This window comes from Rutilus rutilus, assembly GCF_951802725.1.
Source record: "Rutilus rutilus genome assembly, chromosome: 4".
In the NCBI taxonomy this organism is placed as follows: Eukaryota; Metazoa; Chordata; class Actinopteri; order Cypriniformes; family Leuciscidae; genus Rutilus; species Rutilus rutilus.
The window spans coordinates 22,572,671-22,644,759 of NC_140212.1; the positions used below are offsets into that span (position 1 = coordinate 22,572,671).

Consider the following 72,089-nt stretch of genomic DNA (forward strand, 5'->3'; position numbering starts at 1 on the left):
GTTTACTGTTACTGTCAGGGATTATTTTTGTAGCAGAAGGGTGGAATTTAATGATTGTACTTCAAAAAAGAAACATTATTACATATATTTTTTACTTTAATATTTGTATTGTGTGGTAATAACTGTCGAATCAGGAGTGGTATTGTGAGCTCTGCTTTGTTTCGTGACTAACAATGTCCTTCAGCCATGATTGTATTCACAATACAGCATAGCCTTTCATACCTTATTGCTTATAGTTCTTCTGCACTTTAATCTGTTTGAAATATATATATATATATATTTTTTTTTATTGTTTTATTGTATTTTAATGTTCAGAGTTCTTTTTGTTATTAGAAAAAAGTTGTTAGGAAGACAACACTTTTTGTAACTTAATTCAATCCCGTGATATCTTCAGTAATTATTGTGATATTAAAATCACATAGTTGCTGCCTAAGCTGATTTAAATAGCACACTACTGAGTGAACACAGCCACAATTTACACCTACTGAACGCCACAGAAAGCTCTACCATTTGTTTAGAATAAAAAACACATTTTAATTAACCTTAATTGTTTTACAGGATATAATGAACAGGATAAAATATTTATCTCCAGTTCACTTACATTTTTTAAAAGAGGCTGGGGCTTGAAAAATTTGTACAAATAATTTAGCAAGAATAAATATATATTTTACTAAATAGCCACTATTTTTATTCTCTAAAATACTTCAAGGTAATATGTTTACTCTCTAACAAAGGAACATCAGTAAATTTGTTATTCCACTCCTCCTTGACAAATGTATTTCCAATTGTATATGAAAAGAAATGATGATCTGTTGTTTCATTAGTGCAAAAGACACAATTATTTTGGTCTACATGAAATCAGAGTCAAAAGTCAGCAGAAGGATAAATGTTGTTTAAAATTTTCATAATAAATCTATTTGCTTTAGGTGTGTGGGTATACAAATGTAAAACCATGGTAACTGAGGCTGTCACCTTTTGTCTCATTCCTTTCATTGATAGCTATTGTTGATGCTGATCAATACCTGAGTTAAGTGTGAATGCAGTGCTTGAATAATATGTGGACAAATCTTTATGATAATAAGTGTGGTATAGTTATGCGGACTGAATCAGGGCTGGTGAAAATCTGGGCAGATTCCTATAACTGTTTACATCCTTTGTTTAAAGTTGTAATCTGAGTGTTTCTTTACCTGTAAGGATGGCCCACTATAATGTAAATAAAACTACTGTTTCACTGCATTAGTTAGACTGCAGTGAGGCACAGTAAGTTCTCAAAGAATCCTGCTCAAGATACACAGTCTCCTAGTGTCCTTTGCAGTTACAGGTGTACTTGGATATTGTAGGTATTTTGTATACTTTTATTTATCTAAAAGTGATGGATATAATTCTAGAGTCACAAGGTTTCTAATAAACTGGTTATTGCATCTTGTATTTAGAGACTGAACATCATTCACTCTTAACAAGGTATGCATTCATATTTTTTGACAATTGAAGAAACTGAAGAGGTACGGCTTTAATAATTTAATCATATTTCTTTCTATACTGAAAAAAAAAATATATATATTTTAATCAATATTGCTCAAAAGAACATTACCACTGGAATCAGTAAGATCAAAGACAGATCATATGTTTATTTTTTTTTTTAAATAAAAATTTGTCATACAAAACAGGCATTGAATAAACAACATTAACAAGTTCCAATTCTCAAAAGGCAGACATAGTTGCAGCTATGAAGTCTCAAATCAAATATACAATCATGAACTTAATTTGTTTGTATTCAAGGGGACTTGAAAACTTGAAATACTACATGACATTTACTGTACAATTGAGACCAAGACAACTTTGAGTAATTACAACAAAAGAAAATATGCTCAGTGGTTTCAATATTAATTTCACAAAATTGACAAGAGTTTTCTCCAATATCAAATTTTGATTTAAGGAATTCTTTAGATGGGTATATGCCATTTTTTTTTTTTTTTAATGAAGTTCTTTCACTTTAGGGAGACTTGAAAAGGGAAAGACACAAGCTCAGAGAGGCTTACAGTGGAAATACACATCAGGGGGTCGCCCAAGGGGGGGGGGGGGGGGGGGGGGGACCAACACGAAAGCTGCCGCAGGCATAACTCTGGCGTTGACGTCAACAGTGCTGGAGGAACTCAGGGCTTCCCGGAGAAACTCACCTGAGGAGAATATCATCAAGAGAAAATAGGCCGCATGATTTTGGGAATACATTTTTATGGATACATAGGAATACATAGATTTTTCTGGTTAAAATTGCGATTTAAAATGTACAAAATACACACACTTCAGTAACACTACACTAGAGAAAATTGTTACTTCATATGTTACTTCAAATGTGTCCATTCGTTATGATGTTATGAAATTAGATTGGCGTAAAAACATGAAGCCTAATTTACTGAAGCGATTGAGCCACTCCAAACTATGAAACATCTATGTTTGAGCATATATCCACAAACACAATATTTAACAGTAAACCTGGGTCTAAACATTATAATATTCACCATATTAGAGTAAACACACATACTAGCCTACTTTTATATCATGCTGTGTTTTATCATCGAACATAAAAACATCCTTGTGTACATGTATATAAATTTAGCATTAGGCTTCATGTTTTCACTCCAATCTCATTTCATAACGTTTCATAACAAACATTTTAGTCTGGCACCAGTTTGACTAGTTGCTACAATGTAAAGTTTATTTAACAATTACATGCTTACTATTATGAGTGGACATGTCTTACCTTAAAAATCGTTCTCATCTTCAAATCGCATTCTTCTAATTCTTCTGAGGTAAATCCAAGGTAAACAGGACAGCACAGCACAAACATAACATGTCTTCCAAACTTGATGAAAAGCAGAGGAGGACTGAAGTCTCTGATTCTTTGTTTTGAGGTGATGAGGGAGTTTTCAGGTCTGCGTTCCTTCACGTGGACGATTTGCATGTCAACCGCAACCTAACAACCTAACCCTAACCAGTCAACCTAACCTTAACCCAACTTCACATTGAAAGAGACGGCAGAATGCGCATCATGTTCATTTTCTTTATTTAACGAAAAAAACAACATTTGGTTTTCATTTGGAGTGTACACAAATAAAAGAAGACATTTAACAGTTTTGAATGATGTATAACACTTATATGTCAGATCAAAATCAACAGAGTATTTTGAGTCTCTTTTGCACTGATAAGAAAAAAAGCGAGCTGGTCACACCAGCGTGACCGCCGACCCCAGGGGGTTAACAGAGATTTTGGGTATTTCAAAATCCTCAGGCCATTCAAGCTGTCGTTCAGCAGACAACTGCTCTGATGTGTCAGAACCTGAGAGAAGTACAGTGCTAGCTTGACTTGAGGGAGATGTGTGTTGAGGAATTATTTTCAGTGTTGCCCTCTCTGGCAAATCACTAACGTCACTGACATTACATAATGCATGATTAAAGTCAGGGTCTTCAAATTGGACACTGAACGTGTATGTGAGCTGCAGCTTCTCTTGCAACACATGTTTCAAGGCATCAACATCAGCTGTTTTTTCAGGAATGGTTACTTTTCAGATGTCACTGTCATGCACAATAACGCAGAGTATCATCGGCATGGTTAAGTGAAATTCAAAAAAAAAAAGAAAAAAAAAAAGAGCAGAAGTAAAAAATACAAGCCATAATACAAAATAAATACTTCAATGTGACATAGAACTTGACATTATAAGCTGCCAAAAAGAAGGGGTCATTTAGTTCAGAAGGCAGAACAACTTGCCATGAATGTAAGCTGCACAATTCATAAGAGCGTAAATGCTCAATGTACCATACAGTCTGAGGTTTGCAGAGGAACATTATGTCAGTGTTGATTGTCAAGATTTTCCTCAATCTGCATGAATTCTGGCAAACTTGAACAAGATCCAACTGAAACCACCATGTTTGGGCAGTACTTAATTTCATCAATGTAAACACTGGATGAAACTAACACAGTACTACAATTAGGACTCAGCAGCTCTAGATTTTCCTGAACATTTTCAGGAAAGGCTTTGATAGGTGAACTACAGACCCTGTCCATTTGTACTCTTGGCTTGAAAAAAGAACTGGCATCCATGTGATAGGCAATTGACATTTGATGCTTCTTGGCCAGCATTAGGGGGACTTTTTTTATTATATTTTTTATCTTCTGCATCACGGATCACTTTCTTGACGAATTTATGTTTCCCCTCAAATCTGATTGTCCATTAAATTCTTAAATGGCCCATACATTCTGATCAGCTGAGGATAATGCTCTATGTACCCTTACGAAAAAAAAAGTATACTTCTAGTTCATTTTATGAAGTATACTTGAGTAATGTTCAAGTATATTTTTAAGTATACTTTATGTAGTAAGTATACTAATGTCAATATGTACTAGTAGTAAACTTGTAAGTGTACTATTTTAATACCGCTTGGGACTAAATTGGCCCACTTGAAGTATATAAAAGTATATGTTTAAGTGTACTATAAGTGTAACAGTAGTAAACTTTAAGTGCACAACTAGTTCATAATTATGTTTCTCATTTGTACTGCAAGTGAACTTATGAGTATACTAGTAGTTTACTATTTTAATACTTGTAGCAACTTTGAAGTATACTCTCAGTAAACTACTAGTTTAGTAGTTTTATACTACAAGTTTTCTTTAAGTGAACTTAACATTATACTTATAGTTTACTATTTATATACAATTTTTGCACTTGCAGTAGGCCTATACTATACTACTATGTTCAAATTTTATTTTTTATACTTGAAAAATACCTTTAACTCTACTTTAATTTTAAAAACCTTTTATTAGCTTCATGCATCCTTTTTTATCAACACTTGAATGTCGGTAAGTTTCATAAAGAAAGGCAACATTTTAAACAAAATAGTTGAGAAAATCACATTTTTGTCAAAGACTACGCCTTGATCAGATTCAAAACGATGATCAAACACAGATGGGGTAAATCGAGTCCGACACCCCCACAGCTTCAGTCATTTTCTCTTAATGGGTTACGCTTCATTTGGAAACATTAAGCAGTTTTGATTTACAAGCTGTTTAATGTTTGATGATCACATTATTTTACATTTGAGTGAGCAATCTCCTATCCATAGACAGTAAAAGAAATGGACACAGCGACCCCATTGGATTCAACGGAGACAAAGTGAAGCCAATTAGAAACTTTTACTTCCTGGGGGTCCAGCGTACTGCGCAGACTCAAACTGAGCTCGATGACGTAGATGTGACGTGAGCAAACCGTCTGTCTTCTAGTAGCTGTGCCAAGATCAATCTGAATCATTCCCTTCCGAAACTTGCAGAGACGGAGAGCGTGAGTATGAGCTGTCCATGATCTTGGAGCAGGAGAAACTTTTTGTAGGTGTTCTGATTAATAACTTTGTCATTTTGCCTCCACGTCCTCCCGATTGCCCGCGAGCTTCTACTCCTGTCCATACGGTAATTTCCTACTGTGCGACAGAGAGTCGCGTGGCTATGACGCAATCGTTAGCCTACTTTTACAAAAACTGCTTCTACAGGGCCATAACGTAAGCTACAAGGTAATGGAGCCTTTTATACATTTTCGTGTTTCTTTAGAAATAAATAATGGACAAATGGAGTCTTTAAACGCCTCAGATGTAAAGTTATTCGCTGTCAAAGTGACGCCAAAATGAATGGGAGTCAATGGGATGCTAACTGCAGGTGGGGTTCCGCTAGCCAATGGCGGCGCCCGGGGGTACCTTCAAATTAATACAAATCCCTGCCCCCCTGCTCCTATCACTTGTTTCAGCTTCTTCTTCTCCTGTGTTTTGATCCGGAGATTCTGTACTAGAAGATGTGTCATAGCGCCCCCTACCGTATACCAGTGAAAACATGGATAGCTGGAAAATTCAGTCAATGGTGGGGAAAAGTTGAATTAAAGTAAATTCCTATGTACACCAGTGGACTAGCCTACACACAAATTCAGATACGCAGAATTAGAAACATATCTGTTTTATATCAATATTTTAATCAATATTTTCAAGCAAAGTTTCATAAGACTGTATATGAAAAACGATGTAAAAAAAAAAGTATATTTAATAGGCTACTCGATCAAAAGAGTTAACACAACTACAAGCCAAGTATACTTTGAATAATTAAACTTTTAATTATATCTCGATCAAAAGATTGAGTACAAGTATAGGCCAAGTACACTTAAGTGTAATTTAGTATATTTTTGAGAAGTATATAAAATGTAGACTGAAAGTATGCTTTTAAGTATATCTCGATCAACAAGTAGAGGCCAAATATACTTAGACTTTTCTGTCAGTATAAGTCAAGTATACTTAAGTGGAATTTGAAGTATATTTCTGAGAAGTACATAAAGTATATTTCTGAGAAGTATATAAAAAGTAGACTGAAAGTATACTTTCTTATTTTTAGTTTAAAAGAAGTATACTAATAGCACACTTGAATAAACTTCTTTTTCATAAGGGTAGTGATGCTTTGGATGCAGCACAAAGTTTGGAAACACTTCTTTAAGCAAAGCTCTGTGTTCTGAGATCTTGCAATTCAAGAAATCCACAGTGTCATTAGAAATGTGGGTAGGCAAAGCCAATTCGACAATATCTTTCAACAACATTAGAATTTCCCAGGTATGGTCATTCTCTCCCACTATTCTGTCCAGGCAATGGTGTTCTAAACCAAGCGTTAACAGAAATAAAGCTCCCTCACACATTCTCAAACATCCAATTACACATTTAAATAATACACATTTAAATAACTCAATAATCAATCAATATACGTTAATGACGTGCTTGAAGAAAAACGAGATCGCACAGCTTCATTAGCATATTAGCCCTCAGATCGCGCTAGCTTTCAGTATTAAAAATCGATTTTTTTTTTTTTATCGATCTCTAAACACCTCGAAATCGATCAGCTCTTAGTTAACTACATTTGTTTTGAACATGCTGTTGGTGTTTTTCTTTTGTTCTCATTTCAAAAGAGCCGGACCTAACTTGTTTGGCTTGAATGTCATCCCTTGTGGAAAATTCACTCTAAATCTCTCCTGAAAGCCTGAAAAGAAAGAATGGGCACCCATGGCCACTTCAAAATCATCTATGTAGAGATTAAGGGATATTCTACAATCACCTTCTGCCAAAAAATGAATTATCCCTATAATGGTACCATCCCTGTAACTACTGTATCCCCTTGAGGTCTCACCTGTAGCCAGCACCTCATCAAGAACTTTCTTTTTATTAAACAATTTCTGCAACATTTGAATAATTGGGACATACACATCATTTTGATCATCTACATCTATTTTGTACTCAACAGGAATAACAACTGGAAATGATCTCATGAATAAGTATGATGCTATCCTATTAGTTGTGGATAGAGGACCTCCTTCATTTGTACAGTGTAACAGCACACTGCTGCCAGAAACTGTCCTGACAAGCTCTTTCACAACTGTGCTGTCTACCTCACTGTAGTGCTTAACAATAGTCTGCTGTATTGTGCTATATAACAGTGGCCCAGACAATACATTCATTAGATTCAACTGTTGGATAATTTCTTGTGTCGCACTATCATAGCAGTGGTGGTGGTGTGCCTTACTTTTATTAGTCTCAAATGACCAGTCTTTGAAAGGACACTGAACTTTTTCTGCCGTCACACTTACCCTCCATCTCTAACATCCATACATTTATCTCTCAGATTGCAGACTTTAAAGTCGTTTACTTTGTTATTGCACATTACTAGTCTTGTGGTGAACAATTTATCCATGCAAGTTAATACAGACAAAAAATTGTTGTGGTAACCTTTAATCATATTTTAGATGATATTACTTTTGACAAAGCTCAGATTTCTGAGAGATGCACAGAGACGGCAATGCGGCTATTTGCGATCACGCTGTGCTTGTTTCATTCATAGTTTACACTCATTCGTCTGTATTTGTCTGTCATTTAGTGTTCACTAGGCAGGAGTTTTCACTATAAAAAAACATACATACATATATATATATATTATGATGGCGAGCGAACAGCAGTATAGAAAGTGTGTTCCCCCTTGTACTCGTTTCCTCACGGGTGGGGATACACACGATCTATGTGTTGTTTGTTTGGGAGTACAGCATGCCCAGTCAGCTCTCGAGAGGGCTGACTGTGAGCATTGCGAGCGTTTCCCTCTAAGAACGCTCCACTCCCGCCGATCGCTTTTTTTGAGGAAAGTGGTTCGGTTCGCGCTCCCCGCGGCTCGGGTCCCGCTGCTGTCGAGGCAGAGCGGCGGCGCTTGTCGTGGGGATCGCAAATGGATCTGTCAGCGGGGTTTGAGACGGGCCCAGCCCTATCTCAGCCTTCACCTGTCAGTTCCAGTGCCTCAGTTCAGGGTTTGGAAGCACGCGCTGCGGTTTCTTCCGCCCAGACTGAGGCACCAATATTGCAACTATCCAGTTCTGAGGAGCTGGATGTTGTCAGTATTGAGACAGGGGATACTGAGGACTCATCACCTCATTCCCCTGAGCATGAGGAGCTTATGGAGGTGCTCACTCGTGCTGTTTTTAAATTAAGCATTGAGTGGCCAGCTGTTAGGCAGGAGTCTGTTGTGAAAAGTAAACTGGATGAAAGATTTCTGCCCTCCCGTGTCCAACTTCCACGTCGGTGCCTACCGTTTTTTCCCGACCTCCACACCGAGGTGTCGAAGTTGTGGAAGAAACCGGTTTCGTACCGTATTTTTAGCCCTCAAACTTCCATGTATTCTAACATTGCGGGGGCTAAGTTATATGGTTATGGGGCGATGCCTAAGGCTGAGGAAGCATTAGCCAGCCATCTTTCTGCTGAAGCGGCATCGTCTTTGAAGGCACCGGCTTTGCCCTCCAAGCCTCTCAGAAATACATCGGCTTTGGTGGGCAAAGCTTATTCGGCGGCAGGTCAGGCCACAGCATGCCTGCATACTATGTCTATCTTGCAGGCGTATCAGGCTGATTTGTTAAAGGATGTGAGTGAGAGTGAGGAGGTCAGTACTGACGTGATTCGCGAATTACGTCAGGCTGCTGATTTATCTCTGCGTGCCACCAAGGAGTCGGCCAAACTAATGGGCCGTTCTATGGCAGCCCTGGTGGCCGCAGAGTCTTTGGGTAAATCTTTACGGTATGAAGGAGAAGGAAAAAGCTTTTCTTTTGGATGCTCCGCTGTGTCCCTCTGGTCTGTTTGGTGACGCTGTTAATTCGGTCATTGACAAATTTCAAGAAGAGAACAAACAAGCAGCCGCGTTTCAAAAGTACCTCCCACTTAAAATGCATGTCCCAGGGACTGCTGGGCGGGGGCAGTCCCGGCCGTCGACAAGCTCCTCGCACAGGGCACAACAAAAGCAGAGTGTCGTGTCTCGTGCTCCCCCTGCCAAACAGTGGGAACAGACGCGACACTCTCAGGCGAAGTCTTCTGGTGGTAAAACCGATCTGAGGACGGTTATTATGGCCAAGAAGGCTTTGTCTAAAAAGAAGTGGCGTCAGGATGTTGAGGGTAGTCCCCACCGTGAGGGGAAGGAGTTCACCGCCTCAGACGGTGCCCATTCTCTCTCGGGGCCCTCAGGGGTCTGGTCTACCAACCCTGCCTTTATGCCGGGGCGTAGACGGTCCCAGCGAGCTTTTTCCCGAGGGATGCTCGCCCTCTCTGAGGAGGGGTTCAGAGCAGTTAAACCAGTCGTTCCCTGCCGGTGCGCTGTTACAGGGCGCTGCGTTTGCTGCTCAAAATATTCCAGAGGCCAGCCTCGAGAGGCTGGTACCCTTAGTAGATTTTCTGGCGGAGTGGAAAAGCCTTCCAAGAGTATGTCCGTGGGTCCTGCAATTGGTCCTGCCCACCGTGGTGGGCCCCGAGCAGGCTCTGGTAATGGAACAGGAGGTGAAGACGCTCTTGCAAAAGGAGGCTATAGAATGGGTTCCTCCTTCCAGCAAGGAGTCAGGTTATTACAGCCGATATTTCATCGTTCCAAAGAAGGATGGGGGGTTGCGTCCAATTTTAGATCTGCGCCTGTTAAATCGTTCGGTAGCGAAGCTCAAGTTCAAGATGCTCACTCTCAAACAGATCGTGTCTCAAATCAGGTCCGAGGACTGGTTTGTCACGATAGATCTGAAGGACGCGTAAAGAAAAGTGTGTTATCTCCATCACAGAGGACCTCTTTTCTGGGGGTGTTATGGGATTCGGTAATGATGCAAGCACGACTATCCCCTGCTCGCATCACTTCGATTCTCTCAGCCGTGAAACAAGTGAAGCTAGGCCAGTTGCTCACTGTAAAGCAGTTTCAGAGACTGTTAGGTCTGATGGCAGCAGCGTCCAACGTTTTACCTTGCAGCCTGCTGTACATGAGACCTTTACAGTGGTGGCTCAGGACCAAGGGGTTCTCCCCGAGGGGAAACCCACTCCGCACGATCAAAGTTACACGGCGTTGCCTCTGTGCTCTGGTCATGTGGAGAGAACCTTGGTTTCTGTCCCAAGGACCTGTGCTGGGAGCTCTTTGTCGTCATGTAACGCTAACGACAGATGCTTCCCTCACAGGTTGGAGGGCGATCATGAGTGGTCGTCCAGCCCAGGGTCTGTGGCAGGACCATCATCTTTCATGGCACATAAATTGTCTAGAAATGTTGGCGGTGTTTCAGGCTCTGAAACACTTCCTCCCAGACCTGAGAGGCCATCATGTTCTTATTCGGTCCGACAACACATCGGTGGTCTCCTACATAAATCATCAGGGGGGTCTGCGTTCGCGCCCGTTATACAAGCTGGCTCGCCAGATCCTTCTATGGTCCCAGGGGAAGCTTCTCTCATTAAGGGTGATTTATATCCCAGGGTATTTGAATCAGGGGGCGGACATCCTGTCGAGGCAGGGGCCGAGGCCCGGGGAATGGAGACTCCACCCCGAGGTGGTGGAGCTCCTTTGGAAGCATTTCGGTCGTGCCGAGGTAGACCTGTTTGCTTCCAGGGAGACATCACACTGTCCTCTGTGGTTCTCTCTAAGCCATCCAGCTCCTCTGGGGTTGGACGCTATGGTACAGGCGTGGCCGAGGTCGCGTCTGTACGCTTTCCCCCGGTTGCTCTGCTCCCAGGAGTTCTGGAGAGGGTTCGCCTATCTGGGACGGGGTCAGCCTATTGTTAGTAGCCCCGTTCTGGCCGGCCCGAGTGTGGTTTGCGGACCTAGTGTCTCTCCTCGACGGCTCTCCTCTGGAGATTCCGATCAGGAGAGACCTTCTCTCTCAGGCGAGTGGGTCGATCCTTCACCCCCGCCCAGAACTGTGGAATCTGTGGGCCTGGCCCCTGAGGGGGTCCAGCTCATAGGTGCAGGTCTCTCAACCGAGATTGTTGAGACCATTCTCCACTCCAGAGCTCCATCCACGAGGAGGTTATATGCCTTGAAGTGGAAATGATTCACTTCTTGGTGTGGAGAACACCAGCTGGACCCAGTTAACTGCCCGGTGGGTGCAGTGCTGGAGTTTCTGCAGGAGCGTTTCTCCACAGGGCTATCCCCCTCCACACTTAAGGTGTATGTGGCGGCACTAGCTGCTTACCATGTCCCTTTCAGTGGAGTCTCTTTGGGGAGACACCCGTTGATAACACGTTTTCTTCGTGGTACTTTGAGGCGGAGACCACCAGTTCGCACGAGGGTGCCGACCTGGGATTTGGCTATCGTACTGGAAGGTCTCTCCCTGGCTCCTTTCGAGCCCATTGAAAGTGTTTCTGAGAAGTTCATCACTTTTAAAGCTATCTTTCTTCTCGCTATCTCGTCTCTTAAAAGAATTGGAGACATTCAAGCACTTTCGGTTGCTCCCTCGTCCTGGAATTTTCGCCTGGGATGGTGAAGGCCTTCAAACCCAGCTCATGACAACTCTATGTAAGTCAAAGTACAAATATATACCAATTTTTTTTTAAAATTCAATCAAGGCAATGTCTGGTGTCAGAGAAGTATGGTACCAGAGAAGGTCTTCAGGTGGTCACGAAGCAGTATCTGATCTCAGTGTCGTCATCTTGGATATTTAAAGCTAGATTAGTGACCTCCCCAAATGAGGTCAACCAGACTGGGAATGCCCTTCTTTAGAAAATGACTGTTTTATGTGATCTCCTCCACATTTGGCAAGCTCTTCTCCTCTTTTGCATTTTCTGCATTTTCATCCACGGCCACATGCAACGCATAATGGTTATAAAGGTGCTCTAATACATGTTTTCTTCTCTACTTTGAGCATAAATAAGTCATCTGTAGAGTGATGTGTAGAGCGGTTTCATCCTTATCTCTTTGACCTCAAATTTAACTCTGTACAGCAGCTTCTGCATTTGCACACACATATAATTCTGCAACACTCACAGTACTACTGGGTAAATACTATAAAACATCATACAAATGTTGTATTCATTGTATTATAAATAAAATATGTAGCAGTTATATCATTGCCCATATAAGGCCTTTCCAGGAAATAAAATAAATAAAGCATTATACATAATCTATTTGTTAAATATGTCAGCCATGGCCTTCTTCCTCTTTACAGTATGCTGTACAGTATCTGATGCAAGGAATTCATCACTCATTTCCTAACAGTCACTGTCCTAACAGTCCTCCCTCATGTTTAACAGTGCTTTAACACCACTTTGCCTGCTTTAAAGGCTTTGAGAATCTTTCATTTTACCACTGATAATGTTTAAAGTTAAAGTGACTAACTTTCCAATCTAAACGGTCAGGTTAAATCCTACACTTTCCTTTCAGTTCTAAGAAAGACTTTTACCTTTAGAGAATAAGAGGTTTAAGAATAACAACTTTTATGGAGTCAGATTCATTATATTGGAGTTAGATAAACAAATGAATGCACGTCATCCTTCAACTGCTTTTTGTTCTGATTATTGGTTCAAAATAGCAGCGTTCAAGCCTTATAATTGCCTTCTCTTCTGCTACACACTCAAAAGTATCAACTTTTTCTTCACAAAAGCATTAAAAACCTAGGCAGCTAAGGGAAAGGAACTGAACACAATGGAATGAAATGAACATTGAAATAAGAGTCTTAGAAAATAAAATAAAAACCCTGATCTAGACACGATAACAGGGTTCATTTATTGGCAGTAATGACCATAAAGTCAGAATCCTAGTTTCTGTATGCTTTCTGACTTGGCAGTTTCACTTATTTATTTACAAAAACACTTCTTCACATGACAGGTTTTAATAACAGAATAAGCATATTTTAACATATATAAAACATAACTTGCAGTGCCAAAAATGTAAACATGAGATATTATGGCTTTAGGTGAGGGTTTAACATTGTTATAGGACCAAACACACACTATAAGTGGAAAGTATAGTAGTATAACACTAACAAATAACTTCTAAAGGATTATCGGGACCAAGTTATGCATTTATAATATACATCCCATTATACGAAACTAATTAATTCTACCACAACCAAAGTTTCATATAAAAACAGCTCAGATCATCAGTTTGGGTTGCTTATACTGATACCCTCACAGTCTGAGGCATCCATATGTGCAGATTATAATACTGTAATTGTGGTTATGATGGATTTTTTATTATTGAGAGTATTCACATTCATCATTATTAAGGATAAATAGGAAAAAGTCACTGACTGCCTAACATTAAGCCCACATAGTGGAAAATATATTGCGTAACAGTGCACAATGACATTAACCATAGTTTATAAAAGTATTGAGTAATAATAACAATAATTTTTATAATAATAAATACAATAGAAAATAAATGTCTTAGAAATATTCAATCTCATACAACATATTTAATTCCTAAAGCCATAAACAATTGCAGTATTAGCAGCAAAACCCATGTGGTCCCAGGATACATGAACCCTTAAATACACAACAAATGTATGCATTTGGGGGGAAATATTAAAACATTCATATTTAATAAAACACTAGAATAATATTACAACTAGATACAAATACAATTTCCTAAATTTTAGCTATATTATATAATTACATCATTTCTTCAAATGTATTTGCTTTTGTTGTTGTTATTTCTTTATATATTTATTCATTTTGTTCATTTTATTATGATTCTTTTCCCTAATAATAAGGATTTTTATATTACATTTTAATCCACTTAATAATTTTGGTTCCGTAAAGATCGGTGACAGATTTAGTGAGTCTCTAGACCGATTGATAGATTGTCTGTAAACCGAAAAATCATGAATTCCATATTTGTTTGTTATTTAAAAGAACCCGCTTATAAGAGCCATTTGCTGTTTTGCTGTTGGTTTGTTGTTGTGTGCATTACAGCAATGACAACACAATATAAATGTTGAGGCATCCAGTCTTTCTCTCTCATAAAATTCAATTCAGACTTTGAACTCGCAGCTGTAGATTCATCAGCAGCAACACAGGAAACATTCATAATATTTCAAAATTGTGTTCTGCATCAGCAATAAGAATATGCTCATAAATTAACAAATAGGTACAAAAATGAAAAAATTAACATGTATTCTGATGAAACATGATCTTACTATTATACACAGAATATTAATACCTCATTTATTCTGCAGCATAAAGACAATTAAGTAATTTTGCCCATGGTGTTTTGAAACCTATAATCAGGAAAAAATTAAGGAAAACTGATATAGTCTTTATGCTGTGTATATTGTGTTTAAAAAAGCATTATTTAGTGGAACTATATCTTGTACAATGACACTGATGCACTTTAACACTAGTGACAAAACCATTTGAAAGCCTTGAAAAGCATGACAGCGGCTATCGAAAAGTTATGACAACTAATACATTAGCCGACAACACCGGCTTCCAGACAACATCAGATGTGTGCAACCCTTGCCTTGACATGCACAAACATCCTTCTTCACGAACACAATCTGGCGCCTTCTCTCTTGATTTAGAAATTTCATGGCAATAGCAGATCTCTTGGTATGAAAACTGAAGCTCCTCTAGGAGTTAAAATTCATTGTCCAGGCTCTGCAGGAAGGCGGCTTTCATAGAGACTCAAGGCATGATGCACAAATTCATATTGTTCCTCAGTCTGGATCATACCACCCCTGCGGAAAAAAACACCACACAATTACAGGCGAGTCTCAATTTTATGAAAATCTTGTTTTGTCAGGTACATTGTTATACTGATAAATGCCATATTATTGTTTTTGCTACTAAAAGCAAAGGTCGTTTTATGGCATTTGTTTTTCCAAAGAGTGATACCAAAGATTTGATATTAAACATAATTTTATGTAGACTATATTCTTGTTTCCAAAATTATATCTTTTGGTAATCTTGCAGAAACAATGATGTCCTGAGCCCGAGTCAGATTGGCTTCGTTCCAAATCACAGAACTACTGACCACATTTACACCCTACACACCCTAATCAATAAACACGTAAAACAGACCAAAAACGGACACAACGGATTATATTACAAACTTTTACAAAGTGGTGTAGGGGGTAAAGTTTATGACATTATAAAATCAATATATTTGAACAACAAATGTGCAATACGAATTGGCAAAAAACATACAGAATTCTTCACCCAGAAAAGAGGAGTGTGGCAGGGCTGTAGCCTGAGTCCAACACTGTTCAACATTTACATGAATGAACTAGCGGTGCAGTTGGAACAGTCTACAGGCCCTGGACTCACTCTACAAGACAAAAGCATCAAGCTCTTGCTGTATGCAGACGACCTGGTGCTGCTGCTGTCACCCACTGCATCCGTATGGGACAGACATCCAACAGAAGCCCTACACACAAAATTCTGCAAAATTATTCTAAAATTACAAAGGAAAACACCCAATAAAGCATGTAGGGCAGAATTAGGCCGATTCCCATTGATTGTTAATATGCAAAAAATATCCCTAAAATTCTGGATGCATTTAAAATCAGTCCCTACATTTTAAAGCATTACAAACCCAAGAACTGAACCACGAAAAAAGTCCCCTCAGTCAGCTGGTTCTGAGACTTACTAACCTGACTAATTCTACTAACACTAACCAGTCTCAGACCAGCACTGCTTCTCATACAAACATCACAATAAACCAAATTCTCAAACAGTCTAAAAATACATATTTGGAACATTGGGATCAGGAAAATCAAGCGTAGCGTTAGTTCTGGCAGGTCACGTTAGTCAAGCTCGCATCAGCTGACCCTCAGCTGATCCACATCTACCTATAGGAATACGACGCCTATCACAGTATACATATATAAGCTCCTTCAGTATTATCAGCATCTATCGCGTTTCTCAGGAGCTAATTACCCTCCTCCATCCCCAGTTCCTCCTCTCATCAGTCAGGATTTGCCATTCTGATTCCCCTTGAATCAGAATAAATTCTCGAATTATGTTGTACTTTAAAATCTTGAATTAAATATATTTGCAAACTTTCATGTTGGTTCTGTTCTGTTTACCCTAAGGGGGGTTATTGCTGCTCTCCCTGCTCTTATCCATGCTAGGCTGCATGGATGTGCAGGGAGTTCTCGCCCAGAACGGAACCATTCCGCCAATCCAAACTGTATGCTAATTGTCAATCGTATTTGACGGTAGTGGTCCTGACAGAACTAAAACACAAAGTAAATTACAATTCTATCAAACTCTAAAATCAAATTATGAATTGGAAGAATATCTCCAGTGTCAGAGACACAAAGCAGAGACATGCTCAGTGAGCACAGTCTAGCCACCGAGACCGGCAGACACAGAAAGAGCTGGTTACCCAAAGAGCAAAGGGTGTGCGTTCACTGTAGGATAGGAGAGATTGAGACAGAGACGCACTTCCTCCTTAACTGTCAAAAATACACTTCAATCACAGACCTCTACTTAAACAAATTCACTAACTTAAAAAAGAACTTTACAGCCATGACTGAAATAGAACAGATAAAGATCATATTAGGACAGGGATAGACAGCAGCACTGGCTGCGAGATATGTGTGGATGTGCCACAGCCTGAGGGACAGCAGGTGAATGTGTGTGTAATGTGTGTATTGTGTCTGACCTCAGTATGTTTCCATACTGTCCACCACAGTGACCCTCAGTAATGTGTGTGTGTGTATATGTTAAAACACTGTGGTATCAAATGTTCACACATATTCTAATTTGTTATACTGTTAATTTGTACAATTAATTTAATTTGTACATTTCAATTTAAGTTATGTTATAATATTTTATTATTTTGATGTCTTTATTATTCCATGTATTCCAAGCTTTGGCAATATTGTATTATGTACAGTCACGCCAATAAATCAATTTTGAATTTTAATTTGATAACATGCACATCATTTTCTGATTCAAGTTGATAGTCTGGTAAAATGTTTATTTCAAAAATACATGTACGTGTTGGTGTCATGGGTTAACGGGTCTGTGTTCATTCTGACATGTCATTGTTGTGTTTTTGTCACTGGTCTGATTGCTTGTCAGAGTTGCCTAGCTACCAACTGTGATGACGAGCTAATCACCATCTGACCACGATGGATCCAGTGAGTGCTTCGGAACTGAGAGACATCTTGTGAAGCAACAACCCCGACTGCCACCTCCAGCTGCTTATTCTGGTGGACACGTGGCTGCAGTGTCGACATTCTACAACCACTTCCATCGATACAGCCGGCCCCTCGTTCAATGGTCAGTCTCTCCAATCCATTACTCATACCAACAAACTGGTGAGTCTCATCACCTCAGGCAATCTAAATGAGGAAGTTCATGTTATTTTAACAGACTCTCCCTTGGCTCCAGTTGTCCTTGGTCGTCCCTGGCTCACGTTTCATAACCCTAAAAAACTCAAATCTGAACACTGTCTTGTCATAGAGCGAATATTGTCAGGCTTCTTGCTTAGGTGTCTGCGTGTTCTTCTGTGTCTTGTTCTGTGTTGCAGGATGAACATGCGGATCTGTCTAACGTGCCCATTGACTTGCAGGGGCTTCCTTTTTCACAAAGTTGGACCTTCGTAACGCCTACCATTTGTTCCGCATCAGGGAGGGGGTTAGTGGAAGACTGCTTTTAATAACCACAGGCCCTGCAGAGGTTTCTGGACTTTGCCAATTTTTACCAGAATTTTATTCGCAATTACAGCCAGCCAACAACTGCCCCTCTGATTCCCTTGACCTCCACCACGATGTTCAGGTGGTTGAGCGCAGCTGAGACCGCATTCTCCAAACTCAAGGGCTGCCTTGTTCCAGCTCTATTCTTGTTGCCCCTGATTCCTCTCGTCAGTTTGTGGTGGAGGTCGATGCATCAGAGCTGGGGGCTGGCACGGTTCTCTCCCAGCGCTCTTCTGTGAATGGCAGATGCATCCGTATTTTGTCACCCGCCGAATGCAATTACGACATTGGTAATAGAGAGTTGCTGGCTGTCAAGCTTGCCTTGAAGGAGTGGAGTCATTGGTTGGAAGGTTCAGGGGTACCTTTCATCGTCTGGACCGATCATAAGAACGAGTACATCAGATCTGGGCAACTCTAGGCAGGCCAGGTGAGCTCTTTTTTCCAGTCATTTAGATTTTTTCATTCCCTACCGTCCGGGTTCCAAAAACACCAAACCCGACATGTTGTCCAGTGTTTTTGACCAATCTGAAAGCCTGCATTCTCCCGAGCCCATCCTGCCACAGAGATTTGTGGTTTCAACGGTAACTTGGGAGATTGAGTCGAAGGTCTGAGCTGCCTTAGATGGGGTAACGCCTCCACCTGGGTGCCCACCAGATCGTTTGTTCGTGCCTGAGAGTTTATGGTCCGACGTCATTCGATGGGGTCATTGTTCTAAGGTGGCTTGTCATCCGGGGGTGAGTCGTACCATGTTTCTCATAAAGCAAGGGTTCTGGTGGCAAGCTATGACTCGCAACATACGTCGTTTTGATTTGGCCTGCTCGGTTTGTGCCAGTTGTAAGACTTCAAATCAACCCCCTTGCTGTCATTTCCTCGCACCAACTGTAATAAACTTGCTCCTAAATTCATTAGCCCATTTACTGTCACCAAGATTCTTAGTCCAGTGGCAGTCCAGCTCAATCTTCCTCCAGCATACAGAAGTCATCCTCTCTTTCATGTTTCTAAATTAAAACCCATTTTTATTTGTGTTTTTCATTCTACCATTAATCCACTTGCCCCAGTTCCCCCACTGCTACAAATCGTAGATGGGAAACCTGTTTATTCGGTCAATCGTATTCTGGATTCAAGGCGGAGGGGGCACGGGTTCCAGTACTTGGTGGACTGTGAGGGTTACGGTATGGAAGAGAGGAGTTGGGTTCCTGCAAGAGACATTTGGATCACATTGGATCACTACCTTATCGATGATTACAATCGCCAGGCAATTTCCCCTGGGAACGCCAGGAGGCGCTCTTAGGGAGAGGAGTACTGTCACGGTTCACGGGTCTGTATGTACATTCTGACATGGCTTTGTTGTGTTTCTGTCACTGGTTTGATTGCTTGATTGGTTTGATTACAAGGAACACAGCAAACACAAGACTAGATATGGGTGACAATAACGAGCTGCATGTACACTTAGTCTGATTAGCTCGTCAGTGCAATTAGTAGCTAGGCAACGCTGACGAGCTAATCAGACTAAGCGTACCTGCAGCTCGTTATTGTCACCCATATCTAGTCTTGTGTTTGCTGTGTTCCTTGTCAGATCGTTCTTGTACTCATGTCTTGCCATTCTGTTCCATCAGTATTCTCTCGAGTCTTCTGTTCCTATGTGTTCCAAGTGTTGATTACTGGCTGCCTTGCCATTTCAGGGAATTGACTGACATCATTGCAGTCTCCTCGCTGCCAAGGCCTGCTGCTATCTCTGCATGACTACATCTGACCACCCTGCCTTGCTTATTTTTCCTGTTTATTTACAATAAACTGTTAATTTGCATTTGTGACTGGATCCTGTGTTTTTCCCCAAACAGTTGGAATATGTTAATGTTGATATTGAAATATTCCTGTGTAATGTAATCAGCATAATCTGAAAAGACTAAAGCCGTTTCTCAATATGCGAACTTGTCTGTACTTGTGTTCTTGTGGACTTGTGAAACGTCATCAGTCGCTGCCCTTGTACTGTTCCAATTCAAAGTTCACATCTAGCCAAGTCCAGTTCGAATCCCCGGATGTGTTCTTGATCCGCCCCTTTTATCGAGGATGCATCGAGAGGTGACTTGTGCGAACTCGAGACAGCCAGGTATCCCAGAATGCATCGCACACCAACCAGCAAGCGTCAATAGCAGAGGAGAAACCCCGCGTAATTTAAAAATACTGCTATAATTGTGTCATGAAATGTAGTTTTAAGAGTATTTCAGGCGAGAATGTAGTTGTTTAAAGCTCAAATCTTTGGTTTATTTATAAAGATAGCACCTATTTGAAAATTTGATCTGACGTTTTCGGAGTTGTGAGAACCAGGCAATCGGACGCGCGGCGCTCGTACCCCGCCGAGAACAATCTTTCCTCGGCTACTGTTGTTGACTTGCCGCTGGCTCGGATGTCTCTAGTCTAGTGGTTTAACATGAGATATAAATCGTCTTCTGTATATCCAAGAGGCGATTTATTTATTTTATTTGTCTCATTAATGTATAATTTGTTCCCTGGCAAAACGTTTTAGCTGAGGGCAAAGTGAAGTTTCATAACTCTATTTAACGTTAGTCTATTTAACTTTAACGATGTAGCCTAGAGAGCTGACTTATGTTTGACTGAATCGTTTGCTTTATTATTGTATAGCTTCTTCTACCTTTTAGGCTACTTATACTTTTAGAATGGCTATTATTGATCATTAAAACTGACATTTAACAAAAAAAAAAGGTTATGTCATTTTATTATATATATTTAAAACATAAAATATTTTATTATAGCCTACATGTTGCCTACATTCTCTTCACTGTATATACATATATGACACAACCCTGTCTCTTTTTGCTAAATGTTCGTTTTAATGATCAATATTATAATGTTTTTATTCATCATATTTTTAAAATGAAAACAAAGAGTCAGGGTTGTGCTTTATATTTCGTGTTGTTGTAAATATGCAGTTAAGATAATCAATTGCGTTGCCTGAACCACATTTGTGTGGCCATTATGTTAAAGTTTTTTTTAAATGAAAATGAAAAGAGGCAAAGGTGGTTTATAACATATTTTGTTTTATTTGTAGCCTATAAAGAGATAACCGGAGTAGCCAGAGCGAGCTGCATGAGTGACACTATCAAGTACGCCGCTGTTCCATTTCAGAATTATCGGACTTGTGTCCTCCCGTCCTCGGGAGTTCGTTCCCCTGAGTCGAACTTGTCAGTCCGAACTACCAAGGACTCAAGTCCGAACTTTGCGTACTTGGTATTGAGAAACGGCTTAAGACACAGTTTTCCCTCTATTCACAGTGAAAATACTGGAAATTCTTACTCTTACCATTTATTATACTGCATTTATAGTAATATTGGATGTGTTAAGTAATGTTCTTAGTCTTTCCATCCTGTGGCAGTTTATGTGGAGTTAAAAGCAAGATACAGTTTAATGTGTAACCAAAATACCAGCCTGTAGGCTTTCTCTCTAACGCTTCACCTCCTCCAGCTCCACCTGCCTGGATCTGCTACAGGATTTATGTATGTCTATTTATGCAGCAGCAGCATATCTCACATGCTCACAGCAGTGTGTCTGTGTATCTATTAGCAGTAGCAAGTCCATACTTGCTCTGCAGCAGCAGCAATAATCAACAGCAGTATTCAGCAGCATTGGAGATCTAGTACGCCAAGACCAAATACATTAAAGGGGTGGTATAATGCCCTTTTCACAAGATGTAAAATAAATCTCTGATGTCCCCAGTGTGTCTATGAAGTTTTAGATCAAAATACCCCACAGATATTTTTATATAGCATGTTAAAATTATCAGTTTTTGAGGGTGAGCAAAAACACCTCGTTTTGTGTCTGTCCATGCAAATGAGCTGCTGCTCCCGGCACAGGGGGCGGAGCTTCAACAGCTTGCACTCACACAGACATGCACTGAAAATTTCAAAAACTTTTGTGTTCCTTTTAGCCTTTTATGTTCAAACCGGAGTCAGACAATGATGGAGAGACTCAAGAACAAGTCCAGTTCTTGTAGTCCTTTGCCATTTGTTGTAGTCCTTAAAAAGCTTTTTCTTTAAAAGCAAATATCTCCCATTGCCTTGACCTTTGAGCGTTGGAACTTTGCAGATGTTGTTTATGCTCAAACAGCAACATTACACACTAACTAAATTTAGAAAAGTGAAATCATAATAAACCACCCCTTTAACATTTCAATTGCTAAACAGTGAAACAGTCGCAAATTTTAATTGCAAAACAGTGAAACAGTTGTACCTGTCTGTCCTAAGTTTGCACACAATTCCCAGCACATCCACAACTCCCTCCAGCTCCAACTGACGACAACCAATTGTTGTAGCCATGAAACACCCTGTCCGACCAATTCCAGCACTGCAAAAATTCAAAGGTAAGTTAAATGGTTTTCAAGCACTTTTTTTTACCAAGCACTGGATTATAGTAGTTTTATCATAGTAGTATAAGAGCAGTTTTTCACAATGACACATGAATGATATTTTATATATAGTGCATCAACCGGTAGACACTTTTTTATGTTTTGCTGATAAGCTCCTGTACCTGCAGTGTACAATAATCGGCCCACAGGATGTAAAGCCCCTCCTGTCCTGCTCAACATCATTAACTAACTGCAGCAGGGGTCCAGCGCTCTCTGGGGTCTTATGGTCCGGCCATGAGGTATACCAGTAGTGCTGCACTTTACGACTCTGGCCTCCTTGCTGAGGGAATAAAAATATATGATCCATTAGAGTATCTGACAATAGTATTTCTTTTGGATTATTACTTTTACTTTTATAATGCAAATACCTTTAGTATAAGGGAGCGGATTATATAGTGGTCACATTCCTTAACATTATTAACGAAGACCTCCACTTTCCCGTAGATCCCCCTCTTCTCAGGCCAGTACAGAACACATTTCTGAAACAGTAAAACAAACTCTTTGCACATGCACAGTCTATTTAGTCATACCAAGAGCATTATAGAATTGTGAATTGAAATTACTTCATTTTTCTCTTTCAATTTAGTAATCATGACAATGACAGGGCAGTCCTCTTGCCAGGCCATTTGCCAGAAGTCATTCACCGTGTTGATCATTGGACCCTGAGTGGCAATGAAGGCCCTCTCATCTCCAAGATAGCCCTGGATAAAAAAGTGCTGAACTTAAACAGATAGAATGACATAATGGAGGTGAACTAAATATACCCCCATCAGAGCCAAGTTAGAGCAACAAGACTCTTCGATACTTCAAATCAGTACTTGACTACACATCGATACTTCAAATACAATCAAATTAAACTTTCTTGTTTATAATGTTTCACTTTACAATTTCTGATGGTAGTAGATTAGTGAAGTTACCTCAAGAAGAACATTAAGAGGCCCTGGCATAGGCTATTGAAAAAATTGCGAGTGTGTCACTGAAAACTTACTCGTATGTAGTTGGCGTTAATGTAACTGCTGAGCGGGTCGTTCGAGTTCTTAGTCTTCAGAATAACCCTGGAATGTGGATCTGAAATGAAATGTGAATTTTGTGAAAATTTCTGTTGCATTATAATTGATTCACCATTATACTACAGTGGCCCACTAGTGCACAAGACGATGACATTTATAAAGCAAACATATGGTATAATTAAAGGGATAAATGGACTTTCAATAAAACTTGGCTGCAAAATTCAGCTCCAACCCTGATCAAACACAACTGAACCAGCTAATTAAGATCTGCAGGAGCATTTGATAATTACAGACGTGTGTTGGATCAGGGTTGGATCTGAACTCTGCAGGTAGGTAGATCTCCAGGAACCTTTTCAAGGGTGTGAAAATGTCAACATTTTCTCGAGGGAGCATTCCTCCTCACCCCCCTAACTACCTCAAATTTGGGAACATCTTTTGGATCTCTGTGATTATAAAACCCTGCCTACGGCCCTGTATGCTGCCTTAGCAAATAGCACTACATTACTGCTGTTCTCAAATATGTACCTTTTATAGATTATATTGGGATAAAATATACCTAGTGATGTAAAAATAGAAAATGTATAAACGCTCTTTCTGACCTAACTACAAGCAGACAACTTTAAAGTGGTCCACATAGTCATGAGGGGTCCCTGAGACATTAACAAGCCACCATTCCACTATTAACATACTGCAAATAGTTCACCATCTCTAGTCTAAAACCCTATAAATCACTGTTTAACTTCAAACACTCTTATGTTATGTTTTATTGAAAATAAAAGTGCATGCTATGCTGATTTCAAAATAATGGTAGTACAACCCCATTACCAGAAAAGTTGGGACATTTTGTAAAATGTGATTAAAATCAAGAATCTGTAATTTACACTGATTTTCGTCAATCCAAATAAATTCAGTCTGAATGAAATGACTAGAATTTATTCACACATCTACTACTGAATCCAACGCATCATCAGCGCTTGGATTCGCTTCCATGGTGCTGTCAAGTACGACTTGCAGTCTGTGAGGTAAACTAAATGCTATTGGCTATTTGAAAAGGGGGAGGAGTCAAAATGTCCCACCTTAGCTTCCTGTTTCAGTGGAAATTACGTCAATGTATCGTACAAAGCTGCGCATTCCAAGACACTTCAGTGGGCCTTTAAGATACATAAATAACTACATAATCTTGTTGAGATTGAGCCACCAATTCAATCAGCCTATTGACCGATTTATTTTATTGCATGTAAATGTAACACTTAATGTTGCCACTATACCAAAATTTCAGTAGTTGATACCAATACTCAACTCAAATAATAACAAAATGTAGAAATTCAGATACTAACTTGGCAAAATGGTCTTGTATCTATTTTTTGAACCATGATTTGGGATATCCAGTTCTTTCTGATCCACAAAGTTCATGGGAATTTCCTGTGGATAAAAAAGTTACACACTCAGCTGAGTACAATGGTCAACACCATTACATAAGCACTTCAAAGTGTACAGCCTTACAATAGATTTCAGCATATTACATTCAGATATAACAAAATGCATCCATTAAATCCTACATCTGTCACAGTGATGCTCAGTTTTGGTTTAATTTTTATTGTATTCAGTTCCTATTTTGCCTGCTTTAGTTATCTAGTTAGTTTTCCTTTGTTCTCTGTTTCCCACCACTAGTTTGTCACCTTGGTTACCACCCACCTGTTTGTATTAAGTTTGTTATCTAAGCCTGTCAGTTCTTTCAGTTGTTTGTCTGGTGTTGTTTGTGTTTAGGACACACTGATACGTTACACCTTCTTGGATTATTGCCTTTGTTTTGTTTTATTAGTTTATCACTAGTAAGATAGTTATCACTATTATTTGAACTCGATATTCCTCATCGTCATCCTTTGAGAACTACTATGTGACAAAGCACCAGATTGCAAAAAAAAAAAAAATTATTCAGCAGACACCATCCATCCAGAGGAGCAACTCCAATCCTTATTTCAAGGAGGACGGCTACTGGAGGATTTCATGGATGATTTACTGGAACTGTGCCATCAGGTTAGTTGGGACGAGTACACCATAAAGATGCACTTTTGGAGCAGGCTTTATGACGAACTGATCCAGATATTGCTGTGTCATTGTCACTGATCCCACCCAGCCTCCCTCTCCCACCTCCACTTCATGATTCAGCCAGTCTGTCAGCCTCACCTCCACTGGTTTCCTTCAGCCCCTTGACTTCTCTTCTAACACCACTCAGTTGTGTGGATCTGCCTCGGGTCTTTTGGTCTCCAGTGTCGCTCAGGCAAGTGTATCCCCTGGATCAGCCTCTAGCCACTGATCCCGTCACTCTTTTCGGTTCCTCAACCTGTTGGCTCCACTTTGGCACATCCCTCCCTCTGCTCCACCAGATACCATCGTCCTTACGGCTCCACCGGGCTCCCTCATCCGTCCGGCTCCGATTGGTCAGACGTAACCCTGCCTGCGGCATGGATTTACGAGCCGTCCACTACGTCTCTCCACCCCTTCGGCTCCATCTGGTTCTGCCTTCGCTCAGGCTCCGCCTTGGTCCTCGGTCCCACCGCCTCTGCCTTAGTCCTCAGGCACTCTGGCCGGTGTTGCCCGGTCCAGTCTGCGACTTGGGCTCCACTACCATCGGCTTCATCTCGATTAGCTATCCCCCGGAAGTTGTCAGCCAAGTCTCCACCATGGCTCCTCCCTCTGTCGACTCCGCTGTGGGCTTTCATCCTGACTGTGCTCTGGATCACCACCTGGCTACTCCTGCTCCTGACTCCTCCCACCACCATCGCCACCTTGGTTTCTCCCACTACCATCGCCTCAGTTGTTTGTGTATAGGACACACTGTCACATTATACCTTCTTGGATTTATACCTTTGTTTTATTCAAGTAAATAACCTTATTTGTACTCTATTTTCCTTGTTGTCATCTTTTGTGGAGCAACCCCGTGACAACATCAAGGAAACACACCTTAACTGAACCTCAACTGTGTGTAATTCCCATGACACATAAAAGTCAAGTTGAACCCCATTAATGCTAAAAGCATTTATTAGTGGTGCACTGGTGTGTCACTTACGACAAATTCCGCATGCAGTCTCTGGGTGTTCAATGTGATGTCACGAAGCTGTTGTCGTGAGAGGACTCGACTGGCAGACTGCAGGTATTCCTGAGTCACACGCTCTCGTGGAGTCACGACCCCACAACTTATAGGCTCCACTGATCCCAAAGCACTCATATCCAGCACTAGAGAGACATTAGATCCTCGTCTGCGAGAGACATAAAAATAACATTATATTTGAGGAAAAAATGTATTTGGTCTTGTAACATATATAATTTGGTATTATACCATACAGTATATCCGCACATGGATAAACATAGACAGGAGACATAGACTGCTGCTCCAAAGAGCCATGATAGATATCACGTTGATTTTAACAACTGCAAGACTGTTAAACATGACACTTAGTTTAAAACTTGTTATGATTGCACATTTAGGAATTAATAGCAGACCACACAATATGCTTAGAGATATGGAGTGAAATAGTGTTCACTTATCTTAGATGTTGATTCCAGTTGCTTTCTAATTATACAGTTTAATTATACAGTTTAACCCTTTACAAATATCACAGTACAAGTGGTCCTCTCTGGTCTGTGAGCATCACGTCGACGACATTATTAACAAAAATTTTTTTGTAACAAAGCTTTTATTTTGGAACCGATAATAAAGACAAGATTTAAAATGTTCATTATTATGACAATTAAACGGTTTTAATTAAAACATACTGTTGGCAAAAATATGACAAGAAAAATAACACCTCAGACATTGCACAATGCACTAACAGTTCGTTGTTTGTTTGGTTGTTTTATTTTTGTTGGGGTTTTTTACGATAAAGAAAGAAAATCTAGAAAGAATATGATAGTTTCATAGAAACAAGTCATAATGTTGGGTACTTAGTCGCTTGAGCTGCGAGAGCTGAACAGCGGTAAAATGAAGAGCTTTACAGTAGCAGGTTAACTCACTACTCATATACATTTGAAATTAATCAGACATATACACAACTTAAACGTTACACCTTACATCTACAGGAATTAATCTGAACTAAGTTAGGTGTAAGTCAGCATGTTTAAGTCATGTTGTGTACTCTGTAACAACGCACTAAAACGTATATAACATGAATAATGATAACTAAAATAAGTAAATAACTAAAGCATCAGCTCACAACATTGTAGTTCAACAGTGTACCCATTATAATTAATATTTCATATTTAAAATGATTAATATTTCAAGAGACTAGGTTTTCACAATGACAGTTTTCGTTTCAAATGTTTTAGTTAAATGTTGATACATGGTTGAATATAGCTGAATAAATACCTATAAATACTTGAATGTCACCTATTGTAATTGTAATGTCCTTATTACTTTTGATCAATAGGTGGCACTGTGACCAAATTGAAGTTGTGTGGTCAGTGTGGGGAGACAATAACACACACAAACTTTTATGTCATATATGACATTGCAGATTTATAGCCTCATGCTGTGTCCCAATTCGCCTATGCCCTAAAATTATGTACTGTTTTTGTGAAGAAAAAGTACATACTTTTGAGTGTGTAGCAGAAGAGTATATATATTGCGTCATAACTGCGTCTTTAACGGACAGCTCTGTCGCTTAGTTCATCCTATCACCATTTAAACTGCCCTGTCAATCATCTATTCTTGTCATGGTTAAAATCCTCCACATTCAATTTAATTTAACACAACCGCCATCTTTGTTGTTTTATCACTTTTATTTGTGTTTGTAGTTCTAGTCGAATCCTCGTCCAATGGCCAACGCGCAATGGGTTGCGGGCAATATTAGCCTTTAGAGTGTGCACGGATCTGCACTTTGGATCCTAACCGGAAAAAGTAGACCATCCGGGTATCTTTGGAATACTCACTGGAATACTCATTTCAATACTCTAAGTACTCTAAGAATACTCTAAGGAGTAAGTGTAAAGATCACACTGCAAGCCTTAATGCTCAATTCTGATTTATTTCTCAGATGTTTTTTGTTTTTTTACATTATCTTTTAAATGTGGCCACTATCAGTTTTGAGTGTGAACTAATTACAGTCCTGAACTGACCCGCATGCACAAAAGAACAGTCAGATTTGGGCCACTTTTGCCTGCAGTGTGAACGTAGTCTTAGAAAAAGTCCAGATGTCAAGACCATGGTGCCCTGGGGTACATCACATGAATAATACCCATTGCACTATTAATTTACTGTCTAAAAGACTAAATGCTTTGTATGCCATTTGTAATTAGACATTGTTGCCACTGAACTTTTATATTTAGTAAAACACTAGAAAAATAGAACTGTACAAAAGAAAAATGAGCTACAAAATAATTGTTTTTTTCTCAAATTCTTCTCAAATTCTCCTTTTTGTGTTTACAGAAAAATAACAGCATGTGGGTTTGAAACAACATTATAACTTTTAATTTTATTAATGCACTTTCATGCACAAAATAAGTCTTACCGCTCCTGAAGGCCTCCAACAGACTTCATCCTAAAGGGGGAATGTGTGGAGGACACACTGGGTTTGAGTTCAGCCACAGAGTGGCTGGGTGGGCACTGCGGCTCTGACGTCGTCACGCTGGAAAGAGTTTGATTGATGTCGATGTTACAGGACGGGGTGCTTGTACTGCTGGTAAAATGGGTGGCACTGGGTTTGGACGTCTGGTTGGCCTGGACCATGCTGTTCTTGAGGGTCAAAGGAGGCTGAGCACCATGAACAGGGATGGGTGCCAGCTGGACGTCCCGGGTGGATGGGGATGGGTCTTTAAGCTGCTGATCAAAGAATTCCTTCTCCTTTATTCGGTAAAGCACCTGAGGAAAGAAAATGTTACTTTATAAAATTCACTTGCAGATAGTTATAGGTTAAATCTCACAAAAAAACACTAAAGACAGTAAATTATTTTTGTCATTCCCGTTAATGATTATTACTGTAATAATGATTTTTCGGCAAAAAAATCAGTGCATATACTATCGCATATAATCCTTCACGTCCACTGCGATCTCAAAATTCTGGCCAGTACCAAGAATATCAAAATCGACTGTGGGCGGTAGATCCTTTTCCTATTTAGTGCCCAAACTTTGGAACAGTCTTCCTAGCCTTGTTTGGGAGACAGACACACTCTTGTCAGTTTAATCCTAGATTAAAAACCCATCTCTTTAACCTGGCATACACATAACACACTATCACATTTTTATAATTCACGTGCATTAAAGGATTGCTAGGCTGCATAAATTAGGTCAACCAGAACCATGAACACTTCCCATGACATCAGATGCATGTTACGTAGTAAAATTAGGCGTATGCTGAAATTAATCTGCCTCATTTTTATCCCGAGGTAACCGTAGTACACCATATCCGGTCCATATCCAGATCAGACGGGAAACCTGCACCTTGACGACCACAACAGCCCTGAATGTCAGGGGAACTAGGCGAGCCCTAAAGACAGACCTCGTGTAAAGACCTTATTGACTAGACAGCCATCGGCACAGATCCTCACTAAAAACAACGAGAACCAGACAAGTCCTCTGCACAGACCCTATGACCAGCTTCAACTCTTCCTCCCTCCATATGCTGGCGTGATGTATCCCCAGACTGTGTGAAATATTCTGAATGAAATCAATCCACAATCTGGTTTGTGATGCAGCCTGGAATCATAATCACACCATGTTCATTCGTCTGGCCAGAGGTTTTTTTCTCCATATCTGAATTTGGGTTCCTTGCCACTGTCGCCTCTGGCTTGCGTAGTTGGGGACACTTAATATTCCATATTATTGATCTGACTGCACTGACAACATTGGATGAGAACTGAACTGAGCTGGATGATGACATCACTGTTTTCTCCAGAGCTGCTTTATAGATGAACTGAACTCATTCCATACTTGATGAACTTTACAGTTATTGAACAGAACTGAATCAACTCTGAACTGATTTCAACTGAATAACGACTGTTTACTATTGTCTTTTTAGAGCTGCTTTACAGCAGAATTGAATTGTTTGAAAATTGCAGATTGGTGAACTCATCGAAAAACTTTTCATAGATTCATGGGAGTAGAGTTAAGATCAAATCACAGTTACTGTAGTACAAATGCAGGTTTCACTTTATTTTGATGGTCCCTTTAACATTCTGTTGACTATAAGTAACTTTGTACCTACATGTCTACTAACTAGAGTTAGTAGAGTATTAGTAGACTGGTAGGGTTAAAATAAGTAGACATGTGGTTGCAAAGTTACTTATAGTCAACAGGGTGTTCAAAAGGGACCATCAAAATAAAGTATTACCCAAATGCACAATGTTCACATGTGAAGATGCAGGACACACTTGCTGAATTGCATAAATGTGACCCTGGACCACAAAACCAGTCACATGGGTCAATTTTTTGAAATTGAAATTTAATTGAAAAATTAAATTGAAAATCTGGAATCTGAGGGTGCAAAAAATCCAAACATTGAGAAAATGGCCTTTAAAGTTGTCAATTTCTGTTCGCGATTGTGCTGCATCCACTCACAAAAATAAATGTTTTATATATTAGGTAGGAAATTTACAAAATATCTTCATGGAACATGATCTTTACTTCATATCCTAATGATTTTTGGCATAAAAGAAAAATCAATCATTTTGAGCCCATACAATGTATTGTTGGCTATTGCCACAAATATACCCGTGCGACTTGTGACTGGTTTTGTGATCCAGGGTCACAAATGTGCAACTTTTGCAGAAGTACATGAGATGTTTTTTACGGAGTCAGGTTTGCAAACACCTATTTTTTTGGTCAGGAGAAGATATGAGATTTTTATTTTTATTGGTAGAGTCGTCCCAGTTTCCACAAAACTTTACATCTAACCATTTCCCATCAGTTTTTGATGTAAAAAGCAATTCTAGACATTTGCAATGAAGGAACAAATCAATTTGTAATGTATCTTCATTTTGTAAGTACTCTATGTTTTCTTCTACGTCATAATTTAAAGCGTCTCTTAAACTGAATACTTTCAGTCAGTTTCAAATCTTGTTGAGGACTTAAATGAGCTATTATAATCTTCATTAAACTCTGCATCACATTAAAACACATGCATCCATGATTAAATCAATTACAGCATTGCTTTAAGGGTCATAATTTAATTCAAAGCCATCTTCATTCTCATGGTTTTAAAAGTATGTATCTAGTTGGAAAATACCTTTACATCTATGTTAGCAATGCCTCTAGATGAGTATAGGTGAGTATGTTTTTTCTTACCATAAAATAAACGTGTTCACATTTGTATACAGTAATTCCCATGTTTTCCACCAGAGGTCTCTATCTCATCATCATAATGAGTTGTGTGGTATGGTTTCAGTGCTGGCTTCTATCAAATGAACTTTACCTTTGTGCAAACAACACTTTTATTCATGTTTGTCTTCCCGGACACTAATGTGGTTTTTAAATTGTCTAATGAAACTTGCAAATGGATCCGGCTGCCCTACAGGGGCAAAAAGCAGCTTTCACAATGCACACTCTCACAGCGTTCACGATTCACACATAGGCCTGCGTCAACTTCTGTCATAAAGTTTGATCAAGTTTAAAAAAGTTTCATTTGAATAAATACTGTTGTTTAATGCAGATTATTTGTTAATGTACATTTAAATTGTTAGAAATGTCTCATTTGACCAATCAGAATCAAGTATTCTAGAGAGCCATGTGATAATATTTATGAATGAATTATTAATGAACACTATTATATAAGGTGTTACTCAGTAATCAAAAACACTGTACCAAATGCCTTCTCCAACATAAAAATGCATGCTGTGCATGTAAACATGGGGGAAATGTAAAAAAATAAATAATAATAATAATAATAATACAATTAAATATATTTAAAAAAATAAATTATAAATAAAGTTCAATGGAGATAAATGATATATAATGTTACAATTAGTGTTATTTTTTTATTTTAGTTTTATTATAGTTTAATTCATATTTTTAATTAGCTATATTTTTATTTTTCATGTTACTTTTAGTAATTACATTATGTGCATTAGTCATTTTATTATATATATTTTTTTAAATATTAGTACTATTTAGGTTCAATTTATTTTTTGTTTCAGTTTTAGTTTTATCTATTTCCAGTCAATCATTTTAGTGCTTCAACTTATTTCAGTTTAAATGCCAAGTTAACATTTACCATTTCCGTTTAAGTTTTTCAACTAATATTTTAATTTTAATTTTGTTTCAGCTTTATTTCAGTTAACAGAAATGTTTTTAATAGTTTTGGTTTTAGTTAACGATAATAAACCTGGTCACAATTTACCAAATTTTATAGTATTACCTTTTTCATACGGCTTTCTACAGACTAGTTGAAAATCATGAAATTAAACTGAACATAGCCATAGTTTTATGTTTCTTTTCACAACTAACAGTAAGCTAATGGTGGGTAGAAAAAAAAAGTAAATATTTTCAAGATAATGTTTTACCGTATTTATAATATTTTGATCTTTCACAATATAAATATAAATTTGAAAGGGGTGCCACCCGCAAAAGGATCATCATAAAGAGTTTGAAAACTCCTCCTGTCCTAGTTTTTACAGATTCACAATGCTAATAATGCTTCAGCAGAACCTGTCATTGAGATCGGCTCACAGCTTAACGCGGTAATTATTCCTTAAGCTCTTCAGTCCGTCAGCGCAAGAGAGTGCGGGTTCTCTGAGGACGTGCTATGATGTCATCGCCAGAGTTAGGACAGACTTAAAACGTTAAGAGCAAACGTCGACCAATCAGAGGGCGGAGTCAGTTGTGACCAAGATGGCAGTGCTGATCCTTTTAAAGTGCTGAACCACCAGAGGAAACCATGCGACTTCCTCTGCCACAATACATCCGTTTTGCAATGACTCTTTTCTGTATCATATCCTGTGTCTCTGCTTCTGTTCAGGTCTTTTTCACTATTACTCACTGCCTTTAGTGTATGCAGACTTGAATGATCTAAGTTTTAATGTTAATAACTGTTGCCGTTTACTTCACGAGGGTGTTTGCTGAGACACGCATGAAACAGGAAGTATTTGAAACGGTTCCAAGTGAATGAACTCAATTCAATATTTAAATTCAATATTCAAATTCACAATTCAATATTCAAACCCGCAGGACAGAAAAAAATCACAAACGAGAACTCTTTAATAACTTATTTGTTTCTCCAAGACGGCACTGAGATGGAATGGAGAGCAAATGGAGACTTTTACGTAGGTTTCCTGCTTCTCAGATGTTTCTCCAGAGAAGGATCCCAGCAATCTCACATGTATCTACTTTTAGTCTCAGTACGAACTTAAACATTTCTCAATGAGTTGTCATTTCATCAAGTGTTATTATCTTACTGTATGACAACTATCTACTCACTCTCTTTCTATTTCTATGAAGGAATGTTAGGAGAAACTTCTGAGACAAAGTTTTAAACAAAATCAATAAAACATTAGGTTTCCTGAGATAATAAAGTGCATTTATTAATCTTCCCACATAGCATCATATCCTATTCAAATCAACTGAATGGTAGAAGATTGTGAGATATACGTACCATTAAACAGCTGAAGATGATGATGAATATTGTGAGACAGATAACCAGCACGTAGAATCCGTCTTTACCCCAGATGCTGTTCTTCTCATGGTGGTTTTTGAAAACATTCTTCTGTTCAAAAACAGACACAAAAAAATATCAAAAGTGTCCAGAACCAACCATGTCAATGCATGCTACATCGGACATGAGTTTTGAGAGCCCTAACATGCATTTATACTGAGGTTGAGAGAAAGTGATATAAGGATCAACAAGTGCGATCTTAAGGAAGACATTGACATTGAGCTAGACAGAGGCTGACTCCACCCCTAAACCTGCCCACACAGACACACACACACACACACACTGGATGAAAAGTCCTGCAACACACATGCACCTGTCCTTGGGTAGTTGACAGCATGGTCCTGAGAGGTGACATGCTATATTCAACATAAAAAAAATATTTTAAACATTATCTTTCTTGTTTTATAATAATTAATAATGATCTCATATTAGTGGAGAGTTTACATGAAACAACTGTACTTAAAAATGCACTTGTCATAGCTAAACAGCTAAAAATAGTGAAAAATCTGTATAATATTTTATATTAAATATATATATATATATAATTTATATTATATTATATTAAGACAATAATGTATTACAAAACATCATTAACATCAAATATGATGTGCTATATGATGCATTAAAAAAATGCTTTTCCAGAGGTGAAGTGAACTTGTATAATAAAGGTCTACATAATGTATAGTAAAAGTTTAATTTGAAACTATAAATTTGCACTTACTTAGGTACTTTGATGCTACAAACAATATCTTTATATAACATTAGCGTCAAAGCTTACCCTGTTATTGTATATATGTGTATAAATGTATATATATCATTTTTGTGTATCATTGTCAATATAATATCATTTTAGGTTTAATGTAACTTCAAAAACTTCAAAAATCTAATTATGTTATGGGGGTTTAGATGATAAAAAAAGAAAGATTGGGACTTCTAGGTTATGAAGAGGAAAGACATTTTTAATGGTCAAATCAGGTAGAAAAAGCGCCTTAACGCTTTAATTGGTTGAAGAATAACAATATTGTTATATTTCAAATACTACAATTACATATACTTTTCTTTAAAATATTGCATTTATTTTCAATTACAGTTTTTATCTCCCATGAGTCATTGCCTATGTAGTTGTCAGGGTGTGGTGTAGGTTGAAGAAGAGAAAATGGCTCCAATACATACATTTTACTAAATCACTCAGGTAGGCACATACAAGCAGAAGGTTTAAACACACCAAACACGACGCGACTATGACTATGACTATCCATAGACGAGAACGGACAAGGAGTCTACCAGGAGGGTGAACTGGAAAAGAGGACTCCAGGACGGTACAGACGGTCAGGGCGGATCAGGCTGAGCAGGTGGCCATGGCGGAGAAGACCCTTCGGGTGGCCATGGTGGAGATGACCCTTCGGGTGGCCATGGCGGAGAAGACCCTTCGGGTGGCCATGGCGGAGATGACCCTTCGGGTGGCCATGGCGGAGATGACGGAGGGAGGAGCCATGGAGGAGGCAGGGCTGACGACTCCAGGGGGCCGACTGACGGAGGCGAGGCAGGTGGTTGAGGAGACCAGGGTGGAGCCATAGAGCCGACGAGACGGGGCGATGCTGAGGGATTGGCGACATCGACGGCTCCGGCAACCGAGGCTCAGGCGGGGATCCAGAAGACCACGGCGGAGCCTGAGTGACCGAGGACCAAGGTGAAGACGGAGGGAGTGAGGAGCCCAACAGAGCTAGAGGGATGGATGGACGAGGCGAAGCCAGAGGAGAGGAGTCCCGAGGCGAGGGCAGCGGCCCCGTGAAGTGCAGGCTCGGCAGCGGCCATCTTGTCCGGAGACACTGGCTGGGTGGCGGCCATCTTGTCCGAAGACACTGGCTCGGTGGCGGCCATCTTGTCCGGAGACACCGGCTCAGGAACAGACACCGGATCAGGAGACGTGGCGGCGGCCATCTTTGCTGAGGGCTCAGGTTCAGGCGACGAGGCGGCGGCCATCTTTGCTGAGGGCTCAGGTTCAGGCGTGGCGGTGTCCATCTCTGCTGAAGGCTCAGCAAACATTACGTGAAGATACTCAGGATCTATATTAAAGTCAATTAAGTTTAGTTCTTCAGGCTCGGCAGATATGAGGTGAACATCAGACTGTGGAATGGCGTACTGGGGGATGAAGCTCTCCAGACAAATGGAGAGCGCCTCTCTCCAGTCCAGACCTGAGAGATCAGGAAGTTCCCTCGGATCGACATGTTTTGCCCCCATCCGGTAACACGCCTTGATTATTTCATCAGTCAGGTTGCATGTCTCTGCAATTTGAAAAAACTTAAATGTATAATCAAACAGATCGCGGCTACCCTGAGCCACCGCCGCGATCTGTCCAGCGAGCTCCCAACTCATACTTTCTTGGTCCGTTCTTCTGTCAGGGTGTGGTGTAGGTTGAAGAAGAGAAAGAGGCCAATGGCTCCAATACATACATTTTACTAAATCACTCAGGTAGGCACATACAAGCAGAAGGTTTAAACACCAAACACGGCGTGACTATGACTAACCATAGACGAGAACGGACAAGGACTAACTGACCTGAGGGAACTAAATACAGACACTGATGAACACTGATTACAGAAACACAGGTGGAACAGATAATGGTTGAATGCCTGAAACACAGGTGAATTAACTGAACTGATAATGATAGAAAGACAAGTCCAATGAAAAAAACTAACTAAACAGAAACACAACAGAAACCCAACACTGACAGTAGTGTATTAAAAATACTTACTGTTTTGCCATGTTTTGCCACAGCATTTATGTCACATTCTTTTAGGTTTTGTTCTTGTTCATGTACGTATTAGGTATGTTCGACTTGAAGCAGTGTTGCACAGACCGATCAAAGTATGACATCAAAGTACCGCGAGATTAGAGAGCAGACGACTATGCATGCTTTCGGAACTTTGATGCCATTCACTGATCGGTCTGCACAGCACTGCTTTAAAGGACAATTACGGTGCAAAATGAACCTAGGGGTTAATAACACACAGGTACCGAGTTGACCGTTCTCTGGCATGTGTTTTCATACTAATCGAATGTACCCAGTTTTAGCTCGAACCACTGATTAGCTTATAACGCTAGTATATAGGGCATAGAGTAAGTACAAAGAAATCGCTAGTTACTACCACTAACAAGGCTCAAAATAGCCCCACACTAACACAGTAGCATAATGAGGGTCCCTACATGCAAAGCGAAGCATTGAGAACTTTGTAAGTGTACAGACAGTTTAATAAGAAGATACTTTATAAAGACAGTACACTTCGTGTATACAGGCAGGAGCCATCTTTGGAAAACCACGAACGCAGTGCTACGTGAGCTGAACTGTGACTTGGAACTGAGCAGAGAACGGTCGACTCGGTACCCATGTGTTATTAACCCCTAGGTTCATTTTGCGCCGGAATTGTTCTTTAAGTCAAACACACCTATTTTTATAGTCATTTTTCCTGTTAGTAATGTGTTTCCCTTGCTCCTAATGTGATCATGTCATGTGCTTCCCTAGTCGTATGTGTCTTCTGCTGGTTGGTTGCCCTTATCATGTGTTAATCAGTTCTGTTTTGTCATTGGTTCATTGTCTTGATCATGCTCAGGTGTTTCTTGTCAATCATTAGTCTCATGTTTCATTGTTCCTTTGTCTAGCTTTGTTTCCTATAACTGTTGCTGATGTGTTCAAGTTCAAGTCTGTCTATTTTGTATTTTGTTTATTTGAATAAATCTGCACATGGGTTTTCACTGTTACGGATGGTGGTGTTCAGAAATGCTCACGACTAGGAAGGAACGTTGGAAGGAAGACTTTAATTATTCAAATACACTGGAACAAGGAATAACGCAGGAGAAACACAGCCAAACATTGACGAGAACAGACAATGACAGAGGGAGAACATATATACAGGTGGAAATCAAAGAGAACTAATGAGATAATTAACAAGACACAGCTGAACTAAATTAACTAATGAGGATGGTGGTGATGGAGACAGGAGTGGCGGAAAACTGAACACAGCAGGATCCCTTTGGAGTCTAGAGACCCCATTTTTCCTCGTGTTTGACTGCAGTGCAGTACCCTCCCCCTGAGTCAGGTCCTCCAGTCCCTGGGATGAGCTCTTTCGACCTCGAGAACCCAACAGGAAGTTTTCTTTTAGCCCCAGTTCAAGGACCCTTTTTTGTCGTAAGGTACCTTCGGGGGTGTCTGGAGTTTTGAGATCCTACAAAGACATTTGTTTCTGAGTGATCGCAGCTAGCACTCAGCAGGCCCCCCTTGATGGCAATGTCTTTGTGGTCGAATGTAAGTGGAATCCTTAATAGTTGAGAACTCGGTTTAATGCTGGAGTCTCAGTTGAACATTTATGATGGTGCGGCTAGTACTTTGTCTTGCCCCCTTATACTTCCGTGTGATCTGCCGACCAAGGAAGGCTCGGAGCTCCTCTGGTCTCTGGACCTTAACAGGAAGTGTTCTGTTCACTTTGGGTGAACCTCTCCTGTTGAACGGCTGAGAGTGCTGGAGTCTAGAGACCAAATCATATTACAGGTTTTACAATGGTTGTAGCTGTTAGCTTCCATTGGTCATTTAGGATGAGCATGGAGTAGAACCTTCCCAGTTATGGGCAAGGTCCTCTGCTCCCTGTAATGAGCTTGTTCTGACTTCAGTATCATTCTGCTATAGACAGTGACATTGAGTGGTATGGCTCTCAGTGAGCCTCCTTGGTGGAACTGTCTTTGGTGGAGTAAAGAGTCGTCCTACTGAGACCTCCGCTCCCCAGAGCTCCGCTTGGATAGCAGTATTGACTTGTAGAGCTCTTGTTGAGCTTTCTTGGTAAGCAGTCGTTAGCTTAGAGCATATTTAGGCCTCCTCTCGTTTTAGAGAGTTGTCCTGCCAAGGCCTCCATTCTTACAGCTCCGTCTGGTGGTCACTCCAGGTTGAATGGCTTTCTGTGAGCCTCCTTGGTGGAACCACCGTTAGGGAAGCATTGTTAGGTTTCCTCTTGATTTAGAGAGTTGTCATGCTGAGACCTCCACTCCCTACAGCTCCGCATAAAATAACATGACAGTCGTACGGCTCCCTGTGAGCCTCCTTGGTGAGGTGGTCTTTTGCGTAGAGCGTAGTTAAGCTCCCTCTCGCTATAGAGGGTCGTCATGCTGAAGCCTCCGCCCTCAGAGCTCTGTTTAGTTAGTGGACTAGGTTGTAGGCTCTTTTTTAAGCCTCCTTGTTAAACTCTCGTCTGGGTGGGTGTTGCTAGGCTTCCTCTCGTTCTAGAGAGTCATCCTGCTGAGGCCTCCTCCACTGCCCAGAGCTCAGCTTGGATAGCAGTATGGAGTTGTCAGGCTCTTTTTTGAGCCTCCTTGGTAAGCAGTCCTTAGTGTAGAACATAGCAGGCCTCCTCTCGCTTTAGAGAGTCGTCCTGCTGAGGCTTCTGTTCTTAGAGCTCCCCTTGGATACTATATCAGGTCATTGGCTCTCTGTTAGCCTCTGTGATGATATTGTTTTAGAGTGTTGCTAGGTCTCCTCTTGTTTTGAGAGTGGTTTTCCTGAGACCTCCATTTATCAGGGGTATAGTGTCCCCTGAAGAGCCAGAATACCAGGCCCTGAGCTCTGCCCATGGAGTATGTAAAGCCAGGGTTTTTAGCCCTAGGGAAGAGAGTCACTCTGGAGCAGGGAACTGTTACTTCGGACCTAGCTCCATGTCTAACAACGAAGTCATTGACTTTATGTCAGTTCTCACATTCCCTCTTCATTCTTTCAGCAGGTTGGAGTGGGCATTTCTTCCCCATAGCGTCTTAGGATGTAGAGCGAGTTTCAATTCGATAGGGAACACCTCAGGTTACGAATGTAACCATGATTCCCTGAGAAGGGGAACAAGACACTGCGTCTTGTTGCCATGCTTCTGGTATGCCTGCCCACATCTCCTTCAGACAAAGAAGCTGTTGATGTGTACTAAAGGTACCCTTTTAAACTCTGATCACATCGTTAGTGATGTCATAGGCTGTCACCCGCCAATGTTATTGTCGTGATTAGACACGTGCTTCACACACCGGTCACGCTGTCAACACCGGTTCCCCATAGAGCCTTAGGACGCAGTGTCTCATTCCCCTTCCCAGGGAACCATGGTTACAGTTGTGCCCTGAGACATTTTTCTTCAAATGTGACATGTGAATGTATTTTCTTAGATTAAAATACATAGGGCGAAATGTATTTTTAAATGCTTTTAAAATATATATTTATATTTTCAAAAATGTTTTCAAAAATATACAGAAAATGTCCAAAAACATATTTATGTAAATATATTTTGAAATATATTTTAGCAATAAATATTTTGAAATATATATTTGAAAACATCACATACGGCAAAAATAAATAAATAAATAAATACATCCGATCACAAGAGGTCAGAAACACTGTTGCTCAACACGAGTCTCTGATTTCAAACATAACTTAGTACCAGTGGCGATTTCTTTAAGACTGCAAGGGAAGCTGTGCTTCCCCTATAATGTCAAAAAATGAATGGTCAAATATGTACTATTGTATTAACATTTTATTGACTAAAAATGCGTTAGAAAACGTTCATCTCAAAGACGAGTTCGTTCAGAATCAGTTAACGTTATACAGCAGGTCGGCTGACTCGATTTCCTTCTCATACATTCCCGTAGCGTCACAGTGCATTTCCCTGTTGAAGCGCAGCTTCCATTGACTTCAATGGGGCTGCTTCAAACAGTTTTTTTCAGCGCTTCGAAACTAGACGGTCATTGGATAAATGCTGCGATTATGTCCCGCCCATGGAAGCTCAGCTTCTCTGGGGGTGAACGGGGAGTGGGCTGGCCTGGACTCCGGGCTTCCGCGTGATGATTGGAGGGTCTGTCGAAAGGCTGCATCTCCTTTTGATTGACAGCGATTTCATACAATAAAAAGTCGCTGATGTTGAAGCTGTTCGAGCTCAGGTGCCATCGCGGATTTTTCAAAGACAAACTGCTGCAACCTATTTCTTGGTATTTGCTTGTCGAAATTGCTAGCCAATTTTTATAATACATTTCACACAATTATACATTTATACCTTTATTATATTATTACTTATTATCTTTTTTTATATTATTATTATTAGTAGTAGTAGTAATAATTCAAAAATAATTATTAAAATAATTTAAATACATCTTATTATTAGTAGCATTATTATTATACTTTATTATATTATTATTTATACCTTTATTATATTATTACATTCATTTTTCACAGAGCATTTTCTTGAAAAGGAACGTAGAATTTACGTATAAATAAATGAATAATTTTTATGATGTAGGTCGAAAATGAGCTTCCCCTCTTTGAAAGACCAGCAGCCGCCACTGCTTAGTACGTCAGTGCATGATGATAAAGGAGTAAAAAACATGACGAATCGCTCGCTCGCACGCACTCACTCATTCACTCACACACCTCTGTATATAACATATATATGCTCACAGCAGCTCACAGTCCATACTTGCTATGCAGCAGCATTTGTATATTTAGTCCACCAAGACCAAATTCATTAATTTAACATTGTCCTATCCATTAACATACTATAACTATACCAAGAGTTGTAATGACTGAAATACAGCTGACAGTAACTTCATTGCAAGAGCAGTTAGGCCACAAACCTCAGTGGACGCCTCAGTGGTTGCAAGCGGCCCAGGGCTGTGGTGAAGGGTGTTGATGTTGAGCAACTGGATCATTTCCTCATGAGCCATTGGTTCTGATACTCCAACAGACGACACATACAGTTCTATGTCATCATTTTCCTCCTACAAACATGAATAATGGTGTATGAACAATATCCTTTATGAGATATTTAGAATCAAATGAACGTTTTTAAAGCCCATGCAAAAATATATAGTACACAATGAATTTATCCTATATCCATTATACAGTTATTGACATGGAAGATTCTAGATTTTTATTATGTTTTTATTTATTTGTTGATAGAGCTTTGTATCAACATTATAAACTAGATTTTCTTGAAAATAGCAAATAAATATATATATATATATATATATATATATATATATATATATATATATATGCCTAGAATTGCATCTAAACTATCAAGACTTCACATTAATTGTGTTACCAAATTGCATATCTACATGGGTCTACAGGAAATATGGGCCAGGAGTGATTGGGGATTGTGCCCTCTGCTGGTGGGAACAGAAGCTATAGCCTCAGATCTTCCTGACAGAGGAACACCGACATCAAAGATCAGAAAATAACTTTTAAGACAAATCTTTCATTGACTCTCTCCCAAACCACAATGGGAACTGAGAGAGGTAGAAGAACAGGGACAACCCTGTGTGATGCAATGGAAGATTAGACGTTTGCAACACTGTAGAGGCCTCATATCATAAGGAATCACATTTTCCTTGATCTTTTGAGAAAAGATTATTGTTCAGTGAAAACGATGAAATGAAAGTCAAAACTTCCTCCTTAGTTAAAAAGAGCTTTTATTGAAACTGAGCGGTGACAACTTCTGCAGTTTTCAGATCTCAGACAGATGAACATCAAAACACATGACCACATTTATATGTCAGTAACGCCTACTGGATGATAAGTAACTTCACGGTGTCAGTTACTGTGAGGTAGGCAGTAGAATAGATGCTTTTTATTCGTAACAGCAGAACAACTATCAAAATAAAATTTGCATTCAATGTAAACAAGCAGTTTGGTTATTAGTAAGGGTGAGTGTGTGTAAAATGGTAATTGAAAATTAAATAAATATGTTACTAAATTATCACTGTTTTAGTCATAAAAAACTAACATTATAACTTAACCCAAAAAAAAAAAAAAAGATTATTAATGATAAAAATTGATGTACGGTATAATATTTTAAATATTAAATATATAAAAACATTTAATAATTTACATATAATGATTGTAACAATAATAACAATATAAATATATGATTAAAATGTCTGATTATGTGAATATAATGGTAAGCATAAAAAAGCTGTAGTGTGAGGGTACAGGAGAAATACTGCATTGTTTGACATGAGTTGACTTATTGAAATTTCATTTAAATTAATTTAAAATGTCTCTATCACCAGTGGTTAAAACATGCAACACCTACCGGATGTTGCATGTTTCTATAACTGAAATTTGGCAGCCACAAACATGCCACAAAAGTGCAGTATTGAGCTGACGACGTCGATTGTCCTCCATTTGTTACCTCACGAGTCTCCATGGGATCTCGTCTCAATGTAAAATCGTTCCAGCAATCACCAAGTGTGTGGTCTCGTGGTCTAGTGTGTGCAATCAGAGGATTATAATTCTAAAAATCGGTTGAAACTGTCATTATGTCTGTGTTCTTTCACAGGTTTAAAGTCAGTTAAGATTTAAAAATCGTCTAATGTGTCCCAGGCCTTAGTTACTGATTATTTCTATGGTTACTGATTATGGTCTTCACCTGTGTCTTATTTAGTTGCTCATTTTCTCTTGTATATATTGCCCCGTGTTTCTACCTTGAGTTGTTAGTAATTGTCTTTAAGTTTGTAAAGTTGCCAAGTTGCAACTCACCTGCGGATTTCCTTCTTTGTTTTGTTAAAGGTTAAGTATGTAGTTTTAATTACAAAAATAAAGCATATTTTCAACCAACCTTGAAAGCACCCTTTTTGTGCGTCGAGCCTCCCCCAACTCAAACATCACAAAAACAGAACTTACAGGTGCAGCTCCTATGGGTGAATCAGAATTAATAATGGGTTCTATTTGCTTTTGTCACGCCACGCCGCTTGCAACCAGTGTAATGTGTGTTGTTTTAATAAACAGAGTGTAATTAGCCTTTCGCCGAGCCCCGCCCCCCTTAGTTACTGTTGCTACGTCCGACAAACAAATGGTCAAACACGACCAGCGCGACAGATTGCCATACCCGTGCGTGTCAGTGACCATTTTTGGAGCAATACCTCCGCGATAACCTCCAGATCGAGGCAAAAGGGGTTACAGTATGCAGTGGAGGGATTCAAAATATAAAAATACGCAATGAAGGAGACACGACTACTATCTACGTCTCTATCGAGGCTAATGCTTACCGATGTTCATACACATCATTGTGATATGACAAAGAACAAGTGTTTAAAAGCATTGAAAGACACTCACTGTTGTGTTTTTGTGTGAAAGAAAAAACTGTCTCTGAAAATGAAAGTGCTGTCAGCAATAATTTCTTATGTGTGTTTTTTCGCATAACACTTTGACTAAAATTTTAAATGCTGCAAAACACATTGGAGTTATATTCTCGATGCTGTAGTTTATCTGATCAGTCACAGTATATCATTAATCAAGCTTAATTTGACTTTTCAACTACAATTTGGCAGGGTGAACTGAAAGCTTTTACAATCTTTTAGCTATATATCATTGACAAAAGTACGTGGTGCATTTTCTTCCAAAAATTATTTTCTTTCTCAAATTCATGCTTCAAGTTGACAAAGCACGATAAACAAAATCACACAATACCTGTTTAACCAGACATAGCCTTAATTTGCATCTAAATAACTTTCATTGATTGTCTTTCATAATGCACTTACCATACTATTTATTAGGGGGGCAACGGATCACAAAAATCGCGGTTGAGACCATAATATTTATTAGTAGGGCAACGGATCATAAAACTCGCGGTTCAGACAATATTATGTTTTTTGAGTTACAGATAGGATAGTTTTTCAGATCAGAAAAAAACAAACAAAAAAAACCTTTAAGTAGCCATCGATACCACAGCCAGCAGACATATTTATGCTTCGTAATGTTCGACACATTTAACTGGGAGTGGGGCCGTCCACACTGTTTTATCCATTGTAGGCACCGCTCACGTTGTGTTTTCGGCTTTGGGAATGGAAAGAACACAACTCTCCAGACAGTCTCTCGGGGTATCTAGTGTCCGATTTACAAACGCCGTGGGCGCACCGCTTCACCATCTTGCTTGGAGTCAATGTTTGTCGGACCTGCTCACATAGTAACGGTTGCTATGATGTGTGATTGGACAATGGCCGTTTTGGGGGAGGGGCCCTCAGATGTCCATTATGGGAGTGAATAAGTGAACTCAATCTTTTTTGGACGCCACTAAAAATGGCTGTCTTCTCAATTAGTGCACTATATAAGTGTATAGGGGGCGATTTTGGACACAGCCAAGAGTTATACTATGTACAAAGGCTAGGACACACGTACAGACCATGAGGGACTAATGTGGAGAAACTAAAAGTCCACATAACGAGCACAGAAAACAGGGCAATCATGACATAAGCAGGGTCGATGTTGATTTCATGTTGACTTTAATTACCACCCACACTGAAGTAGTTCTCAAACCTGCATTAATTTTGACAGGCAAATTGCAATGACCTTTTGTGTACTGAGCACATCCCATATTAAGCTTCACCGGCATTAAAGCAAATAAATATATAAATGTGTGACTCTCACAGGCAGTGCTGTGAGCTGAAGTGGTGATATATGCGAGCTGTGATTGATTTTTTTGGACACCTCGTGGGAGTGTGGAAGCTTCCAGAGGTCTCGCATCAGGTGCATTAGTGTAATTGGCTCTGAGGGTGAAAGAGTTCATCTCACTCCACCATAAAACACATCCTCCTCACTGTAATACTTGCATAAACACATTATTTAATCTGGTACGTATAGACAGTTGCCAAATGTTCAGCGCCAAACTTAACGTCAAAACTATTCATCTTTATGAGAGGTGTTGCTACAGCAAGTATATCTATTAATGTTACTCATATACCTAAACTACCATATAAAATAAAACACCTTAAATCATGCAAATCACTGAGGAAAGGTGTGTTGTTTCTTTAGTCAACATGAAATTAAAATCGATTTTCTAAATGCATATTGTAGATCATATTGTAAACAATTCACCTTTGAATATGTTTTTTTTTTTTACCTCTTAATGTTTAATCAAAAATTTTAATAACTGGAATATTTAATAACTGGAAAGATTTTTCTCCAATCATTTAACTCACATTCATCTGCCTCCATTTTTAAGTCCAATGCCCACATCTCAAAATTCATTCAAAAGCCGATGCATAAAACCAAGTTCCCACAAGTTTCAGGTTTCTTTTTCGATAATCCATTACACTCATTACTACATTACAATATTGTGTCACTCTCTAAAAAAGTGACTAATTGCATTACTTACAGTAGTTACTTTTTATGGACAGTAATGTGTTACGTTGGTTTTTGTGTTACTTTTTCAAAGCTGGGCTGGGCTTGCTTGTTTTTTAATATCAAAAAAAATGAAAGGCCCTTTCATACCAAAAGTGAAATGAATAAGCCTCAGGCTGAAGTAAATGCAAATTCACGCCTGTACAAACTTTTCAGCTGTCCAGCTGACACAGAAGAAGAAAGTTCAACACTCTTACTTCAGCAATAATAACAAAAAAATTAAACAGAAATGTAATGTTTATCTCAAGTCATTTTTGCTTATTTTTATGGTTGAATTAGATCATGAAAGGTCAGCAACGAAGACACTGGTTAATAAAGTGAGATTAAATAAATAACGTATATTTGTGTAATTTAACATTTAATTATTGCGTAATAATTTGCGTAATATTCTGAGTTTGCATTTGACTGTATTTATTCATTTTGAGGTTTGATACTGAATCGATCAAGAGACGATGTCATGCACATGCGTAATACGTGTTCAATCTATAGCATTTCATCGCCATCTAATGGCCTGGCAGCAGAATACAGCGTTTTTAGTCGTTTTCGCGGATCCGTGTGAATGGGGATCGTTTTGACGATGATGTCGTCTGTACGTGGAAAACTCAAAGGAAAACCATCTCAGTTTTAAGCATATCGTTGTCGAGTAAACATACCCGTAGTTTGTTGAAAGAATGAAAGTATTGCTTTAAAGGAGAACTCGGTAACTCTAGCGAACTCTAGTCACTTCTTCGCTGATTTTCCCTTTTGTTGTCGCATGTTTTCCCCACGAGCTCCCCCTACAGCTGTGGGAGGGCGTATATTTCACAACACGGTCGTAAAAAACTCACTTGCGGCGGCCTCCTCCCCCTCTCTACCGCTGCTCATGTGCGTTTGTTTTGATCAGAGCAAGCCAACTGTATCGCGTGGAGCTATGTCTACCGAGGTGGGTAATCTGGTAATACATCATACATGCGTGTGTGTTTAGGTCGAATTGCCGTAAAGCAATTTGTGTTTCGCGCTCGTTCTCGTTCTAGTTCTCGCTTCTCACGAGACTTCCAATTTCTATCTTACCGGGACGGTAGTGGCCAAGTTGCAAGGTTGGTTTTCCGCCTGGGAACGCTGGGGGGAGCGGGGAAAGTCACCAATATCACCAGAACAGGTTGTTTAACCATCCAAATGATTTCTAGACAGTTTTATTAAGTTAAAAAAGTTACCAAGTTCTCCTTTAAGTGGGTGCTCTAGCACCCAAGGAAACACGGGAGTATGATGCAAGTATCCATGATTGAATCAAACATCTGTAAACAAAGCAAAACAATGGAGAACAAATATAGTAAAGTAGACATCAGATGACAAGTTTGTTATTTCCAACAATAATCTAACTGTCACGGGTGGTTGCAGGAAGGTAGACGAAGATGATGAATATAATTCCAACACGAAGTTTAATGACGATAATACAAAGAATAAATAGACAGGAAGGGCAACACACACTTAATGCAACATAGACCAAACAGAGAATGAATGTGAGGGATCAACTTATAAAGCAAACACAAACGAGACTAATTAATAGGACACAGCTGAAACCAATGAACACAAATGAGGAGCGGGAAAACTGAACAAAGGAACACATGATTAGAATGAAAACAAATTAAAAGTCCATGATGATAATGGTGACATGTCGCCCCCCTCTGGCAAGGCGTGACCTCGCACCGTGGCAGAACAGAGGGAGGGCCGGAGGGGGCTTTGGAGGAGGACGAGGAGATGGCGAAACGATGCAGGGAGGCTGAAGTGAAGGGATGGAGGCGGGATGGAGGGAGGATGTGGTGAAGGGCTGGTGACGACGAGACCCAGATGTTGAGGGTGGAGAAAGTCCGATGGCGCAGACCCAGAGCTCCCCAGAGCCGACAGCCCACGGCGGAGACGAATGCGGGAGGAGCCTAGATGTAGAAGGCGTGGCTGCCGACATCGGACAGTGGCGATGCCGAAGGGAGAAAGGAGCCCGCTGCAGCCATAGGGGAAAAGGGACGTAGCGGATGGCCTGTATGTCCGTGGCATAAGTGAAGCGACGCCTGACCAAGGGGGAGCCGGTGGGACGGAGCAAAAGTTACTCCTTCATGACGACGTCATTAACAACGATTCTATATTTTTTAACCAACTTGGTTCAAATAATGGATGTTACAAAGTCACTACAGTTTCGAGAAAAAGTCATGACTAGCTAGTTAATTTCTCCAAATGGTACTATGGTACTTAAGCAGAATTCACTGTGCATTGTCATTGTACATCAAACGCACCCCACAATAACCACCTAGCAAACACCCAGAACACACTAGCAACATTGCTGGCACCTTGCCTGGCCACATCTGGCAACTTGTTTTGATCCAGTCAGTAACATTCAGTGATTAAGACACGCAGGTTTATGTTTGGAATTTTGAACATTGTATCAAGGATCAATACAGAAAATTGATTTTTTTTACTTCAAATTAAACCTTAAGAGGGGAAAATAAACTGACTCTCATTCAAACAGTGAAAGCTGATTGAGAGACCACTAAACACACTAAATAAAAGGCATGTGCAGGTATGTGTGTACGTCTTTAAAAATATGCGGCAAACATTTCATTTATCTGATCTCACCCTTTTCAAATTTTAATTAAATTTTTTTAATTCTGTCATTAATCACTAGGCCTGTCACGATAACTACTTTTTGTTTTGCGATATATCATCCCAGAAATAATTGCGGTAAACGATATTATTGTCATTTTAAGACCATTTTAGGCCACTGAATATATAATCCTAATATAACAGCATAATAATGCAAGTAGGCCTACACACTTTCAAATGACAGCCTTTTAATTATTTAGATCATGGAAATTATGGGTCAAAAATATATTATCCTAAAAAAAACAAAAAAAAAACATTTTCTTAAAAAAAGTGCAAAGTAACAAAAAAACACTTGCAAATGCACAAAAGGTACTTATGGAGATTTTCCATTTGCAGATTTTCCCTGACCTTCTTTTCTCAGTAAAGCATTATTGCTGAAAACACAAACCCTACTTAGCAGTCAGATGTCCGTATGAACAAAGGCACAGATGTCTCAACTTGCCATATCTGCTGCTAAAACTATTTTTCTAGAGGCGTGTTTTTTAACTTCTTTTACCTTGAGCGCCACATGTGTTATGCATGAGATGCTGCAAAAGAAGCGCAACGGTCAAACATGTCTGTTTACATAGAAAAACAATGGAAAAACAGGAATGTGAAAATGAACTAGACACTCTCAACTGCTGCGTGTCCCTTGTGAAACGGCCTTAACACTCGCTGTTAGTGTGCACCATTTACATTTATATTTGCATCAGAACAGGGAATTGCGCCTTTGAAATCGACTCCATTTGGACTTATTCTTCCAATCTGTCTGTAGTTGTAAGGAAAACACTATAACGCCTCAAATGGCGCCTTTTTTTTTAACCTGTCGATGACCGCTCTGTGTATGAAGGAACTGCCCGAGCATTGATGAAATCTTAAAGCTTTCTGTCCCTCCATTGACAGCTACGCAACTACCACTTTGACGCTTCAAAACATTCATGAAGAGATCATAAAAGTCAAACATTTTCTGAAGAGACTCGATCGCTGTATATGATAAACAGATTGAATTTAGGCTTTTATTCACATATAAATTCATCAACTCACACATCAGTTGCGATAAACGGAAGCTGAAGCATATTCGCTTGACGTGTGAGAACCAGTGAGGTTCATTCTCGTGTTACGCAGCACGTTTGAGCTTCCGCAAGAGGTTTGTTCTCGTGCGTCAAGCAGGTTCGGTTGAGTTTCACTGATCAATGTTTATATGTGAATAAAAACCTAAATTAAATCTGTTCATCATATAAAGCGATTGTGTCTCTTCAGAAAATTTGGACTAAACCGCTCAATTCATATGGATTAGTTTTACAATCTGTTTATGAACTTTTTGAAGCGACAAAGTTGCATATTGTCAATGAAGGGACAGAAAACTCTCAGATTTCATCAAAAAGATCTTCATTTGTGTTCCGAAGATGAACGAAAGTCTTACAGGTTTGGAATGACATGAGGGTGAGTAAATTATGACAGAATAAAAAAATGTGTGTGTGAACTATCCCTTTAATTCGACACCCCATTTTTTGCACTAAAATTTAAAAGTAACTAAAAAATCTCAATGTGTGTAGGATCTCACCATTGTGACCGTGTGGTGGGCAGACACAGGCTTGTTCTCCACACGGTCGATGTTTTGCACGAAGTTGAGGTCTGACTGCCTCTGTGGAGCTCTTTGGAAATGGGATTCTAGAAACACTGCCGGCATCAGCTTGGCCAACCGACCACGGGACTGAGTCTGGAGCAATTCCCCATGAAATCCCAAAGCCTTTCCCTGGCTGAGGACACCCGTGTGCTGATGCACGAGGCCAGTCAATCCATTAGCAATGCGTCGATGCGGTCTCTGATAAACTTCATCGTCCTCAGAGATGCCCCCTGAAACAAGAGTTTCACGTCACAGCTGTTACTATATAGCCTAATGACTGGAATACTGTATTAAACCAATTTCAATCCAGGGCCACAACATTTTATAATATATATTTTTTGCATATTGAATAAAACTTTTGTTGTCTTGTTTTGTAAATATGCACATTAAAACACAAGTGAATAACTTCAATAACTCAACATTGTAATGAAATCTGACTGACTGGATGTAAGTACGTAAAATATCTAGTGATCATGCGTAAAGGAAACAATTTTGATGTCCGATACAAATGAAACTTGGACCACTTGGAGCCAAGAAAACCTTAGAATCCAATTAAAATAAATGGCATTCACTCTTAAAAATGAAGGTTCTTTATTGCCATCTATGGTTCCATGAAGAACTTTTAATATCCATTATAAATATCTTTAAGAGTGTTGATGAACCTAAAGATGACAATAAATGCATTTTATTTATTTATTTTTCCTTTTGGGATAATTCACTCCAAAATGTAAGTTTTTAATCATTTACTAATCACCAGGTCCTTCCAATATCTATCTATCTATCTATAAGAAAGAAAACTCAACACTCAAGTCAGCCTTAATAAATAATTATTGCAAATTATCAAGAATATAATATATTGTATCATACAACATCAAAATAAATATTGTATGAGCATGACACAGGCGCAAGACAACGGTTACAGTAAAAAAGAAAAAAAGTAATGAATATCTGCGTTATCTGCTACTGTACCTGATCTGCGCTTCAGAAATGACTGTGCATAGGTGATATTCTTATTCATTTTAGCATTGACTAGATAAACATTTCCCTGTCTAATATAGGTTCGCATAATTTCACTATTTCCATGACATGAAATTGGTTTTATTTACTCCTTCTAGCCTTCAAATAATCCAACTGCCCATATATTATTAAAAACACACCATATGCATTTGGCAAATAAACGCCGAATTCACTCTTACAGTAGCAAATGAGGAAATTATTACAGCAAGAATTAAAACAAACATCGATATCGATATTGTTTTTAGCCTCACCTGTGACGTGAAATTCCATCAATAAAGAAATAACGACTAATGCCGCGTTGACGAACATGATTCTCCTCGTTTTATTAAAAATACATTATGCCTTTATGAATGTCAGTCGAGGCTGCAGTGTCTCTATGTTGAGACACTGAAACGATGGCTGTTTAATACAATAATTCCGCTTCTTCTGTGATCACACACCCTGATGTGTCTCTTTAGCGCTGAGAGGATTCATTTAGCGAGTCGATTCGGTTGATCAATTCATTTTATAGAACCGATTCAGGCTATGTTACGTCTGGTCCATACCAAATCAAAAATTAATTTAAACAGTTCTCTTTTAAACCTGTTGTTTATTTTAGTCAAATACAACTGTAGTAAAATGAGCATAGCATACATTTCTATAGCTTGCGGAAAGATAGAGTACTTCGTTTTTTTTTTTTTTTGTTTTGTTTTTTTTTTTTTGATGAATTAACCATTCATAATAATGTTTGCAGCTGTCTTCTTCACGATTTACTTCTGTTTATTATGTTTAATGCTATGTTGTTTAGGACATCTTAAAGACGTCTATCAGATGTTAGTAAACAGCAGATGCTTTCCAGATGAAGTGATCTTTAACAGACATCTTGCAGACGTACATGTGCTATCTTATATCATGATAATAATAGATTTGATCATTGCAGCCATTAAAGGGATACTCCACTTTTTTGGAAATAGGCTCATTTTACAACTCCCCCAGAGTTAAGCAGTTGAGTTTTACCGTTTTCGAATCCATTCACCCGATTTCCGGGTCTGGCGGTACCACTTTTAGCATAGCTTAGCATAGATCATTGAATCGGACAGGACCATTAGCATCTCTCTCAAAAAAATGACCAAAGAGTTTCGATATTTTTCCTATTTAAAACTTGACTCTTCTGTAGTTACATCGTGTACTAAGACCGACAGAAAATGTAAAGTTGCGATTTTCTAGGCTGATATAGGAACTATACTCTCATCTCTGCGTAATAATCAAGAAACTTTCTTTAAGAAGACCAGGCAACTTTTGGACAAGGTTTTGTCAAGCCAACTCGAATGTTGTTTGCTCAGTCAAGTCAAAAAGACTTAAATCTATCAGAAGTTTAATCCCAAGGCACAGGAGAGAGAGAGAGAGAGAGAGAGAGAGAGAGAGAGAGAGAGAGAGAACAACTTAAAAGCGAGGTAAATATTAAAGCAGTCTTGCATGAAATGTAGTCTTTGATTCTCAGTCAGCATCACTTGGTTCTTTGTGCGAAAGCTTCTTTTATAGACCAGGCTTGATCAAGAAAGGGCTGTCAGACAAAGTCACATGATGGCCTTCTTCATTCAGAACTCAGGCTAGCATTCATAAAAACCAGGACTTTGACTGCAATGCAATGTTTTTGCTTAGTGACTCCTTAAAGAACATGTATTTTCTAGTATGTTCCTTCTACAACGATGATGCTCATCCTCATAAACCTCATAAACACCCCACAAATCCTCCATTTCTTACTCATGAGCTCTTAAGAGGAGATCATGTTGGATGATTTTCTTCTTAAACAATTCAGATCTGCCAAAGTCAGTCTGCTGTGTCGTCTTGTGGCAAACATGTACTGTAGCTCTCTGCTGTTGCCATGGCAATCTGATGTCTGACATTCACCATGCAGCAAAACGCATCCCTGCCAAAATGCATCGCCCAAAATAGATCTGATGTATTTTATGTGATTAGTTGGAGGGTAACTGCACTCCTGGAGTTTTGAATATCCATCTTGGATCTGTATTTTCTGAGACCATAACAATCAGACCTAATACAAAGACCATACGAAGCAGCTTATCTGTAAAGATATTTGACAAATTATTTAATCATGTTTAAATTCATTTGAATTAGATTTTTTTTTTAAAGTAGGCTAATGACCAAAAAAAAAAAAAAAAAAACGTATGTAAAAAGTTGTATTTTAGAAGGTTAGCCTAAACTAATCTGTTTAAATAGTTTCCTCATTGACACATTCCCATAAAGATCTTTCATTTTGATTAATATTTTGATACATTTCATACTACACAATAAAACACAACCAATAGCCAACATGATAGTTTACTTTTGACAGTAGATCAATTTATAAGAATACAAGCCATTTATTGGCCAAGTATTTCTCCTTTTTTATTATTTTACATATTTTTTTTACAGGTAATATGTCACTGGTGAATTATATGGTATCTGCTGCTTCTAAAAGTCATAAGACTTTCTAGCAACTACTGTCAGTTCTGACTATACAAAAATAATCAGTTGGTAGAATGGAAAGAAAACTTAGGAGGGGATTAATGGCCCAGATGTTGTCTCTGATTTGTCAGATGTTTATAACTATCATAATTTATATCTCTTCTCTTTCCCCCAGTTCAAGGTTTAAGCCTATAGTCCCATACTAAAATACATGTTTGAGACGTTTTAACTGAAAGCAACTTGCACTGACACAGATCTTAAAATATGTCAGTGCCATTGTTTTGTCACAAGATGCACACCAGTAATGTTTTTTTTTCTTTTCTTTTCTTTCTAAGGCACATTTATAAAAGCTAGTTAAATGCCATCATTAAACTAAGGTCTAATCCTGGTTTAACCTAACCCCTGTCTGTGAAACCAGGCTTTATTTTTATTTTATTTAAAGGGTTAGTTCACCAAAAAATTAAAACTCTGTCATCATTTACTCATCATCATGTCTTTCCAACCCCGTAAGACTTTCGTTCATCTTCAGAACACAAATGAAGATCTTTTTGAGGAAATCTGAGAGCTTTCTGTCCCTCCATTGACAGTATGCAACTACCACTTTGATGCTTCAAAAAGTTCATAAAGAGATCGGAAAATTAATCCACATGAATTGAGTGGTTTTGTACACATTTTCTGAAGATACTTTAGATGAGGAACAGATTTAATTTAGGCTTTTATTCACATATAAACAATGATCAACAAACATAAACAGAAGCTCAATCGAACATGCTTGACGCTTGACAAACCTCATTGGTTCTTGAAGAAGCTCAAACAACACGAGAATGAACCTAATTGGTTCTCACGTGTCAAACAAACATAAAAGCCTAAATTAAATCTGTTCATCATAGCCTATAAAGCAATCTCTTCAGAAAATGCTGTTTTACGACATGAGGTTCAATTAATGACAGAATTTCCATTTTTGGGTGAACTATCCCTTTAAGTTCATCGTCGTTATTATTCAGGTGGCTTTCGCGTGATTCGTGTTACTTTTCTCTGCGCTGAACCAAGATTGACGAATCACAGGCGGTTTGGATTACCGTTTGCCTTTAGACAAAAACATTTTATGGGGATAGTTGAAGCGTGTGCATTTATGATATTAACATTTTTCAAACAACCTATTTAAAATGATTACACATTTTAACAAACTAATGTCTGCACCAGTAAGAAACTAAACAAAACGAATGAAGCGTCTGAAGCCGAGGCGTCACCGCGCGCCCCCTGCAGGAATAAAATCGTGCGAGTCTCATAGGAAACCGAGCCGCGGCCCCGTGGATCACCTGACCACCTCTCAGTCACGTCACAGACACAGAGCGCCATTAGACTGATGGCAGTTCTTCAACAAGAGTGAATCAGTGTTTAACAGTGGAATCAGTGCGAAGACTTCATGCGAAGCTCAGATCGGTGGCTCTTTGTGTGCGTTACTGTCATCTGTGGATCTTTATGGCTGCTGTGATCGGCTAGTGGGGCTCGAATCAGGCATTGTTTTTGCGTCCGGGAGAGAGAGAGAGAGAGTTTGGGCATGGCGGCGGCTGGAGGGAAGACGTACTCGTTCAAGGTGGTGCTTCTGGGGGAGGGTTGTGTCGGCAAAACATCGCTGGTGCTGCGATACTGCGAGAACAAATTCAACGACAAACACATCACCACCCTTCAGGTGAGCGAGTCTGCTGAACGAACGTCACTCGACGTTATTAACGTTATATGTGTGAGCCAGCTGTAATATATCGAATATATTGTGTGTTTACTTGTTGTAATAAACGATTTGTTAGCTTGTTAAGTTGTTTTGCTCGTCTTTTTTTGTTTTCCCTATAGTAGTAACGTTAGATTATGGGCCTAGATTGTGATAGATTATAGCATGCAATTCGAATAAAAATGGTGTATATAATCATATACTGTGTATAATAACTAACGTTATAGGCTATATATTTAACATGAGATGTCAAGCAGTGGCCTGTAGTGCCACGCGATAAGCTTTCATTTGTAATCCAAACACCGTCTTACTAGTTCTTGTATAATTATGTTTAACGTTACTGGTTTTCATGCTACCACTTGGAATGATTGCTCTTTAAAAAAAGTCTTTGGACATTTAACCAGGGGCGGCTGGCCAATAGAGGGCGCTAGGGCGCCGCCCCCCCATGAGTCAGACCACAGTTTATGAGCCACACTCATTAAATAAGTAAATACATACATAAATCATACATACAAATTGTCAGTATTTGTGTGTTTGAGATATTAAATACATCCAGTATTTGTGAAAAATATGATAGAAATTCAAAATATCTGCTTTTTCTACACATCCCCCACGTCTCATCAGCTCTAGGGCGCTGGGAGAAAGCGCCCCAGGAAGGCGGGTCTGTGAAGCAGCTTAGCCAATTGCTGATTTAAGATATACATGTTTGACATAAACTGTAGCCAATCAGCGAGCTCAAATCTAGTCAGCTATGGGCGCTTCTGTTTAGCGCCCCAAGCTGCGCGTGCCCTAGCCGAGGCACGCACATCTCTATCAGACAGCGTCTATCTGCCTGGCTAGCTGGATGCGGTCATGCTAATGCCTTGTTTTGCTTTCCGTGATTACTTTTTAAAACAACAGCGACAGATCCAGCATGGACAGTTACCGGAGTGAGGGACCTGTCTGAGAAAAATTTCAGATGCAAATGGAAAGTTTGTGCAGTTTGTTTGTTTTTGTGTAAGAATGCCTCCGTCTTGTAATATGGCATTAAATAATTACTGACGTTTTGACAGAGCACGGGTATCATGCAGTTTGTGTTAAATTGTGTTTGGGTGGTTAATACTAATAATTATTTGTAATACTATTATTATTATTTTTCGGTTTAAAAAGATATGTAAAGGCAGTGGTTCTCAAACTGGGTTTGTGGTGGTTCTCAAACCGTGAGGTGACAGAAGGGGGTGCGGAAATGCTGAATTTTGCCGTTCCTTTAATACTACCTCATCTTAAAATACGATTTAAACAGCGATTTAAACTCTCAGGTTAAATGCTGTAAATACATGAAATCCGATCAAATTAACGTTACCTCATCTTTTGCGGTCAAAACTGTCTGCGTTTAAGCAGCGTGTATAGGCTATATGACAGGTCTTGAGCAGATTGCTGCCTCAGCAAATCGCGCTATACTGCCGTTCTCGACAATGTTTGTAAAAGTAGGGATTTAGCACTTACTAGCATGAAGAACAAATATAGACACAGGCTGTGCATGGAGATCGATATAAAGAATCAAACTCTCTTCGATACAAAGACATGTGCGAGTTCCTGTGTTTAATCACATTATATGAAGATCCACACGATTGCAAATACATTGATTTTATACAACAGTTCAACAAACGAAATATTAATATTAAGTGATGTTCATTTTCAACACAGTTGTCAGTATTTTTACAATAAAATAATAGCTCCAAGTAACGAAAGCCACAGCAGTATTTGTGAACGAATCTGCGGCTTTGAACGAATCTTTAGAGTCAATGATTCAATGATTAATTCACAAATAAAGCCACTTGCTTCATTTCTGAACGATTCAATGACTCACCACCTACTGGCGTTTTTAATTTAATATTTAAAAGCATCATTTCGTTTTTACCATCATTGCATATTTATCTATTTAACTTTTTTTATTATTTATTTTTTAGCATTATTTATGTTATAAAGGTATTTGTAAAGGCAAAAATGCAGTTGAAAAAATCGATTTAATGGGCAAATATTGTCCCTTACTGAAAAAGGTGTGACTGAAGAGTGGGGGTACGCAGAAGGATATTAAGCCTCTTGGGGTACAACTCTAAAAAGTTTGAGAACCACTGGGACTGGGTTAAGGAATAGAACAAAATAAACATCAAAGCACAATACACATACCAAGGGCAGAAAGTAGGCCTAATAGCCTATTCCCATGGTTTGAATATGACACAGCCCCACCTAAGATATTTTTCACCAGCCGCCACTGCATTTAACCTTAAATCTTTATGTGGTCACTAATATATGTCCAAGTTTTTCATCAACTAGCCTAACTTACCTGTATATATTCAATTAGAGGAAACTTCTGCTCTTCCTGTTCTTCTTCTTTTTTTTTTTTTCATAAGAACCAAAACATCACTTCATTTGTGATTTTTGTGTACACATATTTGGTTATGATGGAAAAAATTAGTAGTGACAGAGAAAGATTAGAACAGATGTTGTGTATTTTCAAAAACATTTGTGAAATATTATTGCAGTTTAAAAGAACTGCTTTTTATTTGTAAATATTTTAAACTGTAATTTATTCCTATGATCAAAGCTTAAATTTCAGCATCATTACTCCAGTCTTCAGTGTCACATGATCCTTCAGAAATCATTCTGTATGATGATTTGATACTCAACTTATTATTATCAATGTTGAAAACTGTTAATATTTTTGTGGAAACCCTGATGATACTTTTTTTCAGGATTTTTTGATGAATAGAAAGTCCTAAAAAACACGATTTATTTGAAATATAATTTTATGTGATTTATTTAAAAAATACTGGCACTTTTGACCAATTGAATGTGTCCTTGCTGAATAAAAGTAAGTATATATATATATATATATATATATATATATATATATATATATATGTGTGTGTGTGTATGTATATATATGTGTGTGTGTGTGTGTGTGTGTATATATATATATATATATATATATATATATATATATATATATATATATATATATATATATATATATATATATATATATATATATATATATAAAGACCTCTGATGCAAAAGCCTCTAAAAGCAACCTCTGTCAAATATTAGATAATAATATATTGTGAATGCTCTCCGCACATAGTAGGCTATACTTTCATCAAATACTTTAACTTCACTAAATCCCAGCCTCAGCCCATTCAGAAATGGCGGTACTTGGGTAGAAACCTATACATAGGAGCCTGAAAAATGTTAATATTAAACAAAAACTGTAGATGGACTTGAGGCTTTTGCATCTGATGTCTTCATATTTATAAGTATATATACAATTGTCAACATTTGAAGTGGATCAAAAAAGTTAATCACAGTTGTCCTAAGACAAGAACGGGTATTGTTCAAAATTCATGTATAACTTTGAAAGGTTTTGATCCGCTTCAAATGTTGACTACTGTATATTTTGCCAATACAAACAAATAATAAATCTTACTGACCCCAAACTTTTGTAGTTAAAATTTTTTTTTTTATACATTAAGTAGCCAAAACCAGTCCATACACCAGTCAAGAGTCTAAATAATTATTATACTTTTATTATTATACAAGATTGATATTTCCCACATTTTAGGATATAAATAAATAAATAAATCACCAAAGTTATGAAATAACATAAAGGGAAGGATGTAAATGATGTATTGATTATATATTAGATTTTTCAATACTGTCACCCTTTGTCCTAATAACAATTAACACGTCTTTTATCAGTTATCAAAGGGTGTGTATATCTTTATGCCTTATGAAACTATAAATCTATGTATATTTACAGGGTTAGTTCACTCAAACACATGCTCATCATTTAACCACTCTCATGTTGTTCCAAACCTGTATGACTTTCTTTTCTTTTCTTTTTTTCTGTGGAAAAAAGGGTATTTTTATGTTTTATTTTAAACTGCTTGGTTAACATAATCCTTTAAAACTCAACATTAAATATAATGAAAGCCCATCAAAGACTTTTATCACTGTGGCTGAGTTTAGAATGAGGATGGATTTGTAATAATTCATCCATGTTACTGTGTAACAAACTATAAAGCATACAGGAAAGGCTGCTGTGGCCTTTATGTAACGCTGTGAAACCGGTTGCATGTTGTCAATAATCTATTATAATGATTGCATGGATTATAATCATTCCTCTTTGACCAAGCTTTCTTTCTTTCTTCAACCGAACCCCTTAGACGTAAAAATTACGTAATATTTCATTAACTTAAAAGTTTAATTTCATATTTGTTGTTACTCACCACAGTTGGTACAGGCATCAGAACCGTGTCTCCTCGCAGCAGATCGTTTGTGTGTGTGTGTGTGTGTGAGGGATTCCTGCTGCTGTGATTCCTTTACGTTTTATAAGCTCTTCACGAGTTCTCAGCTGGTTTCGTCTCAAAATAGGCAATACGTCATCAAAGCCGACTAATCGGGTTGTGAACATGTCCCTATGCCTTTAGGTTCGGTGATAAAAATGCCAAATTAAACGCTTAGCAGACCATGACTAAATGTTTTTTTTTTGTTCCGGACCAAACTAACCAAGCAAACCGAACTAAGTGTGAACACCCTTAGAGCCCTCTGTCCGCTTGTTTGGTGCGCACCAGGGTTCGGATGGCAGCGTTCACACATGTTCAAATGAACCGGCGCTAACAGAGCAATCGCACCTGCCAAGTGTGAACACACCCTTAATCAGGCATTCTTGAACATTAGGTGTCTGAACTACTATGTTTAAAAGTCTTCCAAGCAATTACTGTACAAGTTAGTGGCACGTCAAGTGAAATTCATAAGTTTGAAATGAAATCAAATTAAATGAGGCATTTATACAGGGCTTTCCTTTGTACTACTGTACAACCAAAGCGCTTTACAATCATGTCAGTGGGTCTCCCCTCAGACCACCACCAGTGTGCATCTACTTGGATGATGCAACGGCAGCCACAGTACAACAACACCAGTGCGCTCACCACACACCAGCTATATATAGAGAGAGAGTGATAGATCCATTCAAAGCATGGGGATTATTATTAGGAGGCCATGATTGATAAAGGCCAATGGATGGAATTTTACCAGGACACCGGAGTTACACCCCTACTCTTTAAGAGAAGTGCCATGGGATTTTTAACGACCACAGAGAGTCAGGACCTCGGTTTAACATCTCATCCGATGGACGGTGCTTTTTGACAGTATAGTGTCACCTTCACTATCCTGGGGCATTAGGACCCGCACAGACCACAGGGTGACCGACCTCACTAACACTTTTTTTTCCCAGGAGGTCTCCCTGACCAGGCTCAGTCCTGCTTAGCTTCAGTGGGAAACCAGTCCTGGCCTACAGGGTGATATGGCTGCTGGCATGCTGAAATGTAAATAGACTTCAATCTTCTGAATTAATACAAATTTATGCATTTGTGCCTTTGTTTGCAGGCATCGTTCCTTACAAAGAAGCTCAACATCACAGGAAAGAGAGTCAATCTGGCTATATGGGTGAGTCACGCACATTCCTCACTGGTTGTAGCATTTGTGTAGCAGTTGATCTTGAATAAAAAGATTAAGCAAAGTCTTGTTTTGGAATGAAGGTAGTGATCCATCTGTGAGAATGAACAGCTCGTCCTCAATAGTTGGTGAGATGCAGTCTTAAAGTAGCGTTCACAGACCATTATTTATCCAATGAGGAAAATGTAGGTTTTTTTTCTAGATATTATTTTGATTTTGTGCTGATAAAAGAGGGCGTTACCAGAATGGAGCCCAGTGATTCGAGGGGATGTCAGCTGTAACGGAAAGATGTTTCAGAAGCGTAGCATGTTTGTCGAAATATATATTTTGCGTTCTGATGAAAGATGACTTTCTTCGCAATAACACCAGAAATGTGTTCAAAATGTAAATGGAGTTTGACTTTGAATTGTTTCTTGACTTCATGAGCCAAACACAATAACTCTCATCTCGTCAGAGTCAGGTTTGCGCTTAACTTCCAAGTTTCTGACAAGAATTTGCCAGTCAGTTGCGTATCGAACACAAGATGCCTGCATGAGCATTGCAAAAAGTAGTTAAAATGCATAATTCTGTCATGAAACTCTTCACAGTAGCTAATTGGTTCTTCTAAGTGGACAACCAGTCGGTTTCTGTTCTTGAATGTGTTTACTTTTGTCTCAGGATACGGCTGGTCAGGAGCGTTTTCATGCCCTTGGACCAATCTACTACAGAGATTCCAACGGCGCCATATTGGTGTACGACGTCACGGATGAGGACTCGTTTCAGAAGGTGAATGCTTACATTAAAGGGTTAGTTCACCCAAAAATGAAAATTCTGTCAGTAATTACTCACCCTCATGTTGTTCCAACCATGTAAGTCTTTCGTTCATCTTCGGATCACAAATTAAGATATTTTTGATGAAATCTGACAGTTGTCTCACTCCTCCATAGGCTTTCAGAGGGACCGAAACTCATCGGCCCAGAATAGTTATTAAAAACATCGTTAAAATAGTCCAAGTGACTACAGTGGCTATACATCAAGTTTATCATGCGACGACAATACTTTTTGTGCGGAAAAACAACAAAAATAATGACTTTATCCAACTATTAGTGTTCTTCAATGTGGGCCTCTGACGAGAGTTCACGGGAGCGCCAGGACGCATGCGCGAGAACTGAGATTACGGCGTTCTTCTTCTACTACTACTTGTTACTGGCTGCTCACTCCTTGGGAGTATTACCGCCATCTACTGTACAAGATGACGTCCCAACATTGCCGGAAGCGCAAAACGGTCTGTTTATAAGCAGAGAAAGACGCGCGCTGTATGTAAGCTATTGAATTCGACACTTATTGTGATTTAGGTCTCGATGATGTCGGGACGTCTTCTTGTACAGTAGATGGCGGTAATACTCCCAAGGAGTGAGCGGCCAGTAACAAGTAAGTTAGTAGTAGAAGAAGAACGCCGTAATCTCAGTTCTCGCACATGCGTCCTGGCGCTCCCGTGAACTCTCGTCAGAGGCCCACATTGAAGAACACTAATAGTTGGATAAAGTCGTTATTTTTGTTGTTTTTGCGCACAAAAAGTATTGTTGTCGCATGATAAACTTAATGTATAGCCACTGTAGTCACTTGGACTATTTTAACGATGTTTTTAATAACTATTCTGGGCCGACGAGTTTCGGTCCCTCTGAAAGCCTATGGAGGAGTGAGACAACTGTCAGATTTCATCAAAAATATCTTAATTTGTGTTCCGAAGATGAACGAAAGACTTACATGGTTGGAACAACATGAGGGTGAGTAATTACTGACAGAATTTTCATTTTTGGGTGAACTAACTCTTTAAATGATCAGAATCTAATGAGGAGAAGACTATACACAAGAATGAGGCGAGACGATATTTGAACACTATTTTAAGAAATCTTCAATGTCAAAATATAAAACAGTGCAGGCGCATTTTGAAATGTTTTCACTAATCTAGGGCTCTCACGATTATTTTGTCATTCGAATAAACGGTCGATTATTTTGATTGAGTAATCGGATAATATTTTTTGTGGTAATAAAAATAGACCTAAGAATTTAAAATACATATACAATAACGAGGCAATAATAATGTTAACGAATGTAACTCCAGGTCTACCTTATGGATATGACATAATGCAAGCACTGTAAAATGTTTTGCCACAAACTCAACTCCTTCATGCTGAAATAGCGAGACCGCTTTCACCTCGATTAGAAATATCATCACGTTTTAATATTGTAAAATCTCGTAACACTATCGTCACTCCCCTAGAATATAATAATGACTATGAAAGCCAACGATTAATGTGTTAAATCAATTCTCAAGTTTTTTACTGTTCTTCAAGACGTTCTATGTCATTCTACATTCTAGGTGATATTCTATTATTGGGTTCTAGTTTGTAGATTAATATGGTAAATGGGTTTTTTAACGATTTGTTCTTGCTGTAACCTAACTCTTGTTTTCTTGATAGGTGAAGAATTGGGTAAAAGAATTGAGGAAAATGTTGGGGAATGAGATCTGTTTATGTATAGTAGGTGAGTAACATTGGAGTGATTTTGGTGGGAAATCTGGCAAATGGGTTTAAAGATGTTACAGGGTTTCCCTAGTCATGGAAGATATGAGAGAATTTTAAAATGGTGATTGCCTGGGCAACTAGAAATGGATAAAATCTTAAGATCATGGGAATATCCAATTTTTCCAGTTGTGCTCAGCTCTAAAACATATCAGCTATTTTTATCGCTCTCTGTGAGCACAAACTCAAAAATGATTTACTCGAAATCCTTAAACTGGAGAAGTCATGGGAATTCTTTGGTCTTAAAGAGTGGGAACGATGATGGTAAATGTGTTATTATTGATAGTAGAAAAACATTGTCTTATTAGACTGAATATTTAATAAAGATGCAATGGATGCTTATGTCTGAAACTTTCCATAATCACGACTTTATATGCATTATACAATTTTGATGTAATATTTATGTTATTTGCTGTGAACGTATACTGTAACGTATTGATTTTTACTTGAATTGTATCTTTCTTTTTTTAGGCAATAAAATTGACCTGGACAAAGAGCGACATGTTTCAGTGGAGGAAGCAGAGGGGTATGTACATCTCTCATGTCTGTAATGTGTTTTTACTGCAGGTAATGTTTTTGATTGAATCAGGATGTTTTTAGTATGCCTTGTGGATATTAGATTATGTGAAGGAAACCTTGGATGCGAAGGACAGAAGTCAGTCTGTCTATCAACTTTAAAAAATGTTCTATAGCTTTATTTTTATTTCAATCTAAACTTCAATTCGGCTCTAAATTTCAGCCATCAGCAGTGTTGGTTAATAAGTTATCGGATTTGGCTTGTAAATGGCTGTATGCTTCAAAGTGGCCTGAAACACTGTCATCATATAAAGTATTATATAAAGTCTTTTTGCCTAAAGACATATTAATATATTTTGGTTTTGTATATGTTTCAAAAGCACACATACAGTTTTATATAGTCATAATCTATAGTAATATCTCTTAGATTAACATTGTATAATACACTATTTGAGTGAGGATGTATGACGTTCACATGCACTAAAAGACTGGTCACATGATTAAGACGGTCACATGAGAAGATGAGTCTACACAAGATGTACTGAATGTGAAGGGAATGGAGCAGTAAATTGTGCTCTTCTGTGTTACTTTTCAAAATAGGTTTTATTCAGCGGAACAAAGTTTACCTTAGAAATGTGGGAATATCTTTTCTTAAACTGCTCTTATCCTGAACCTTCATTCTCAATCAGTGTTTTTGTCCTGTAAAAAGATCTAAACATCCTTAAAACAAGATACATTTATTTGAGAAGCAAATTTCACTGATATCTGTCAGTATTAGGGACATTTTATTCATAATATCACGAAATGAAATGCTTACAGCTAGGGCTGCATGATAATGGTTATACGCGATTATTTATTATTTATTTATATTATAATCGCAATATCTAATCAGTTCATCTCATTTGAGAAATTTCAGAGAAGTTTACATACATACATACATACATACATACATACATACATACATACATAACATTAACTTTCAATGTAATAAAGGTTCTGACAGTCATGATCCGAATCCAAAACAATTCTTGATCTACTTTTTTTTTCTTATTAATTAATCTTATTAATAAATTTTTAAATATTTTTTTTTATTTAATTACATATGTAATTATTAGTACTTTTTAAAATAATTACATATTTAAAAAAAAACACAAAAGCTAGTAATAAAGAGAAAAAAAAAACATTACAAGCAATAAACAAAGAGTGCTTTCAGTATTTAAGAGTATCTAAATGTTTTCCATTCAAGAGCAGTGAGTGATTTTTCTCTTTCTCAGCTTTACTGTTGTTTGATTTACTGATGACATCATAGACAGCGGGAGATCTAATAAGCTGCGTTCACTTTATGAAAGATTGCTTTACGGAAGGTTCGAGTGGTGTGTGTGAGAGGAACTGGAAGCAAGCAGAATACGGGTGTATCTACGCCCGTCTACGCCATCGCACATCTGCGGTTTAAATCTAAGCTCAGAATCAATTCTGTATTTCCCAGAATCGATTCCAGAATCGTTGAAGAGAGAATTGCGATGCATTGATTATTTTATTTTTTTCTCCTACCCCTAATTAATTCCAATAATGTTACATTTACACATTTTATTGTAGACGAGTTGTATAATTGTTTATTCAACAACCACAATCACAAACAGTATGATCAAGAATCATGTTTGGATTTATTACAGTTCTTCGAGGATGTATGACACTTTAATTCGAGCAGAATTTCACAATGGACATCAGTAAACTCCAACATGCATATTTGTCAGTGTTGTCAGATCATCAGCACTTTTTTGCATCCCAGAGAGAGCTTCTGCGTGCGCATTGGTTGCCCAATTGACAAGATTAAAGCTACATTGTATAATTTTTTTTTTAAGTTGATTCTTTGCAAAAAACACTTTGTTCTTTCAAAATATGTACTCATTAATGTGTAATTACTTATACCAACTAATCAAGTATTCTCGTAAGCGTAGAATCTGCCATTTAGAATACATACGAGCGAGTCGCTCGAATGGCGGCAGCCATGTTGCGCCTCCATCTTGAAAATACATTAGCCAAAGAGGGACATACCTGGAAATTTAAGCTTCGCCTTTCGCGTTTTGACACTCAGTGACACCGTGACGAATGCGAGGGGGAGATTACTCATGACTGCCGGCAGATTTGAAATAATACGACCACCGTAGGAGTTAAAACGGCCTCGGAATGGGAGGGGCTAGAAAGTAATATTCAGTTGGTAGTCATAAACAATTTCACATTTCAGAAAATCCTACACAGTGTAGCTTTAAGTAAAACACTCAGCGGAAAATGTATCCTTTTAAGATAAAAGCTCCATTTAGGGGATTTAAGCTTTTGGCATCTGGAAACCCCTAAGCAAGATAGTGGAGGTGTATTACTAGTGCAAGATAACATAAATGTAAAAAAAAAAAAAAAAAAAAAACAGGTTTTAGGACAAATAAACTAAATTTGTTTATTGTTTATTTATCGTTGTGCCAATATCACAACGATTTTTTTCTTTTTACATTATAATTATCATGATTAAAATACGATTAACCATGCAGGCCTACTTCCAACGCCTTTACGTGCTTTCTGAGAAATTATTATTTTGTTAATTTTTTTTTGTCCTTTTCCAGATATGCAGAGTCAGTGGGTGCAAAACACTATCACACATCAGCCAAATTAAACAAAGGCATTGAGGAGCTGTTTCTGGACCTGTGTAAACGTATGTTACTTTTAGATGCTGTGTATTCTGTCAGTCTGTCTGTTTCCCATAACAGGGCCTGAATTTTATTTCAGAAGGAGGGAGGAGGGGGGTGGGGATGGAGGTGTTTGAGTTTAATTTGAGGTGAAGCAGAATTATCATCTCACCTAAATGTTTGATCACTCAATGTTTTTGTGTTTTTACAATTGATGCAATTATGTGCTGAATCATATTGTTAGGAAGATACTTGCAGAAATTTGAAAGGAAGTTTGTTTTCAAACTTAAAATCTATTTATTTAAGATGACCTTTTTCGAACTCTTGATTTAGTTTTTTGGGTCTACTAGGATAGGTTTTCATGCTTTAATGAAAAACAAAAAAACATTATTTTTCAAATATTTGACGTTGTTGCAGCACCTCTCTTCCCAGTCTGTCAGTAACGCTCTGTTTAGTTCTGATCTCTATTAAGCCCCTCCTTCTGAAAAGCACAATGTGCTCTGATTGGTCTGCTGGACCAGTGTGTGGTGATTGGTCAAACACTTCAAGTGTGTTTTGGAAATGTCACGCCCATTCCATAACCGCGAGTTTCAACACACTATTAACAGAACTCTGACAGACCTTGTCCCTTATTTTTTTGCTTATGCCTTGGGCGGGAATTATTTAAAGGACAAGTTTGGTATTTTACACTTAAAGCCCTGTTTTCAGATCGTTTCTGATGAAATAGAAGGGTTAAGATTGAAATTTGGACATATGCTACTGGCCCGAGAATTTTCAGTTTCTGTGGTAGCACCCCCCCACCTCCACAATGGTTGCATAGGTGCACTGGAACAATCCTTCCTAAAACGCATTAAACTTTCGTTTACAAAGACGTGAAACTCACCGAGTGGTCAGGGGTGTTCACTGATATGCTCACACAAAAATCGCTGCAAAAGATGCTTCTGAAACGACCTGAAAACAGGGCTTTAAGTGTAAAATACCGAACTTGTCCTTTAAATGAGGAATATTGAGACGTGTTCGTTCCTGGAAGACTACAATCGAGGTGTTTCAGGAAACAGTTCTTTCTAATAAAGAGAGTAACTCCCTTTGGAGTCCATCAACCTTTTTCATGCTAAAACACCAACATTAAACACTAAAGTGGAAAATGTAAAAAAGCATAATAGGACCTCTTTAACTAAAAATGAAACACAAATTAAGTGCAGTCAGTTAAGACTTTGTAATGTTCACCAAGCATAGAGCTTGGCAGAATGACCAAAAATATGTATCACGGTATTTATTAAGATTTTGGCGATTTCGCTGTATATCACAGTATTATTATTATTTCTTTATTTAAGTTTATAGTGGCTTATTTTAACATTGTAGTGTCAAAAACACTAAGGTAATTAAATGTATAAAACTAACAATTTAGTTAACCCTTTAAAATATAATGAAATGAAAATGTAATAATTCCTTGAATTTTTTGGAAAGTTTACTTAAAATTAAGTTTACGTTTTAAATTTTAACGTGTATGAAAACTTGTGTGATATTGGTTAAAAATAATTCTGAAAGTGGACCATGTTTTTTGGTTCACGGTGTTAATGTTTTACACACTTTAGATGCATGTTATGCAACCAGGTGATCGTCTGTCAAATTAAAGAAATCATCTTCTGTCAGTGCGCGTCCTGTGTAAATTTGATGCATCGTGAACCCTGGCGCTCAACTCTTCATTTGACGACACATTACTTAGTTCTCTTCGGTTCTCGATTAGACTATAGATATTATTGTGAAGCTTGGCACTGTGCTCTTTTACACTCCAGCAGCTCATGATCCAGCGTTTTCATTAGCTGCATTTTCATTACCCTTCAAATTGCGCAAATTACGAATTGAAAATACGCCCAATGGAAACCCGTCAATTTCGCAAAAACTCCCATATAACGCAAAAAAAGTTTTTACGCTCGCATGAGGTGGTTTTCCAGGCAGTTCGAAAAAGGAATATTTTGCAAAACTGATAATGGAAAGAGTTTTACTTACGCCAGATGGCCTGTAAATGTGGAAAAAGTCGATCATTTTACTGAATACTGGATTCTAAAGGACAAGGAAATGCCACAATTTATCAAGACCTTGAAGCAGACAGGAGAGAGAAACGCCTCATACGTGGCGCTCTCAAGTATAAGGGGCTTTCCTTGCCATGAATGCTTAGATAACACACACCTACATCATCATCTATTACAAATAATGGCTAGTGCGTTAGCTGCGATATACGTAAACCTACCAACATCCGTTGCCATGATTTTTGGAATGACTTATTGCGAGAGGAAAAAATGACGTTTTAGTCGCCGTCATTTCGCAATAGTTTTTTATCGACATTCATAAAATAACCCAAAAGTTTAGCACAAATCTGTAATCTTTAACGCGACTACTGTCTCAGAACGACTTTGTTCAAATTAAATGCTGCTCCACACAAACTTCAAACTCTTGAGTTTGAGTTGGTTATAACGTGGATTTTGGAATTCAACATGCGCCAAAAATCTTCCCAAACCTTAATGAGAAACGCTTCTAAACCGACTGTTGCCAACAATTTTTACCCTAGTCATTCATACACATATTTTTTTTGGCCAAAAAAAAAAAGGTTTGTAGGACTGTACAATTTGGCCAATAAAATAAAATAATAATAATAATTTGTTTACTACCTTTTTTTATATATATTGCAATTGCAGTTTTATCAGAAAAAGGGATAATCTGCCCAAAAATTAACTCAACTTTATGCTTTCCCAGATGTATATGACAAGACTTAGTATAAATTTATAGATGCATATTATGGCGGCCTTCCATACAACCTCAGTGGATGAATCAATGTCTTCTGAAGCAAAACGATTGGTGTGTGTAAGAAAAATACCAACTTTTTTTTACTATAAACAATCATTCACAACGTCCTCTGTGCTTCCATGTTACTTTTCAGGCAAACTTCGACACTCTACAACGTCTTCAAACTTTTTAAGTCACTCTTCAAAACATGAAGACATTGAGTCATCCTCTTGCAATATATTTATTTGTCTGTTTTATAGATTATTACTTATCTGTCTTTAATTTGTGACGTTTTCGCCGGCATCTGTAGGGATGATGGAGACGGCTCAGGCGGAGGAGAGGTCAAGGGGGAACGGCGCGAGTCACACAAGCACAGCCCGGAGAGGCGTACAGATCGTTGATGACGAGCCGCAGACTGCCATACCCGCCGGAGGCTGTTGTACATCCGCCTAAACACACTTACACACTTTACCATACCTGGGACTGATAACGGCCTCTCTCGCCCTCCTCTGTGTAAGAACTGCCACTTCCCACAGCTACACTTATCTGCGACCGCTCTACAGCTCTGTCAAGTCATTGCTTTAACAGTTTATTCCTTATTGAAACGGTTGATTTATAACTCCACCCTTTTTCTGGCAGACTTAAGGGGTGAAAAGATGCGAGACTGACCTGTTCTGATGATTCACTTAGGCAAGTTATTACAAATAGGTAGAAAACTATAACAACGCCCAATCTTATGAAACACATGCACTGATACATTTCCCTAACAATCTGATGTTGGCTCTTCTTTTTTTTTTCTTTTGGCAAGGTGTTGTGCATGTAGAATCTTTAAAATCCTTGTTAGATTTTACGTCTAAGAAAAAAAAGAAAAGATATTCTTTATTATTTAATAACTTATTTACAATTTCATCAAACATCTACATGTCCAAAGACCTTTGTACTTGTCATTCTTATACGGTCTCATCCTCCTGTCTTTCATATCTTCTGTATCTTTCTTAAAAATGCAACATTAAAGTCCATCTAGAACATATAAACTCCTTGTAGATTTTGTCTTTTCTCTTCAACTTGCCTATTTACTAAATTTGAAAATGGGAAAAAAAATGTGTTTGCTTGCTAAATTCTTTATAGAGAAAACTATCCAATACTGTGTACTTTACTTTTTCAAGCTATCAAATGCAGTCAGAAAAGTGTACAGATATTCAATATTGTATGAATGTAAAATGAATAACGGCTGTGGTAACTTTTTTTTTTAATTTGTTTTTAATTGTTGCTTTTACTATGTTCTTTTTTTTCTTTTTTAGATCTGAACATTTGGACAGTTTTTGGAAGTACTAATAGTTTCCACAATCACATCACCTGTAAACACTGAGGTGCAGCTGTGAGCCTTCTGTGCCTTTAAATAAAAGTGTCTAGATTGACCCACCTATTGTCTCCTAGCATATATTATTAGTAAAAACTTGTTTACTTAATTTTGAGGAGGTCTGCAAATTATTTGTTTAGTTTTACAGTTGCGTGATGAAATGTTGGTTAAGCGTTGTAACTGTGTTTCTATGACTGGTGGAAGACCACTAGAGGGCATAAATGAGTGGAATGCCTTCCTGTCCTTCTGCTTGTTAAGAACCCTAAATAGAAGCTTTTTCCTTGTGACCTTAATGATGTGTCTCAATAAATGCCTGCCTACAAATCAACAATCAACTTTCTTAGAAGTCTTTTCATTGACCTGAGTGACTGGAGACTGGCGGTCTTCAGCCAGTCAGAGAACCACGGTTATATGCGTCACCAATACATTGTTTCCTTGGCTTCTGACCGCCAGAGAGCATGACTGAGTGGAAGATGAATAACAAATCTTTCACGAGGGTCTGCGATGTGCATCACCCATATATTTATCACTAAAGGGCCATTCTGAACCTGCACAGAATTAGTACCCAACCAACCATTCAAGACATGCATAAACAATTTATTGAACAAAAGCATACACAAGGTTATGGGTAAAGTAATTATTACCAGAGCTTCTCAGTGATTTTAGTGTTGAATGTGCCATCTCAGTAATCATTACGGACAATGCCAGTAAAGATTACGGCGACTTTTACCTTCTGTAAAAAAGGTCCTGAAAAATTACCTCTGGTAATACTAATCCTGTGCGAATAGACCCGCTGTAAACATGTACATAAATATTCCGTCATTTCCTGTTTAAAAGTAGTTTTCTGCGGTTTTTCAAGTATGGAGGCGCTTGAAAAAGCATTCAGTTGCGTTCTAGGCGCTGGGACAAGTCTGTGGCAAAACAAGTGTTTTCCACACACCAGATCAGAAAGAAGATCGAAAGCACTTGTCAGAGGCACGGAACTTCTTTTAGTGTTAGGTAAGTGCCTAT

General features: G+C 38.5%; 2 protein-coding genes across 2 annotated transcripts; one reads left to right on the forward strand and one right to left on the reverse strand.

The window, feature by feature from the left end:
- Positions 1-14,433: 14,433 nt before the first annotated feature.
- On the reverse strand, positions 14,434-51,929 carry ptprr (protein tyrosine phosphatase receptor type R). The gene is made up of 13 exons (XM_084407395.1): positions 51,755-51,929; positions 50,424-50,716; positions 41,698-41,841; positions 33,997-34,107; positions 28,924-29,273; positions 26,487-26,676; positions 24,754-24,838; positions 23,395-23,474; positions 22,970-23,107; positions 22,775-22,885; positions 22,529-22,686; positions 22,232-22,345; positions 14,434-15,013 (listed from the first exon to the last, which is right to left on the reverse strand). Exons 1-13 carry the CDS (start codon positions 51,810-51,812, stop codon positions 14,920-14,922), a joined length of 1,926 nt encoding a protein of 641 aa, XP_084263521.1. The 5' UTR covers positions 51,813-51,929; the 3' UTR covers positions 14,434-14,919.
- Positions 51,930-55,240: 3,311 nt separating this feature from the next.
- rab21 (RAB21, member RAS oncogene family) lies at positions 55,241-71,409 on the forward strand. The gene is made up of 7 exons (XM_084406954.1): positions 55,241-55,644; positions 61,108-61,167; positions 61,834-61,941; positions 63,639-63,702; positions 64,212-64,266; positions 66,872-66,960; positions 70,029-71,409. Exons 1-7 carry the CDS (start codon positions 55,513-55,515, stop codon positions 70,169-70,171), a joined length of 651 nt encoding a protein of 216 aa, XP_084263080.1. The 5' UTR covers positions 55,241-55,512; the 3' UTR covers positions 70,172-71,409.
- The last annotated feature ends 680 nt before the right edge of the window (positions 71,410-72,089 follow it).

What these genes read in the sequence shown, in the direction of transcription:
- ptprr (XM_084407395.1), bottom strand. Translation starts at nt 51,812, where the DNA reads ATGTTCGTCAACGCGGCATTAGTCGTTATTTCTTTATTGATGGAATTT. An exon ending in ATACAAGACCATTTTGCCAA is followed by an intron (nt 23,475 to 24,753) that starts GTTAGTATCTGA and finishes ATTTCATTTCAG; the next exon opens with ATCCACATTCCAGGGTTATT. An exon ending in CCGATTATTGTACACTGCAG is followed by an intron (nt 22,346 to 22,528) that starts GTACAGGAGCTT and finishes GAATTTTTGCAG; the next exon opens with TGCTGGAATTGGTCGGACAG.
- rab21 (XM_084406954.1), top strand. Translation starts at nt 55,513, where the DNA reads ATGGCGGCGGCTGGAGGGAAGACGTACTCGTTCAAGGTGGTGCTTCTG. An exon ending in AACACATCACCACCCTTCAG is followed by an intron (nt 55,645 to 61,107) that starts GTGAGCGAGTCT and finishes CTTTGTTTGCAG; the next exon opens with GCATCGTTCCTTACAAAGAA. An exon ending in ATGAGGACTCGTTTCAGAAG is followed by an intron (nt 61,942 to 63,638) that starts GTGAATGCTTAC and finishes TTTTCTTGATAG; the next exon opens with GTGAAGAATTGGGTAAAAGA.